The following is a 72,089-nucleotide window of genomic DNA, read 5'->3' as shown; positions in this document are numbered from 1 at the left end:
TGTTTATTCTTCACTCTGTAAATCTCAGCCTGTGATTTATAAACACTGTCATCAGGAGAAACTGGATATAGCTCAATTTTTTTAGGTTTAATTTAGGAAAAATATGTGTATTTATTAACATATGATAAGTGGTTTCCTGTTCAGACGATTTTCTAATCACTCAGCTCTTATAATTTCCAGCCTTCTCAAAAATAATATGTGTTAATTACTTGGTTAGTCTCTTCAGAGGGTAGATTCCTCCTCCAATAGCAGTCATCTTCTGATGCCGCCATTAGGAGCTATCCCCCCCCCACTCCTTGTGTCTTTCCAAGGTAGGAGAGTTCCCAATTCTGATCTCTTTCCTGTTATATTATCATCTATGCTGTGGCTGTTGTGAGAAACAGACCACTCTTTGATGTGGCCTGCACTAACTACTTGTATGAACCATGTATTTCTTCCTGGTGCTGCTAACTTTCATGGTGGAGGCCCTCTTACTTCCACCTAACCTAGGATGCTGTCCATTGTATTGGTTCCAAGTCCATAAAATCAACTACTATGACCGCCTCTCCTATGCCAGATCTGCTTCACCCATACTTTCTCCTCTGTTGGTCAAGGTTGGTCATATGCCATCTGGGTACTAGATGTGACCATCTGCTTTTCACCTCACCATGTCATTTTGTTCCAATAACTGGCAGCCAAGCTGGGAACAGCTGTGATAACACACAAAGTATGCTCTGAGTGAACTCCTCTTGCTTCATGGTCTCCTGATGGCCCTTCTGCCTCAACCAAATCATCCCCTAGACCTACTGTGAGCACATGGCTATGCTGAAACTAATGTCTGTTGACACCAAACCATATCTATGGTCTCTCATGGCCTTCTCTATAGTTGGATTTGATATATTCTCATTACAACACCATATGTTGTGATACTGCAGGCTATGCTGTAGCTACCCTATGGAGAAGCCCTGCCCAAGGTACTTGGTATATGCCTCTCACATTTGTGTCATCATGTCCCTGTACATTTCAGTGCTCTACTTATTCTTCCATTGCTTTAGCTACCATTTGGCCAGAGTGGTTCCAATCACTATTTTACGATTGATTGCTTCTTTAATGTAGATATACATTTTAATATTCAATACTTATGTGTCTAACTGTTTTAGTACCCAGTTAGATTCTTTACATATTTCACATGATAAATTAAGTGTTATGCAATAGACCCAAACTTCTTAAATATTTCTCTACATTGAGTGTAGCTATAAGCCTGTCTGGTACATAATAGATATTCAATAAATAGTACATTGAATCAAGTGAATACATCCAGTGTGAATTTGCCTTTAAAAGGTATATTTTACCTCCAGGAAAAGTTGTTTCCCACTAAAAAAATCAATTTGTATACTGATAAAATCTATAATAACCTAGAATATACAGCTCTATTCTGGACGCAAGGATTTTAACACAGTTAAAAATTAATTATTAGCTTCTTCTGGAGATACATATTTTAAGAATATAGTAGCAGAGACACCAAAAGCATTTCATTTTCCAAATAGAAAAAATTAGAGAATTAGTATTTTTGCAAATTCATCCTAATAAAATATAAAGCAAGAGAAGAGGCTTCAGAAACATACATACATATACACATACATAAATCTTGAAATCCACCTTGAAACTTTTCAGGAAGGTCACACAGACACATAACAATCTTTCACCTAAGTTGTATACGTTCAACATCACCACATTTTCCCTACTTACATTACAAGCTATTGTTCTTCAATCAGACTTCTTACCCACATGTATGATGTCAGTAGCTGTTTCATAGGAATCCAAAGAAGCCCTTTATTTTCAAAGACCTACTAATAGTCAAGTGTCTTAAAAGTCACAGAGAAACAGGCTTTTATTCTCTGCCATGCAGGCTTGATGATAACTCTTGCATTAGGTCAGACCAGAGCAAAAACGGAGACATGATTAAAAGCACATAGCTGTGATCCCCTGTCTATATTCATTCACCCATTCATTCAATAAATGTTTACAATATTGAATACCTTGTCTGTTTGAGGGGGACAGGGGTCAACAGAATATTTAGTTTGTTCATTTTATTGAATGAAGTCGCATTGAGCACACCGAGAAAGTATCTACTCTACTCCTGGTATTAAAGCCCAACTTTAATCTTTCTAACCCTTCAAACTTCTGAAACCCAAACTGGTCCCTTGTCCAAAACTCATGCTAAATTTACACTGCTCTTCCCTTTGACAGTTCCAACTGTGTTGTGAATGCTGCTTCTGTAGCTGACCGCCAAATGTTGAAAGCAGTAATGATGAGAGGAATGAGGAGACTGATGCCCATTTGGACACATATACAGACACCATTCTCTTCTGTACCAGTTATCCACCAGGTCACACATAGAAAACGAGACAGATGGATTGGACAGACAATGCCATTACTGGTAATATGCAGTGTGGCTGATCCTCTGTCTCCTAGAAGCCACTGCCCCTACTTAAGCTTAAATTGTATACATAACAGCATCTCAAAACTACAGCAGCTGGAACCCTGGATTCCTCCAAAGATCAGTGAGAGAATACTGCACAGAGGGAGTTCAAGGTCTGTAGCATGTCTCTTTACAGCCTGTTCTATTCAGAAATAAATATCCCGTTAACACAATTTTTCTGAGAAAGCAGAGGGAATAAAGAAGATTGAGGAAGGATATGATAGGATTATAGTGTCCTTTCTTTAGGAATTGCCTTGTATGCAGCGTGCTTCTAAAGTGTTCTAGGAGTACAACTGAATGTCCAGCTATCCTTAGACTGTGACATTAACTGTGTCTTCTGCACTTAGAGGCAGTATGATATTCAGGAAGAGCACAGGATTAGATTCAGGTCAATAGACCTGAATTCAAATACCAGCTTTTTATCTTAAGCAAGACACTTAAAATTCTAGTCTCTTAATTTCTTCATTTCCAAACTGGAATTATGAGTACCCATTTTGAAAAACTAAATAAAAGCATGTACTTAAAAGAGCCGAATGCAGAGCTTGAATACATGGGTGTTCAGTGAGCATTGCAGTTGCTGGTGGTTTTAGTGTTAGAGAAGAAATATGAGTTGAAGTGGGGGGAAAAAATAGCAGAGATAACAAATGAATCAGGTTGACATCAGCAGAGAAATCAACTTTTAAAAAGAGGAAAGGAAAACTCACCTTGAAAAAGTGAGGCAATGAAATTCAGGAAGAGCAGCCTCCATCAAACGTCTCTCAATTTTGTTTTGAAGAGCTTGAAGATGGCCCTGAGGATTTGTTTAGTTTTCATACTATATACGATGGGATTGAGCACAGGGGGCCAAGGAAATGAAAGTGAGACAATAGTGGGTGGACATATTGCAGAGCCTTCTGGAAAAACACATGGACAACTAAAAGATAACCCAGGGAATGTAGAAGATTGCAATCAGCCCAATGTGTGAGGCGTAAGTGATAAAGACCTTATTCAGTCCCTATGAAGAGATGATGTTGAGTCCAAAGCAGGTGATCAGGATGTAAGAGAGGACAATGTATGGTGGATCAACCTTTGTGACCAGAACGAGAACAGCTAAGCCCCCATAACTGTTCATCCTTGAATCGGAGTATGCTACCTTAAGCACAGCAAGGTGGAAGCAGTAATAATGGGAAAGGACATTGACTTTGCAAAATGACAGCTTCTTAATGAGAAAGAGCGATGGACAGAGGCTGATCCACATTCTAAAGACGATCACTACACCAGTATTTAGAATCCTGGAGTCTGACAGAATGGTGACATAGCAAATGGGTCTGCAGACGGTAACAAAGCAGTTCAAGGCCATGGCCCTTAGTATTGGGGAATCCATAAAGCCAGAGCTGCGGAGGAAGAAGAGCTGGATGATGCATGCAGCTAGGTGATTTTATGGGCATTAAACCAGAGGACACTAAAGGTCATAAGCTTTGTGGAGAGAGGCAGCCCCAGGTCAGTGGTGAAAAGCATGGAAAGGAAAGAGGACATGTGTCCTGGAACCTTGCCTCCAGAATCAACACCAGCAGGATCATGCTGTGCTTAGAAGGAAGAAGGAAATTGAGATCCAGTTGTGGAAGGCCTCTAGCCCAGGAAAATCTGTTAGGAGGAAGATTGGGAACTCCAAAGTGAATACTGCTGAGACGTGACATGATGAGCTGGTGAGGCAGCACCCACTTTCATTGAACACTCATACTGCTCAGAGGAAATCAAGCTCCAAATATATCTGTGTCTGAGAGTTTGCTGAGCAATTTCTCCTTTAGATCTGTAGAGCCAGCCTGAGGGGGAAAAACACAATAGCCTTCATTGATTTAGTCATTTGGCTTCTAAAGTGCTTTTCACACTCATATTATTGTCTCATCTATCTCACAACAGTTTTGAATTAGTAGGTCTTACTACTTCCCTTTGATGGGGAAACTGAGGGGTGAGCAGAGATTGAAATAATGCTACCCAGCCCAAAGAGCCCATCCTACTCTTGTGGCCAGTTCACTGCATTTTCATCAGTTATGAAAGTTAGAGGTAGGAACCAGGTAGAATCCCCAAGATTTTGGAAGGAGGATTGGCACTAAATTCTGAATTGTCCAAACAACCGTCCCTCCTATTGGAATGGATCCAGAACACAGACAGAATACCCACCTGCTTTCATCTTTTCTGAGTCTCAGCTATCATCTGCAGCTCTGACTCTGTGCTTTACCTGCTCTGTAGAATAATAGTTCTGCACTTCCATACAAGCCCAGGCAGGAAGAGGAAATACAAGTGATTCTCGGGCTAGGGCTTTATGTTGAATCCCAGGGAGCTTTGTTCTATTCCTCAGGTCCACAGGGATTGGGAGGAAGCTTTGAAAAAAGTAATTAAAGCATCTTAGATAGGCAAGGAGTTATCATTCTGAGTAAGATTTTCCCAGGGGAATCCCTCACACCTTCCCAATGAGGTAGAGCCCCTAATCCAGAGACACGTCCCTGGACAGATCTATTAGAAGGTAAAGGATGCTAAACCATTGTGAAAACAAATCCCAAGGGAGCAGGGAATGATCTACAATTTTTAGTGAAGTTCAGAGAACTCTATCTGGTGCTAATTATGGTTACTCCTGCTTCATTTGCCACTTCACAAGGCTCTCTGTTTAAGGTCATATTTTATTTGCAGAATTTGAAAGGAAAAATACTTGATAAGGCGGTTGCATGGACTGAAGGCTTTATGCATGGCCATTAGTGATTTATAATGATAGTTATCAAAATGATAATAAAAGAATGTAGTCTGGCTGATAGGACATACAACAGCTGGAAATGTGAAAAGTCATGTAGGTAAACCCTATTATCAGAAAGAAAAAAATCTGTTAGTTAATCAGAAACACACACGTTAAATCAAGAGGATGGCACAAAATATTACTAGTTAACCTGCTGAGTCACCTCTTGGCTCATGAGGCCAAACGAATTTCAAAGAGTATCTTCTTGCTCTAGTTTTTTTCCTCCTCTATAGTGCACCCAATCCTACCAGCGCAAGTTCTCAACTTTATTCTAGCTAATTCAGTCATTGGAGAGCATGGGTAGATTCTTAAAAGGAATAAATTATTAATCTCTCACAATAGTAGACTTGGATGGAGTAGCTACAGTATAAACAAATCTTTTTCTTACTCGTTGTGACAGTTCCTCATACCATAAATCTGTGTATATTATATTTTTAAAAAGTTCCTCTCTACTGGGAAGAAGGAGATAAAAGATTAAAAGGAGTAAGGAACCAGAAAACTCAGTTTTTTCTTCTTTTCAAATTAGCAATAGAAACAAGTAACTTTTTTTTTTAGTTTTACTGTGTGTCAAAACTGTGCTAAGTACTTTACATATATTATTTTGTTTAATCCAAAACTAAAATATTTTAAATATTTCAAGCATAATTACAAAAATATCAGTTTTTACCAAGTTCTACCCAGAAAATCCCCTATTCATCGAGCATCACGCATGTGATGAGCAGTATGTTAAGTGTTATACTGACTTTATGTCAAATAATCCTCATAAAAGTATTATATTATTATCCTTATTTTACAGATGAGACGAGTAACATGCAAAGTGTCACAAAGCTAGTGATGGCAGAGTCAAAACTTAAATATCAATCTGTCAGATTCCAAAATTGTCACACTTTCAATATGAACTCATGTAGAAAGCGATAGCAAAAAGGAAAATTATATTATTTGTATTTGTTGTTATGACTTTAAAGTGTGCACTCCATTGAATGCGATGAGGAGCAATGACTAAGTGAAAAAATATTGCAGGTTAAGTTCATGATCCACAATTTACCAGTTGTATACTTGAGTAAATTGCTATAACAACTCGTGTTCCAGTCTCTTCATCTGTTAAATGAGGATAACAATAATTATAAACAAATTGTATAGTATTATTTTGTGGATTAAATGATATAATTAAATGTGAAATATGTTTTTGTAAACTGTAAAACCTTAACAAATGTTACATTTTTAAATAACTCATATAACCCTCTCTTTTGACATTTTCAGCCTGATCTCCAATTAGTGTCTTCCAAGTGTCAGGAAAAGATGATCAGAAAGAGAGTCATCTGAATTTTAAGTGTTTGAAACTGTACAATTGTTTCCCAAGAACAGAAAAGGAATTTGGGCTCCTTCAAAGTACCAGAGGGATATTACACAACAGTGAGGACAACAGATGTTTCTTAGTTACCTATTGCTGGAAAACAAACCTCTCCAAAATCTAATGGCTTAAAATAAAATTTAAATTATTGCTCATGATTCTTTGAGTCAAGAAATTAGGCAGGGATGACTCTGGTTATCAGCTGAGATAATGCATGTTTCTATACTCCGCTGGCATCTGGACTGAGTTGAAAGGTCCACAGTGGCCTGGAATATATACCTGAGATGTAAAACTGGCCGTGAGTGGGTCCTGTATTAATTTCCTGCTGTCACAAATTACCATAAATTTTGTGTCATGAAAAAACCCACCAATTTTTTATTTTACAGTTTTGTAGGTCAAAGGTCTAAAAGGAATGATATGGGGCTAAAAATCAAAGTTTAGCAGAGCTGCATTCCTTCTGGAGGCTTTAGGGGAAAATCCATTTCCTTGCTTTTCTAGTTTCTAGAGGTCATCTGTACTCCTTGGCTTACGGCTCCTTCCTTACATATCTCCAACCTCTCCTTCCATAATCATCTTCCCTACTCCAACTCTGACTGTCCTGCCTCCCACTTATACGAATCTGTGTGATTACTTGGGTCCACCTGGATAATCCACGATTATCTCTCAATCTCAAAATTCTTAATCACATCTTCAAAATGCCTTTTGCCATGTAAAGTAACAAATTCATAGGTTTGGGGGATTAGGACATGGAGATCTTTGGACAGTCATTACTCAAGTTACTAGTGATGGCTTCATTCTCCTCCACCTGGCCTGTCCCCTCCACATGGCCTCTCACCCTCCAGGCCCCCTATCTCCATGTGGTCTCTCTCTCCAGCAGGATAGCCTTGACTTCTTTACATGGTGGCTCATTCCCAGAGTAAAAGCAGAAGCTATAGGGCCTCTTGGGGCCTTGGCTCTTCCAGAATGTCACTTCTATCACATTCTATCAGCCAAAGCAAGTCACAGGCTATCTCACAGCCAATGTGGGTGGAGACTTCATATTTTATTGATCACTCTATATTGTCCGTATATCTCCCTCTATGTAGAGTCGGGGTCATTCTATGTCTCCAGCCCCTGGAATAGTTTCAGGCACAGGTCAAGGTCTCATTTCTCATCTACTCTACTGTCATGATCTCTAAATGTTCTCTCTTTATCTTCTTACTACATGCATCAAGTCACTTATAAACTAACAATCCTATAGCACATTTTTATTACCCTTGGGATCAAGTCCAAAATATTTAATAGGCCTAAAGGCCCTGAATGCATTAGGCTCTCTTTATCCCTTCAGCATCTTCTCACAGCATTTTCCTCATGGCCTGCTGACATTCCTCCTGCTCACTGTGCTGTTTCCTCTATTTGGAGTTCCAACTTCCCATCTCCTCTGACTGAGGTGCCACATTGTTCTTTCTAAAGATGGCCACACCATTATATCCCTTCTCACATGCTCTATCTAAAATGTGACATTAACATTCCTCCTTTGTAGGGCAGGATCTATTCTCTTCACCTTGCATCTGGGTGAGACTGGGACAAAGTCATAAAAGGCAATACAGTTGCAAGTTAGATAAAGGAGGACCTTTGTAGTATAGTAACGGAAAGTTTAGCAGATATTTTACCTGTGGTTATAGAGATAATAAAATTTGTACATAATAAGCTGGATGATGTATTTAAGGATATACATTTTTCTAGAAAAAGGTTTTAGGCAAGGTATTGAAGATGTGCTCTGGATTTTCCTCACTGTCTATGATAAAATGCAAGAGAATGAGATAAGCTAAAAAAATAACTGTTAAATGGAAAAGCGCCAGAGCTTATTGGGTTAACAGTACAATTGTTTCTCATTCCCAGCCCTTCAAGAGAACAAATGTTACTAAAATAAGAAACTGCTTTGGAGCCAAAAATCAAGTCCATGGGGCTATTGGGAAAGCAGGATCTAAAAAAGAAGCTAGGAGTATGTTGTGGGTTGATTGTGACTCCCCAGAAAAGCTATGTAGGAGTCCTAACACCCAGTACCTCAGACTGTGACTTTATTTGGAGATATGGTCTCTACAGAGGTAATCTAGTTCAAATTAGGTCATTAGGGTGAGCCCTAATCCAATATGACTAGTGTCCTTACAAAAAGGGGAAATTTGGACACAGAGACATGCACACAGGGAGAACACATGAATATGAAGGCAGGGATTGGAGCGATGGATATACAGAAGGGAAAAAAGAATACTCTTAACTTATTTTGTGAGGCCACAAAACCTTGAAAGGATATTGCAAAATAAGAAAAATTAAAATCGATTCTCTCATTAACATACAGGCAAAAATCCCAAATAAAATATTATCAAAAATAACCCAACAAGAATATTTAAGAATCATTTAATGTGTTTTACCACATTAATGGAATAAAGAGTAAAAAACCTATGTAACTCTGCAGTAAAAATGGAAAAAATTAATGAATTCCAATAGACATTCATGTTAATTTAGTAAACCGGACAGAAACTTCCTCATCAACAATCATATTTAATGTTGAAATGCTGAAAATATTCCCTTTGAGTTTGGGCACAGGATACCTACCATCACCACTTCTACTTAACTTTGTATAAGAGATTTTAACACATGCAATGAAGCAAGAAAAGTAAGACTGCAGCATTGTACAAAAAAAATAAAAGAAAACTCAAATTATTCACAGATGACATGACTGTGCACTTACATAATCAAAAAGAACAAACAGGCACAGAATTAAATAAAATAATTAACATAATTAAGTGATTATTAGTAATTAGTACCATTAAGCAAGATAACTGGATACAAGAACAATATTAAAATATCAATTATATTTCTATAAATCAACAATTAATTAGAAAATAAAGTTGTAAAATTACATTGTATAAAATAACGTCAGAAATCACACAACTTGGAATAAATCAAATGCAATATGTGAAAAGTATCAATATAAAAAACTATTAAGCATCAGTTGGAGAAATTAAAGAAGGTATGTAAACAGGGATGTATCACATTCGTGAATTATAAGGTTCCATATTTTAAATAAATAAGTTCTTCCAAAAATCGTTGATAGATATTTTTCAATCCCAATCAACAACCCAGAAGGTTTTCCTTTGTTAGTTCTTCTGAAATTTATATGGTAAGGTGAAGGACCTAGAATTGCCAAGGCACTGTTACAGAAGAATAAAATTGAAGGATTTCTACTACCAGGTATCACATTATAAAGACAGTGTAGTATTATTGCCAGGAGAGACAAATAGACAAACGGTACAACAGAAAATCTAGAAACAAACTCACATATATTCATTTGATATAGTACACCAAAGGTGATTTCATAGCAATGGCAAAAAAAAATTTACTTCAGTAACTGTCGTTCCATCTATGGGATATCCATATGGAAATAAAAGGCATGAATGAGTCATAAGGAGATAAAGAACAGAACTCAATAGAAAATAGGCAAAAGACTTGGAAAGGTCATGCTTTGGTCAACAATGACAGAAACAAGTAAACGTCTGTTGTGGGAATGTTATCATCAGTATCCATCTCTTTGTTTTTGTCACCAGTAAATTGTGTCCTTTGTATCTTTTGAAAGCATTCATTTTACAAAATTAAACTAACTTGTCTTTAAAAAAATAAAAACTTGGAAAGGCATTTCCTAAAAGGAGGCATCCAAATAAGATAAAATACATCAAAAGTTGTTCCACTTGACTAGTCATAAAGAAAATGAAAATTAAAACTTCTATGAGGCACCACTAAACACCCACCAGAAAGGCTAAAAGAAAAGAAAACAAAAAAACATAGAAATACCACCTATAGAGAAAGATGTAGATTAACTTGAACTGCTATGCCCTGTTAGTGGATGTGAAAATGGCTATAAGTGTTTTGGAAAATTTCCTGGCCCTGTCAACTAAAGCTGGACGTACACACATACCCAGTAATCCAACAATTTCACCCTCAGGCATATAACCATTGGCGATATATGCATATATTATCTAAATGCCAAGGAAAATGATGTTCATAGCAGAATTATTTGCAATAGAAAACAAAACTGGGAAAAACAGCAAATATCCATTAACAAAGAAATAGGTAAATTAAAAGAGACGAGGTATAGTCATTGAGTGGAACTTCATACAGCAATGAAAATGAAAGAACCATAATTACACATAACTATGTGGATGAATTTCACAAACATAATGTAAAGCAAAAAGAAAAAGGGAAAAGACATAAAAGAGTGAATTTAAATACAGAACTATTCTGGGGCCGGCCCCGTGGCTTAGAGGTTAAGTGCGCGTGCTCTGCTACTGGCAGCCTGGGTTTGGATCCCCGGAGCCCACCTTTGCACCGCTTCTCCGGCCATGCTGAGGCTGCATCCCACATACAGCAGCTAGAAGGATGTGCAACTATGACATATAACTATCTTCTGGGGCTTTGGGGAATAAAAAAAGGAGGAGGATTGGCAATAGATATTAGCTCAGAGTCGCTCTTCCTCAGCAAAAAGAGGAGGATTAGCATGGATGTTAGCTCAGGGCTGATCTTCCTCGCAAATAAATAAATAAATAGAGAACGATTCCATTCATTTAAAGTTCAAAAAGAGGCAAAATCAATCATTTTGATAGAAGTCAAGATGGTAATTGCCTTTGAGGAGAGAGGAAGAATGACTGAAAGATTGCAAAAGTTGGTTTCTGGGTTGTTAGTAATTTTCTATGTATTTATCTGGGTAGTGGTTACATTGATGTGTTCAAATGTAAAAATCCAAGCCATATACTTGTGAGTTGTGCACTGTTACATGTTATACTTCAATAAAAGGTTTACTTAAAATATTTAAGAACAAGTTCTTTATTTTGCCATCTATGTTAATATGCCATTAGAAATGACCTAGTCATAAAATTTTCTACCTGTGCAAAAACTTTAGGATCTTTAGACAAATCTGTGTTTGAATACTACCTCTAATACTGTCTATGTAAAATTTGACAGGATCCTTAACATTTCTGATTCTAATTTCTTAAAATACGAAGTGAAGATATGACCGTTTACTTGCAGGTAGCTATGGGAATCAAAGAGATAATTAAATCTTGTAACTATGGGAATCAGTGGATAATTAAATCTGATAGTTGCTCAGTAAATGCAATTACTATTCCCTACCTTCATTCTATTTCTGAGGAAACTGAGATCCAGAGAGGTTAATTAAACTTCCTAGGAATTACAAGTAGCCATTTGAAAACTCGGGATAAGTCCCTAGAATCTCATCCTAGTACTCTTACATTTTTAAGAGTAATTCTCAATCCTTATTATACCCCAAAATCAAATGGGATTCAAGTCTGATAGTATGATAATTCAATTGGTCTGGGTGGGGTGAGAATTGTATATTATTAAAAGCTTCCTTGTTTATGTTAATGTGCAGTCAGGATTAACAATGGCTGCATTATAATAAGCGTGATCTATATTACCTGTGTTAATACAGTTATTATAAATTTTAGATAAATTAGCATTTCCTCATTTGCAATCAAATGTGTCCTTATTTCTAATATTCTAATATGCATTTGTTTTTATATTCAAAGTATATGAATTAAGAATGTATTTCACAATCAAGATGTATGACCATTGTATTATTTTTCTTTTCCTAAAACATATTATTAAATCAATGTGTTTTGTATAAATGACTGCATTTAAAATCAAGTGCCTGTGGTATTAAAATAAAGAAACACAAACATTAAGTAGAAAAATGGTTTAATATATTTTTATAATTTATTCCTAAGAATCATGGACTTTTACTTTATCCCCCTCCTGATGTGCCTCTCATGACATAAGGAAGATTCCTCCTGGTGTTGGAAGATTGCTTTTGATACTCAGCTTTAGGTTTGGGGAAAACTTAGAATCAAAAGGAAGAACTTGCAGCACTATGTCCTATGATGAATGGCAGAGGGACAGGGAGAAAAAAAATAAGTAAACATATATTTATTGATCATCCATAACGAATCCAGGACATAACGAAACTAGGACTAAAGCAGAATTCTTGCCTTATAGAAATTTATTGCTCCACAGCCTACTTGAGAATCAATTGAGCATATGTGAAACAGAAGACAGTGAGATTACATGGTATTCTCATTACATAGAAATAAAAGAAAATCAAGGTTATTTGTTATGGAGACCTCCAAAAAGTAACTTTGACAGTAGAAAGAGTTTGACCTTTAGCTTCAAATAAGCCTAATTTGGACCCTTACTCTCCCCTTTGCTAGATGTATCACCTCAAACAAGTTACTTAAACAATCTGAGCTTCAATTCACACTATAACAAAATGATGAAAACGATGCCCTGTACTCCTGTTCCATGCTTAATCTCTTGCCTTCCAATGAGTTATCCAAAGAACAACAACGATCTTTTTACCTTGCAAATATGTTCATGATCCTTCTGCGATTAAATCCATCTGCTGTTTTCTATTGTTTCAGATTAAAGATGAAAGTCTTCAGATGGTACTTACCTCCCTTTCCAGCCTTCTCTGTGTCCCTACTCTTACTTGCTTTCCCAGGTTCCAGCCACAGGCCTTCTTTTAGATTCTTTCATCCTCAGAGTCTGAAACACGCACACTGTCTCCTTGAACCACATCTCCATCCTCCCACTCTCTTATTTATTCCCAATTCATCCTTTAGATCCAATCATAGAAGTAGGTATAAGTAAATTTAATGTATCTGTTTTTCTCATTATTAGACCTCACTGACAGAACTGGGCAGCACATAGTAGATATCTAGCCAAATTATTAAATTAAAATAAATTTGTTAATTAAAATAGCCAAACATGGATGAATTAATTAAGCCATAAAATATAGCACATAGTAGCTGCTCAAAAATGGTAATTATCATTATTTCAGAAAATGCCAAAAAATTCTGTTTATTGAAGACTTGCTTTCATGCTTTCTTTTGGTCTTTCTTCATTTCTTTTTTAGCTCCTTAATTCATTGAAAAAAATATTTACAAAGTGCTTTCTTCCTTCTGTTTAATGATTCTTTCTTTTAAGGCAGAATGAAAGGAATGAGATGCTAAATTAAGAACATTGGATAATATATGTAATGAATCCCTCCCTTTGCGGGGCTGTGTTAGATACTCAGTTATGTTGCTTCCTCTCGTTTTCCCCTCAGTGGCTGTAATCCACAGCAGGAAAGATTTGGTTAACGTCTGCACAAGAATGTTACTTTAATGAGTTTCTCCTCAAGTGTATCAGGTGCCTGAGGAAATCTGTGCATTTTCTCTGTGATGAGTTGACAGGCCCCACTGGGGCCGGGGGTTCTGCTATTGCTAAGTCAATCATCTGGGAAAAGCCACTGAAATGGTGCTTTGTTCCTGAAAGGGCTGAAATTGTAGATTCTCTGCACTTAAGTGTCTCAGGAAGTAGTTCCAGCAACTCAGGAGTTTTCACTTCTCTTCTCTCTGGTAGGGTCCTGTGAGGACAAAGTAACTTCTTCCTCCAGTGAATAGTAGGTAAAGAGATGAAGGAAAGAGAAGATGCGAGGGAGAAGAACCAGGGTCACAGAGAAGTAGAGAAAGATTAGGCAGAAGTTTGAAAGAGGAGGAAATATCTCTTTCCTGCTTTTCCAGGCTTTGTGGAGTAGTGAGGAGGGAGATAGAAATGGGAGTCAGTGTTTGGGGAAATAAATCCTGCAGCAACTCGCTAGAAGTTTAAAATAAAGATGAGTATTAAAAGTTTTCCTTGGAACTCAGAATCATGAAAATCCTTCTTGGCCTCATTCATGCTGGAATGGGGAGACATACCAAGGATAGCAACTGCTAAGGACCAGGACTATGGTGAGGAGAATGCAAAATTGAGGGGGACATCAAAAAGTTCAGTAAAAATGATAAATGGTATTTTAATGCAATATTTTTAATCTAAATTTTTTTAACTTTTAATTATTTTTTAAATTCATGATTAATAAAATATCTAAATTTTAAATAAATGTGCCAGTGCCATGCCAAGCCATATTAGAGCCTAAGGCAAAAGGAAAAGTGTGCACCTCCAGTTTTAATGGAAACAAACTCATCAATAATATTTTTTAAATCTACTTTTTTGCTTATCTCATTTTCAGTTGACTAAATTGCCATGTTGAAATTTTTCTCTTGACTAGGTGAGGATTCTAAATAATTTTTAATTAACTTTAGCCAAAGTAAAATTAAAATAAGTTCTATTTTTGTATAAACAAAATATTTAAATTTAAAATAATGGCGTGAGATTTAATATAATTTTTCAATTTTTCAAGTATGTTAATTTTTATATACTTTTTAAGTATGTTAATGTTCCAGAAAACATTAACTATTAAAAGGCACAGAAAAACATGTACATAGAGGTGTACGTTTTTTCATTTTGCTTTAGACTCCAATGTGGCTTGACCTAGCTCTGGTCTTTATTTGGAATTTTAATGCTCTGTTTGTCATGGATTTTTGCATTGATTCTGACTTTTTAAAACATTGTATAAAAATGTTATTAATCTGATTGTTGAGTCTTTTAGCATGTTCCTTATACTTCATACCCAAGGCAAGTGTCTTACTTGCCTCACCTGAGTTTCAGCCCTGCTGCTCATAGCACGTGCTAAGCATGATATAGTAGGAAGAGCAAAAGCTTTGAGTCAGAAACACTTGCCTGTTACTTTTGTTTAATGAATTAACTTAACCTGGCTGAACCTCTATTTTCTTATCTGTCAAATGAAGGTAATAGGAAAGAGCTACCTCTAAAGTAACTGTAAGGACTACATGAAGTGTAATAAATTAAGCAACTACCAAAATGTCTCACAGAGAGTAGCTTTGACTCAATGAAATGTATCATTGCAGGAACTTTCTGAAGGGGTGTGCCATTTCATTCAGACCGCCATGCTGTCCATTGGTAATTCCACTCCCCAAACTCTCTTCTTGACTGGAGTTCCAGGGCTAGAAGATTTTCACATCTGGTTTTCCATCCCCTTTTGCTGCCTTTGTATGGTTGCTCTTCTGGGAAACAGCACTATCCTGTATGTGGTGATCACAGACTCCAGTCTCCATGAACCCATGTACTGTTTCATCTCCATGCTCTCTGCCACTGACATGGGCATCACTATTTCTTCTGTTCCCACAACACTGGGTGTCCTCTGGTTCAATGCTAGGATTATCAGCCTAGATGCCTGCATCATGCAGATGTTCTTTCTGCATGGATTCACCCTCATGGAATCCTCTGTGCTTTTGGCCATGGCTTTTGACCGCTTTGTTGCCATCTGCAACCCCTTAAGATATACTATGATTCTGACCAACTCTAGAATCATCAAAGCTGCTGTGGTGATTTTTGTACGAATGCTGGTTAACCTGATGCCCTTGCTCCTGCTCCTTAAGCGGTTGTCTTTCTGTGGTCCTAATGTGCTTTCTCACTCCTATTGCTACCACCCTGATGTGATTAAGTGTTCTTGCTCAAGTATCAAGGTTAATAGCATCTGTGGCTTAGTTGCTCTCATTCTGACATCTGGTATAGATATTCCCTGCATTTTCCTCTCCTATGTGCTGATCATCAAGTCCATTCTCAGCATTGCCTCCCCAGAGGAGAGACAGAAGGCTTTTGGCACCTGCATCTCTCACATTGGTGTTGTTGCCATCTTCTACATCCCCTGGGTCATCTTGGCTTTAGTACATCGCTTTGGTCATAACGCTCCTCCATATGTCCATACACTGATGTCAAATCTCCATTTCCTATTTCCCCCAGTTCTGAACCCCATCATATATAGTGTGAAGACCAAACAAATCCGTAAAGCTTTCCTCAAGCTGTTTCCAAACACAGAGTAGCCGATCTAACTATACAAGGACCTGGATAGAGATAACCTTTCTTCTTTACTGTCTTCTTTCTTCCTTCAACATTTTATTGAATAACATTAGTATTGGTAATATTAGGTATTGGTAGTTTAGGTATTGGTAATATTAGATCACACAAGAAACATCCCTGTTTTTATAGTTTATATAGTCTATTGGCAGAGACATAAAATTAAATATATACTAAGAACGATGAATGAGAAGTATTATCACAGAATTATATTTAAGGGGGTAAACGGACACTTAAGAAAATATCTAAATCATATTGGAGACTCAAAAAATTCTTAAAGGAGTTGCCTACTTGGATTAAGAAGAATGTGTAAAAAATAAAGATGGAAGGGCCTTCTAGGATGGAAGGGCACACAAATCCTCTGACTACAAGATATATATAAAGGCAGGGTCAAAATTTCACTGAAGGAAAAATAGATTTTTCTGCCTTATTTTATATCTTGTAGAAAAATTTACATCTTAAAATGATGTGTAGCTCATTGGGTTTAAGAGTATAATACCATTTCTGAACTTACTGTAAACAGTATTAATTTTCCCTTTGTTAAATTTCCCCAGAAGCAGCAGTAAAATTGACCAATGGTAGACAGAGAAACACTAAATTAGTAGAATTGTAATATTATCTTCATACAAGTGTGTGTCTGATTACCCCCTAGTAAGTTCTATGATGCCTTCCTCTACTTTCACTCTCCACAAATAGTCTCATGATTTTATATGTTTCTTTTTTGTCATAAAGCCTTTATATATTTCCTCTCCTCATCATTTCTTCTCCAACAAATCAAACATTTGGAGATACAGCCAAAACTGGGCTTAGAGAGATTTTCTAGTCTAAAACGTATATATTAGGAAATACAAGAAAGGCAGAAAACAAGTTATTTAAGCATCCATCTCAAGAATTTAGAAAAAAGAAGAGAAAATTTTTAAAAAGCAGAATAAATGAAATAATAAATACTAGTGCAAAAATTTATGTTAAAAGCCATCATACAATAAATAAGATAAAAAGGCAAAAGTTAATTCATCAGAAAGACTAATAAACTCGACTGGCAAGAGTGATAAATTATAATTGAGGAAAAGCATAAAAATCAATGTGAGGAATGAAGAGGTGACATCATTACTCATCTTAAAGACATTTTTAAAGATTTAAAAGAAAATAGTTCTTAAAATCTGGCTGCCTATTTTTTTGAAAATTTAAATGAAATGTACAAATGCCTAAAAAGCACAGCTTAGAACAGTCATAAAAGAAAAAGAAAACTCAATAGTGCCGTATATGTTAAATACATTATATTTATATTTACAAACAAATACAAAGACATAAAAGTAGGAAGGAAGGAAGAAAGAAAAAAGGAAAGAGGGAGGGAGAGAGAGAAAGAAGAAAGGAAGGAGGGAAGGAATGGAGAAAGAAAGAAAACTAACAGAATAATTGGCTTCAATCTCTAACCCACAGAAACTTTACGTAAACTCCAACTTGACACAAATGCCACAAGAGAATAGGAAAAGAAGGAACATTTTGTATTGAGGTTTAGGAAACCAATTTTATTCAACATTGCAAAGAATGACCCAGCCAATGAAATAATGCAAAGCAAAATAACACAGTCACACTCCCCCCCACACACACGCATATGCACACGTGCACATATACCAAGAATAAATGGAAAGGAAAGAAGAAATATAATTACTATTATTTATAGAAACTCTGATAGGTTATGTAGAATACCAAGGAGAACCAACAGATAGACTTTTAAATTAAAATTGTACTTAGCAAGATTAATGATACAATGTCACCATACAAAAAATATTTTTCATATTTTTCCACTAACAACCACTTAGAAGAGTAGATTTAAACGATTACCATTTAAAATACATAAAAAAATCAAACACTTAAGAATAAATTTTTCAAAGATGTAAAACAGCTCTACTCTGAAAACTATAAAACAACATTGAAATTTTAAAAATGCTAAATAAATGGAGAGCTGAACCATATTCACTAATTGGATTATTCAGTACTTTGAAGTATTCTGAAATGTTCTCCCCAAGTAAGTTTATAGGTTCAATAGGATCCCACCAAAACCTCAGAATTTCTGTGTAGATGTGTGTGTGTGTGTGAATTAACAAGCTGATTCTAAAATTCATAATGAAATTAAAAGAGTAAAGTTTGAAGTCTTACTCTATTCAATATCAGAACTATTACAAAGCTACAATAATTACAGCAATGTAGTTTTGGCCCAGAATTAGACAAATGAAGTAATGAAGCAGAATAGACAGTCCAAAAAAATACCAAATATACAGCCAATCTATTTATAAAAAATGTGGAACCATATAGTCTTGGGGAAAATTGGTCTCTTCAAGCAAAGTTGCTGAGTTAATTTGACATTCATATACAGAAAAAAAACTTGACCTCCACCTCAAATCATAAACAAAAATCTATTCTAAATGGATTATGGATTTAAATGTGAAAAATTAAAAAAATAAGTTCTTATAGATGATACTGGACAATATATTTAAGTTGTTGGAGTAAGCAACTATTTCTTAAACAGAACATAGAGGACACTAAATATAAAGAGAAAACAACTTGCTCTAAAGTAATACAGTAAATTCTGTTCATCAAAAGATATTTTCAAGAAACCGAATATTAAAAAGAAGATTTGTGTCCTGTATATATAAGGAACTCTATAAAATCAATAAGAAAAATCAAACAGACCAATGGAAAAGTGGAGAAAAGTTTGAAAAAGACCTTCATAACAATATTCACTCATTATATGAAAAGGTGTACAACATCGTTAGTTAGGAAAATGTGAACTAATACCAAAATCACATAGACTACAATCCCACAAGAATGGATAACATTAAAAATACTGATAATACTAAATACTGGTAAAAGTTATGAATCAACAGGAACTCTCCGATGCTACTAGTTTCAGTGTAAATTGGTACAAACTTTTTGAAAGACCATTTGATAGGATCTCAAAGTTGATCCAGCACCTTAACTTCTAGAATATAACCAACAGAAATGCAAATATGTGTGTGCCAAAAGATATAATAATGTTTGTCGCTGCGTAATTATTTATAACCAAAACCTGAACACAACTAAGTGTACAAGAAAATAAAAATTGACAATTTTTAGTATGTTTAGTATATAATTATAAGAATTAAAAACAATAAACAAATACTATACACAACATGGAAGAATCTCATACAGATAATGTTATAAAAGAGCCAGAAGCAAAAGCATACACACTGTATTATTTAATTTATATATTTATATTTTATTACATTATACATGCAAGTTATAGGCAAAACTAATACAGGATGTTGGAATTCAGGAGAGTAGTTACTTTTGGTGTAGAAGTGGGGATAGTTATGGGGTGGGATAGAAGAGGATATCTAGTAAGATTGTCTATCAGGATTGGCAAATTATAGCCTGCAAGCCAAATCTGGCCTGCACCTGTTTTTACAGATGAAGTTTAGTTTGAACACAGCCATGCCAATTCAGGAAAGTCCATGGCTGTTTCCACGCTACAACATCAAAATTGAATAGTTAAGACAGAGAACTTCATGGCCTGAAAAAGCCTAAAATATTTACTATCTTGTCCTTACAGAGAAGGAAAAAATCAACCTACTGGACTCTGTTCTTTATCATTGGTAGAGTTGCAGTTACATATGATAAATCATTGACCAGTACACTAATGAAATGAACAATCTGCTGAATGTATATTATTACCTACCTTTTAAAATTTTATTTACAATTCAACAAATCATCATTTGCTTCCTGTGATGTATTCAGATGTATTAGATAATGTACAAACCATAACAAGCACAGTCTTTGTCCTAGATAACTTCAAAATCTCAATAAACAGTCATGAGTTATCACTTAGGGCAGAGGTAGATGTCACTCTGTATTTTAGTGCTTCTCTGCTCATTAGGAACCAGAGACCGAAGAGCAGTCAAGACCCACCGAAACAAATTTCTTTAGCCTTTAGGTAGAAGTTACCTATTGCTGCATAACAAATTATCACAAATGTGGTGGTTTAGAAGAACTCGAAATCTTTATCTCACAGTTTCTGTAAATCAGGAATCTGGGTACAGCTTAGCTGAGTCTCTGCAAGCCTATAATCAAGGTGCCCTTAGGACAAGGTTCTCATTAGAGAATAGCTCAAATGAAAGTTATAAAAATAGTTTTGTTTGATCTCCAATTGCTTAACCACCAGTCCTGGGATGGGGCGGGGGCAGATAAGGGTACCCTCCACCAACTTATAAGCCAAGTTTTTTCTGGCCTTTGGACACAAGCAAAGACTTCTGAACTCCTGGGCAGGGGTAGGGGATACCAGAGAATGATACTTTCCCCCAAGCCTTCCCATCTATTCCTCCATTTTTCTACCAACACTTGAGCCTGGGTAGCTGTGCCCTGCCCTGTCCCTGCCCCAACGCAGCCTACCCTGCCTGACTGGAGAAGGATATGCTTTCAAGATCACGTGGTTATTGAAAAGATTCAGTTAGTTCCTTATGGTCTATTGGAATTAGGGACTCCATTTCTTCTCTGGCTGTTGGCTAGAAAACACCATATTGAGTTCCTAGCTGGTTGTTGGCTAGAGAAGGACCTCTGTTCCCCGCTGTGTGGGCCTGCCCAATGTGGCAGCTTGCTTCATTAGAGCCAGATCTTATGTTAACACAAGCACAGAAGTGATATCCTATTACCTTTGCCATATTCTATTGGTTACAGGCAAGTCACAGGTCCTACCCACATGCAAGAGCAAAGGATTACGCAAGGGCTTGAGGACAAGGAGGCAAGGATAATCAAGGACTGTTTTATTACTTTATAATTGGTCCATCTTAAAAGGATTTAGGTGGAAATCCTAGTTAGATTATAAGCTCTTTGAAGGGAAAGTTTTAATTCTTTCACACTGGCTCATAAAATTTTGCATAATGATTTGCTCATAGTTTATTATTGTTGTTGAAGTATCGATCCAGACACTTGATAGCAGTTCCAGGCAGAGTTATAGTGCTTGAATTGAACACGTCACACCTTCTTCTGTTAAGAGTTTTCAAACAAGGAAGCATGGGAATAATAGCCAATAAAAGTTAGAGAAAAATAGCTCAATGGGAAACAAATTACTGGCTTTATTGATATCTAGGCAAACACAAGACTCTCTGCCAATGTGGGGCTTCTCTATAAGGAGAAACATAATGTTTGGGTCTGGGTCTTCTTTCCTTTGAAGCTAGACTTGCTAGGCCTATAAATCAACCTGAATGCATTACTCAACTACCCACATTGGCAAGAATGACCAAACTCCCCCAAGAGTCTATGTTCTTGAACTTATTACCACAGGAAAACAGCAAGTACAAGAGCAAGAACACATGCACATAAGAACTTATCATTCACCCACAGTGACCCAGTCACTACCAAAATGGAGCCCAATTCCTATATCAGGAGCTGAACCATTTCTTGGGGAAAAGCAGTGAGTGGCTGGACAGAGATAGATTTGGGAGTGGACCTATCATTCTCCCTACGGATCAATGTGGTATAGTGTAGGTACAGGGGCCTGGAGACCGGGGTGCACATTCTTTCTCTCTTCGTTGTCACCTTAATTATTCCAGTGAACACCAGCTTTCTTTCCTATCTACCCAACATACTGATAATCCATAGTAAATGACATGTGTCTCTCTATTCCCTAGTGCCTGGAACAATGTCTAAAATTTCCATTTATATGCATGATTTGGTTTATTTGCTTTGCATTTAATGTCCCTGTGGACCATTGACAACTTGAGTTAGTAGCTAAAACCGTTCTGAGATTATTCAGCATTGTTCTGTACTTAGAGGTGAAGAGAGAGGGCTTTCAGTTTTTCTGTGTCTATGGTCCCAGGGAGATTCACATTTTAACAATGTCCCCAAAGCTCAATTCCACTTTATTATAAAGTCCGCTGTTCCAGAACTGTAACCTGTTCTCTCTCTGCTGGTGAAGACAGAGAAGGCTCCTCTTCCCACATGAAGCTGGTAACACGGTAGAGGAAGGTGTTCATTGTGTTGACTATGTGCTTTGCTTGTTACCTACCCACAAATATTCATATGGGCTTACCAAAAAGTCAGATAACATTAGGGCCCATGCTGTCCTCAGAGATCCATATAACACACATATATCTGACACCTACTGGTTTATAGTTAAATATTGTAATGTTTTTTCTCAAATTGAATGGAAACCATGAAAACTGGAGTTTAAAAGGAACCATAGAGCACTAGCATAAAGGGAATGGCAAAGTGTATACTTATTACAGAGTATTTACTCCCAAGAAGTAAACTTACCTACATTTTATAAAGCTTGCTTCAAAAATATTAATATTATAATCATTAATATTGCTATTACTTGATGTTTCTTCCTAAAATTGATTTTAATAATTTAAATATATTACTTTAAAATTATTTTTAAAGTTTTAATTTGAACTAGACTTATACAACATTTATAACATTCCTGTGTGTATTGATTCAACTGCCTCTCTTATTCCTTGCAATGTCTACTGAAAACCTCTATTGTATCCTCAAACCAGCATCCATCACTTCATACCCCTTGAACAGCAGTAAATTTCCCCCTAGTACTTCACAGTGAAAAAAGTAGGCATTGGTTCAAAAGGAAGGAAATTCTGACATATGCTCTGACATGGATGACTCTTGAGGATATTATGCTAAGCAAAATAAGCAGGTCACAAAATGACATATATTGCTTTATTCTACTTATGTGAGATATTTAGAGTAGTCCACATCATAGACAAAGTAGAATGGCGGTTGTCAGAGGCTGAGAAAATTGCAGAATGGGGAGTTAGTGTTTAATTGGTATAGAGTTTCAAGTTTACTAGATGAAAAGTTATGGAGATGGATGGGGGTGATGGTTGCACAATATTAGGAATGTATTTAATACCACTGAATTGTACACCTAAAATGGTTAAGATGGCAAATTTTATATTCAGTGTATTTGGCCATGATAAAGAAAAACGGAAAAAAAAAATCAACAATTAGGCACTGTCTGATAATTGCATCACCATAACCCTCCACCAACATATCCCTATGCCACATATCTCTAGTGTCAGTGAAAATGATGATCCTTATCTTTTCGAGAGCTAATTACTACCATTCTCTATGTTCAATCATCTAGTTCCATCTTTACTGGTTTTCTTTCGTAAATCTACTCTCTGAGGTTGTTCACCCACACCTTTGGATTAAAATGGAACTTAAATGATAACTTCCAAATGTATGTTACCAGCAAAAATCTGGAGAATTTTGCCTGAAAATTCACACCCACATGGGTACTGCAGACCCGTGGATGTCTTTAGGTAGATTTTTCATAGTCATTTCATACACATCATATTCAAAATAGAAAGCATTAATTGTTCCTAACTAATTTTCTATTTATAGAATCTTATGATCTAACAGAGCTTCAAATTCTATCAATATAGAAAATAATCATCAAAATGCATAAAATAATGTGGACATATTTCCCTTGAAATTAAGAGTGAAAATGTATATACGTATATGTATATAAAATATAAAATAGAGCTTTAGAGATTTCTGAATGATACATCACTTATCAATGACCTTAGATAACCTCTCCTACCCAAAAGAAATTTATCTAGACATTTTTGTATAACAGTGTAATTTATTATTTCTATAGTATGTGAGCATTCTGAGGACAAATGCTACAAATCCAAAACAACATGGATATCTTAAGTAACTTGACATCTAAGTTGCCAACCTTCTTATTGACTGGCATTCCTGGACTAGAGTCTGTCCGTGCCTGGATCTCCATTCCCTTCTGTTGTCTGTATGCCATTGCCCTCTCTGGGAACAGCATGATCCTGCTGTTCGTCATTACCCAGCAGACTCTCCATGAGCCCATGTACTATTTCCTCTCCATGTTGTCAGCTGCTGACTTGGGCTTGACTGTTTCTACAATGTCAACAACATTAGGCATCCTCTGGTTTGATGCAAGTGAAATCAGTCTGGATACCTGCATTGTTCAGATGTTTTTTCTTCATGGATTTACCTTCATGGAATCTGGGGTGCTAGTGGTTATGGCTTTCGACCGCTATGTGGCTATCTGTGATCCTCTGAGGTATACTACCATTCTCACTAATTCCAGAATCATTCAGATGGGTCTCTTAATGATTATACGCACTGTAATATTAATAGTGCCACTACTCTTGCTCCTTAAGCCCCTCAATTTCTGTAGAGTGAATGTCCTTTCACACTCCTGCTGTTACCATCCAGATGTGATTAAATTAGCATGTTCAGATACTCGGGCCAACAGCATCTGTGGATTAATTGATCTCATCCTGACCACAGGAATAGATATGCCGTGCATCATCCTGTCTTATATCTTGATCATTTGCTCTGTCCTCAGCATTGCAGCCCCTGAAGAACGACACAAGTTCTTTAGCACCTGTGTCTCCCACATTGGAGCAGTTGCTATTTTCTACATTCCCATGATGAGCCTGTCCTTGGTGCATCGCTATGGTCGAACAGCACCCAAAGTGGTCCGTTCTATGATGGCCAATATATACCTGCTTTTGCCCCCTGTGCTCAACCCCATCATCTATAGTGTAAAAACAAAGCAGATTCCCAAGGCTATTTGGAGTCTTCTCCTTACAAAATAAACAGAGATGATTGCTTGAGAACAACCAGCAAACACAGCTTTCCATGTAGAAAAGCAAGCCTGGTAGGTTACTGCCTATCAGATATTTTTTCTCATTTTTTTTCATGTATTCAACAAATATTTAGTGAGAATTTTTGTGATTTCAGTCATAAATATAAGTATGATATACCCCTAACATTTTCTAGTCCAACAACGGAAATGCTAAAATAGTAATAAAGAAATAATAAAAATAATACAGTAATTAATTAAGATTTAGTGACTTTTATTTTATACTAAGCATTCTACTAATAGCTTTTCTTTTTTTTTCTGCTGAGGAAGATTCGCCCTGAGATAACTTCTGTTGCCAATCATCCTCTTTTTTTCCCTTGAGGAAGGTTTGCCCTGAGCTAACATCTGCACCAATCTTCCTCTATTTTGTGTGTAGGTTGCTGCCACAGCATGGCTGCCGATGAGTGGTGTAGGTCCATGCCTGTGAACTGAACCTGGGCTGCCAAAGCTGAGCACGCCAAACTTACCCAATAGACCATGGGGCCAGCCCCTCTGCTAACAGCTTTTAAGACATTTTCCATTTATTCCTCAAAACAGCTCAATGAAATATGTCATATTATTAGTTATATTTCAGAGATGAAGAAACTCAGTCCTAGAGACCATCAAAAGCCAGACATCTAACATGGATCAGGGTTGAGATTTGAATCCAGGCTTTCTGTATCTTAGACGTGATGTTCTTCACTGGTGTATACTCTGCCAAAAGCATGTAGGAAATATGTTATAAGATCAAAAGTTAGAACTGAATCTCTGTGTCCATATATCATGCCTTTAAAGAGATGTGTTGTCCTTCTTAGAGTATACTTTAGCTTATTTTCTTCATTCATAATTAATAGTTCAAAAGGTAGAAATAGATATGTCATGGCATGTAAGCCATAGATCTGTATCCAGTACTGGATAGTCAACAGAAAAGCTTCAAGGATTAAAGACGGTTGCTAATTCATTACAGGAAATGGGAAATTTGGAGAACTGGAAAAGATTATGAAGTACTGTAGAATGTAAGGATGTTTGGGGTAGAGGTTCTTAACCTTTTTCTGCACAACGTCCCCTTAGGAATCTAGTGAAATCCACGAACTCTTCTCCACAAAAAAATCACATATAAGCATACTCATATTATTTTCCATAAAATTTCAGATTTTTCACAAATGCTGTGAAAGACCTCCTATGGTTCTCTTAACCAATTAAAGAACTAATCAAAGAACGAAAATAATTCATGATACTCAGCCTATAAACACATACATAGCTAGACCTAAAATATTTTGTTCCTAAAAGAGATTATGGTAACTATATCAATTTAAGAGGCAGGTTGAAGCTTAAAATACAGTTGTATAAAATGGTAGAAAAATGCAGAGAAAAATGGAGAGGCAAACCTGATGGAAGTCACATCAATTTTATTGCAGTTGGAAAAGTGGTAATAGATAGGAGCGATGCTTCATGTACACCACAATGAGGGCAGCAATGTGATGGAGCTAGCTCTCGCCAGCTTCTATGAGGCTGTAATATGCATTTCTCCTCAACTCTGCGTTCAATTATGTCATATCGGCAGCTTGAAATCAGTACAAACACTTCAAATAAGGACATTTTTTTTTTTCAGAGGTTCAGTTTACTGACGCACAAGTGACTGGGGGCTTATTTTACATTTGGCCTTGTAAGAAGTAATAGAAATTTAAACATTAATAGAACATATTCTCCAGCACTTAAAATCTTAAAATCTAGCATGTAAAGTAGCGACATAAAAAATTACACAATAATGTACTAAATATTGTGATTGTTGATAATACAAAATTATACTCCTTGTTTGTGTTGTCATCTGAGTTGAAAATGCTTTCAAAGGTAAATAGAGGAGAAGGGTATTTTGGAAACAATTCTGTGGAAGAATGTAAGGGTTATTGTGTCACCATTTTACTCTACATGAAGAATACTCTCCTGAGTTTTAAATTCATAGGTCCCATCTGGACATAACATTGAAGAATATGAAAACACAAAACTTTTCTTTCTTTTTTATTCTGTTTTCTCTATCCATCAGATTCTTTCGAAGAAATTTTGGTTATAAGATTTGTATTAGTTTCTTAAAGAACATCTTTTGCTTGAACAATGCTGTTTTAAAATGAATTGATTTGTAGATTTAGTTTAGAAATTTGGTTGTATTTCCTGAATTTTATATGTGGAGACTTTTGTTGTGGTAATTCTACATGCCTGTTGGCTACTTGGATCCTCAGAAAGATAGAATGCATAAGAATATTAAAGTTCAGGGACTTATACTTTGAGAAGCTGAAAGGGCTACAGCATTACAAAGTGTGCTCTTAGTTTTTGGTTCAACTAAAGAAAACTAAAGAAAAGACTAAACAGCATTGGAGAACTCTAGCTGGAACTGAGCAAGAGAACAAGAGCATGGGAAAGAGGAAATGTATTTGGAGAGTTTTATAATGTGCAAGCAAAAACTTGGATAATTTCATTTAGTTTGAGTTGTATTGTCAGTCTGCAAAACGTCTAGGATACTACATATATATGTTAGTATAATTTATTAAAGGAAATACTAGTACTTGGCTTAGTATGTAGAAAGTGTTTGAGGTAAATTTATTAAATTAACATTCTAATAAATTTCAGTAGCTCAAGAGGGCACCATTAAAAAGATATTCATAGCAGAGTCTTGAGGATCTGAGTAGCTCATCCCATACATCACATGTAGAAATAAAATAGGGTGACAAGAAAGAAAAAAAACAGCAGTGTGCATGTGAAGACATATCCTTGTTTTTACTGTTTTTCCATACACTACGTATGCCACAAATCTTTCATTTATGTACATCTGTTGTGTTCTCTTCCTTTTCTCTCCCTTCAATTGATCCATCTAGCATACTGCCATCTGATCAATTTATGGGTAAAAAAAGAATCAAAATATTTCCTTCAGAAGGATAGATCTTGTTGAAGTCTCTCAGCCTTGTGGTAAAAGGCTTTCTCATTAACTTCATTACCCAGATTTCCAACTAGACTTGTATCCTCACCATTCCTCTCATACAACATGTTAATTTCATGTTGAATCATGCTACTTCCCACTCTAAAATACCACATTCATTCTACTTTTGCTTTTAATCTACATTGTAATCAGATGATTACAATGGAATGATTTAATCATTCCACTACTTTTATGAGCCATTCTTTTACCGATAGAATAAAATGAGTGAGGAACGTGAGCATGCTGGGATGGATATATTACATAAACCCAGAAGACCCACCCAAGGGTCAGCTCCATGAGAGGCCCAGAGGACACACATTCCTCAAGGCCATTAGGAATAAGCTGTGAAAATGATACCAGCATCACTGAGAAGTTGAGAAGTGGCTCTCCTCTGTTGACCAGGGATGACAGTAGGAGATGCAGTCACAGACCCAGGTTCATTAATATCCATGCATATCATGAGGCCTTGACCTAATAGAGGCCAGATTGCAGTGGTTAATCACCAAAAAAACCCAAGGGGCTGCAATTATCATAAGAACCACCGAAGTCCAAATAGCAGACAGGACAGCTTAACATGCAAGTAGTTGTGAGGATGATAAATAAAGCATGAGATCCTGGGGCAAATTCAATATGAAGTCAGTGAGGGGCTAGGTAAGATTTATTACAAAAAGAAGACAAGAATGGACAAGAAGGAGGTTGAAAGGAGGCTGTCATACGTTGATATAAGGTTAACTTTGAGTTAAGGAGAGAAAGAAAGAAAAAATTTTGGTAGAAAAAATCATCTTAGACTATAGTGCAGTTCTAAACAGAGTTAGTCAAGGCCATTGGTATCCTCAAGTCAAAATCACCTGTCAGAGGTGCCTTTGTGCCTTCCTGGAAAGGCTCTGCCACATTTACTCATTGGCTGGAAGCAGCTCATAGGAAATGTGGCCTCCTTGAAACGTGATGATGGATTTAAGAACTCAGCAGCTAGGACTGCTGTTCTCCATAATCTAAAATGTGAAGGGTACAATTAATAACCTACACGTTTATCAAATTAAGAGGAAACTATGTTGGGCAATACAAGGAGGAGCCAAAAATCAAACCTTAAGAGAGAGAAGCCAGAGCAGCTATGAGCTGCTCAGAAGTTGAACTGTCTGTCAGTTCCCAGTCTTCATGCGCCTCCCTTGAAGTTTCAAATACTCAGGAAATGGAGTATCAGGATGAAGGATAAATGAAAATTTTAGTATTCTTTTCTGCAGCTTTTCTCTACCTCAGAAATCATTTTGAAATATAAGGTTAAAAATTCTCATGAGAGAGCATCTGATTGGCCCTGCTTGGGTCAGCTATCTAAGTCTCTAGTATTGATCGACCAGGTTCATGTGTACAGGCCCAGTATATTGGGTTCACCTCTATGTTTGAGGCTGTTATCATAAAAAGCGAAATGTTTTTACTAAAGAACTTCCCAACACCACTCTAATACCCAATCTTTATTTGAAAAAGCACATTAAGATCATTTGATTAATGACAAATGTTTTTTATGTGAGGGTTATGATTCTGGGGATTAAATGACTGACTAAACAGAAGAATATTTTCAACTTTAAAATTTCCCGTTAGTAAAACTGTTCCAGGCAAAAGTACCAAGGATGACAAAATCACTGATTAGATGAATAACAAATATTTACATAAAATTACAAAGAGCAAACACATGTGTTAGCACGGCATGTCTTTCCTGGGGGCCAACGAAGATAGATTCAGATATTTTGAAGAAAGATTAAAAAGTAATCAAGATAAAAAACTTACTTTGTTAGGCATAGAAACAATAAAATGTCTCTCTTTTATGATTTATATCCTTCATAAAACTTTCATGTTTATTATATCAAAGAATTACTTATTCTGACAATGACTGTTGTACAAATTTGCTACTAATAACTGATAGTGCTATACACCATTAAACTTTTAAGAAAACTAATAATTCTTAGCCTGGGACAATTTATGAGAATTAAATAAAATATGCCAAAACAATTACTAAATGTCTATGGTAACCTCAATCTATGTTTCTGTACTCATTGTTCTATGTTGTTTTAAACAGAACAGAAATCCATTATTCAAAACTAATTTCCACAAAATTATACATTTATTTGTTCATTATTTATTTATTCAGTGACTATGTATCAATAACTACTATGTGTAAAAATAAATAAAACATGCACTCCTAGGACACGTACTCTCATGAATCATTTGTAACTGTGTCTTCCTATCAAAATGATCCAAATGCCCCATCAGTACAACAAATTCAGCAAGTCCCAAATCAGATTTGTTTTGTTTCTTTTAAAAACCATCTGATCCTTCTGTTGATGAGTGAAATTATTTCTGATAATGAAGGATGTAAGGTGATTAAAAGTTTTCCTTCTTTGAAAAAACTTGACCAAGTGATCCTCTGAACCTTGGAAACATGTCTTTCTGTTTAAATTTCTATTTGATCAAAACTAAAAACTTTTGATCTCCCTTTGCAATGTCACCCTTCTTTCAGCCAACCAAGACTGATTTACTTATGTCACTTTTGTCCTTCCTCTCTATCTTCATCATTGAAATTGTTACCTTATAGCATAAATGTAACATCTTTGATGCTGCACTCAATATGTTTTCTCACCTCTGACACCACTATTCTGTGCCTTCAGAATCTCTCTTTAGGATAGACAGATTCTATCCGGTGGCCCTACCTTTGTGTCTCCTCATTGTAATTTATCCTCTGCAATTGTCAGACTAATCTTATGATAGAATCACATAGCTTAAAAGAACTTTCAATAGCTTCTCTTGCTGTCCAAATTGTAAACAAACTCCACCAGCCAAGAAAACACTAAATCCTAATCCTGTGTACTTTTCTTTAAAATTTTCAGAGATTATCAAGTTCATCATTTTATTCTGCAGATAAAAAAACTGATCCTTTTAGCTATGACTTCTTTTCTTTGAGCCACATAGTTAATAGCAGAGAAAAGTTTTTGGATTTCTGGTCGTATAACACAGTATTCTTGGAATTCTGTGATGCTTCTCTCAACGATGGAAATGCTTCAAGTATTTACCTACCATCATTGTTGAGTCTCTTTTTTTCCCTGTCTTTTCATTTTTCTAGAAATGTATAACAAAATTATAAATACAAAGATTTCCATGCAGTAAACATTGGAGTGCAAATATCTCTTTGATCCTGATTTTTATTCCTTTGGATAAATACCCAGAAGTGGGATTGCTGGATCATCTGGTAATTCTGTTTACTTTTTTGGGGAACCTGCATACTGTTTTCTATAATGTCTGTACCAATTTAAATTCCCACCAATAGTGTACCAGGGTTCCCTTTTCTCCTCTTTCTTGCCATATTTGTTATCTTTTGTTTTTTTGATAATAGGCATCCTAACAAGTGTGAGGTGATATCTCGTTGTCCTTTTGAATTGCATTTCCCTGATGATTAATAATATTGAGCACCTTTTCATGTACCTGTTGTTCTATAGCTAACAATATTGTATTGTACACTTAAATTTTCTCAGAGGGTAGATATTATGTTGTGTTCTTACTATAAAAAATAATAATAATAAAAGAGGTGGGAAGAAATTTTGGGAGGTGATGGATGTGTTTACAGTATTGATGGTGATGATGTTTTCATGGTGCTATTGTTACCCCCAAATTCATCGAATTGTATACACTGAATAAATACAGCTTTTTATATGTCAATCATACCTCAATAAAGTAGTTTAAAAAAGAGATTTCCATGCAAGTTCTACTGAATCAACTTGCTAAATTAACCAGCAATCTTTATTTTCTCTGTAAAATATACTGACTGACGCTTGCAGCCAGTTGAACATTCATAGCTTATTCTCCAATTAGCAAGTCCACATTGCCCCCAATAAGTGAACTGTAGGCTACTTGTTTTTTCTTAATAGTCATTATTATTATAATGGAAGTTATATACCGTGTATTAAAGATATGGTTTAAGAAAAGAAGATAATATGGAATTCCAATTTGCAGAACTACATTAGAAGGCTCAAAATCTACATCTAATGATGATGAATAAATCACGTATATAAGTTTTAGGTTGAAAGAAAATGTTCAATATAGGTTAAAATTATTTTTATGACCCGTGTATTTAACCAATTTTATTAGATAATTAACCTAGCCATCAACCAAACAAGGTTGAATAAAATTACTTTTATTTTGCTTCTTTATATGATTCTCTTTTCTATACTGTGAAAGAGAAATTCAAGAGTGAGGGATAAATTAATTTGATAAACACTATCAACTACTGATTTTGTGTCAAGCACTGTGTTCATCAGTACATGTCAGGTAAATAAAAAATGTTTGTTTTTCCCTGAATAACTAAGACTAAAAAAAATAATGTACCTGAAATTACTTGCAAAACATTAATCACTATACAGATGCTAATTAATATAATCCTAATTAACATAATTTTTTTTCTGGAAGTTACTTTCACTGGAGTTGCCATACTGCCAAATCTACCTTCTTCTATTGAATGGACCACCTCTGTCAAGCCACTTGAATTTGTAATTCTATTTTACTGCTTAGTTCTGAATTTTAGGAATGTATTTGCTCATTTAACAAATATTTAATGCATACGTACTACATAACAGAGACTAGGCTATTACCTGGAGATACTTTCAAAACATGTGTTATTCCACTTACTTGTACACAAAAATCCATGTAATAGATTATCGACAAGAAACACATAGCAGAATAAAAATCAAGAGGAAATACTGAATCCTCATCTTAAATGCTGTATCCATGTTTAAGGTAATGATTCAATTCCATTTTTAATTAAAACATGTAAACAGAGTTACTGCGTCAACATGTTTATTGTTCTTTGCTTGGTTCTTTTCCACTTGTCTTAGCATCCACATTACCTGATGCCATCCAACTAACCTGGGGGCAGAGAGGTAAAGCACAACACATTGGCACAGAAATCCCCCAGAATGTGTTTATCCCAGTTGGGTAAATGACTACTCCATTAGTTTCCTTATAAAATTCTTCATTCACGTAGAGGTAAATGGCCTGCATACACCCACTCTAAATGAGGGTGAGAGAAGTCTTTCCTCCTTGTCTAAAGGCCAAGTCAAGTAGCTGTTCTCAGATCAGACAGTATTTGATTGTATCTATAATAAAATGAGTCAGATGACTTTAAGCTGCATCATGAGTAATTGAGTTTAAACACAAGGAAGAATTTCTTGAAAGTGAACTTAGAGACAATAACTCACCTAGTCTTCTGGCATTGCTTCTTCAAGATCTCTGTTTGTATCCCTTCTAATTCTCCACATCTTGAAAGGTAAGACCCTCCCCACTTACCCCTGGTCCCTGATCTCTACACCCACCCAGATCCTGATATAGTTAGGACTTCTCACTGTTTTGTTCACTTCCATTGGCCTAATGCCTATTTAGAAATTCCAAATACCATATAGATGTTTTGTTTTCATCGTTTAGCTAATCACAGCAAAATCTGTGACCAATGGACCTTTTACCCAATCACTCTTCACCATATGAAAGTGCAGTTCTCCTGTAGCCCAACAATCCTTACTAATTTTTGTAAATTAGTTGATTGAAAGCAAGCATTTTAATGAGTTTTCCTTTGGCTGATGGTGAAATCGCATATTCTTCCTGTATTTCTAGAATTCTTCTTTGGGGAATTCCATTTTAATGCCTTTTGCTCATTTTTTATATTGTCGTTTTTTACTGCCCTACAATGGGCACAATTTCCAACTGAATATTGTATATGCGTCAAATATTTCCCCCAATTTGTAATAACCCTTTTAATTATGTGGAAGGTTTTTTTTTTGCCATAAAACAATTCTTTGTATTTTAACAAATCAAATATATCAATCGGTACCTCTATGGTTTACATCTTTGATGTCATCATTAGATAATTCTCACTCAAGGATTATATAAATATTTACCTGCATTTTACTCTAAAATGTATTTTATTTATTCATAATTAAACATTTAACCATCTGGAATTAATTTAAACACGTTGTGGTGTATGTTTTATTATATTTTTTTCAAATGGATAGTCAGTTTATCCTACTCCTTTTATTCAATAACTCACTCTATTACTACTGGTTTAAGAAGCTTCCTTTAAACTTACCTAAATGTTTACCTAGGTCTCTTCCTGTACTTTTAATTTTCCCAGGGTTGTATTTGTTTCCATAAAGGTACTAAATTATCTTAATTATATCCGCATCTAATATAATAAATTAGATACAATTCTCTGTATTACTGATTCTTTTAGTAATCATGGCAAATTCTTCTATGCTGGTATATGTCTCTGTCGATCCTTTCAGACGGTGAATTTCTATTCTTGGCCTTGTTTGTTTGTTTCAGCTTGCAGTCAATTCTCAACAAGGAAACATTTCAATACTTCACATTTTATTTTAAAGAAGATTATGTGGTGGGTTTATTTTCTGAGCTTTTACATATCTTTTACTTTTTCCAATAGAACTAACTGGGCTGGATATCAGATTTTGCCAGAAATTCTACTGAAGTGAATCTATTGCTTTCTGACACTCAATATGTCATGAAAGAAATTTAAATCCAGCCTTATTTTTAAGTTTTTTTGAACTATTACTTACATGTCATAAAAAGTATACTACAAAGTCTCTCCTCTGAGCATTAACTTACACAGTATAAAAATAATACAAGTCAAAGATTTTTACTAAACTTCTAAATATGTACAATCATGAGTACAATTCAGTTTTAGAACACTTTTTTATCACCCCTCATGCCATTTTGCAGATAATCCCACTCCTGCCCTCAGGCAGAGGCAAATACTTTCTGTGTTTAAAAATTTTCTTTTCTGGATTATTCATAATGGTGCATAACACAGTATGTAGTCTTTTGCTTCTTGTTTCTTTCATTTAGCATAAGATTTTTGAGATATACTCATTTGTAGCCTGTAATAATATTTTTTTCCTTTTTATTGCTGAGTGGTTCTCCATTGTATTGGTGTTTCACATTTTGTTCACCATTCAACTGGTTGATGGACATTTGAGTTGTTTCCAATTCAGGGCTATTATGAATAATACTGCTATGAATATTCGTGTGTAAGTTTTGCGTATACAAAGGCTTTTATTTCTCTTTGGTAGACTCTTAGGAGTAGAATTTCTGACTCATACCTTAAGTTTATGTTTAGCTTTTTAAGGATCTGCCTATCTGTTTTTCATAGTGGCTGAACCTTTTTACATTTCCACCAGCAAAATATGATGTTTGCAGTTTCTCCACATGCTTGCCAAGACTTGATACTATTTTTCTTTTTGCTTATAGCAATATCTCAATGCATTTTAAATTTTCACTTTCCTAATGACCAGTGACGTAGATCATCTTTTCCTGTGCTTATTAGCCATTTGTATATCTTTGGTGAAATATCTGTTCAAATCTTTTGCCCATTTTTAATTGGATTGTTTGTCTTATTATTGAGCTGTAAGAGTTTTTTACATATTCTGGATACAAGTTTTTCATGTAAATGCTTTCTCCCAGTCTGCGGTTTGTCTTTATTTTCTTAAAGGGGACTTTTGAATTGCATTTTTTTTTTTTTGGCAGAAGTCTGACAGTGATCAGTTTTTTTTAATGGATCATACATTCACTGTGGTATCTAAGAATGTTTTTCTTAACCCACAGTCACAAAATATTCTCCTATATTATTTTCTAGAAATTTCAGATGTTTAGCTCTTACCTTTAGGTCTATGACCCCTTTGGAGTTAATTTTGAGGACAATGTGAGGTAAGGTCTAAGTTCTTATTTTTATTTTTGCATAGGAATATCCAATTGTTCTAGCACCATTTGTTGAAAGTCTATCCTTTCCCTCATTTAATTGTCTTGGCACCTTTGTTGAAAATCAATTTACCATATGTAAGGGTTTAAATCTAGAATCTCAATTTTATTCTATTGATCTATATGATGATCCTTGTGTCCTGTGTCTTGATTATGTTGATTTAATATAAAGTTTTGAAATCTGGTAGTATAAATACTCTAATTTGGTTCTTCTTTTTTAAAATTGTTTTGTTCATTATAAGTCTTCTAAATGTCCCTATAAATTTTAGAATCAGAGTTAATTTCTACAAAAAAAAATGAATTCTGCTGATACTACATTGAATTTATGAATCCTTTACGGATCCATAGCCGTCTTAAAAATATTTAGGCTTCTAATCCATGAGCATATGTCTCTCCGATTATTTACATATTTTTTTATTTTCTCTCAGCAGTATTTTGTCATCTTCATTGTACAAATCTTGCTCATTTTTTTGTAATTTTTTTCTTACATATTTCATTCTTTCTGCATGGTGAATAAAATATTTTTTAAAGTGTTTTCTTTTGTTTTATTTGTAAAACCAGCCTGATTTTAATTTCTTTATAGGAGTCTTACTTTTTTCAGCCTGAAAACTTGTAGGTTTTTTAAAAAGATTGTAAATCAAATATTTTGTGTATATTTCCATCTTCACTGATTTTACCTGGGATATAATGAGCTCTTTCAATCTCCAAACACTGCAGCCTGTTATTTGGAACAGTCATTTTTCTTCCACTTGTTTTGGTTTATTTTTCCTGGGACATTAATTATCTGTATGTTGGCTTTTCATTTTTTGTCCTTCTCAATCATTATTTTCTCATTATTTTCTTTTCACTATTTCTTCCTATGCATTACGGGAGGATTTTTCAAATGCATTCTTCAAATTGAACTGATTTAAATTATTTTACCTCAATTCTGTTTTTGATTATATCTAACATTTGCTTTAATTCTATTATATTTCCCTTATCTCATTACTTTGGTCTTTCTTTCCTTTGTTTTCTCTTTCTTTCGTAATGCTGTATGATGCCATTGCCTGAATTACCTTAGGATATTTTCTTAGTTCACAGAGGTTTTGACATCTGTGATGACGATGACTGAGTCGTTACGATGTGAAAGGAAATGTGCTATGTGATTTACAGACATTATTACATATTCATATATGCTTCTATGCTGAATTTTCCAGATGTTGTTCCCTTTTTCTATTTACGCAACGTTTTAAAGATTTCATGCTAGCAGGGTTTTTTTTTCATTTATACACTTACTAGTGCAAAGCAAGATCTTTTCACACTTTTTTTTCCCAATTGACCATGTGTGTGTCTTCCTCATGGCTACCGTCTCAACAAGCACGATTATGTGGAGTGCAGTTTGTGATCCATTTCCCAGTTCCTAGCAGCCTACAATTTCACTACGGGAACACCCATGCCACCAACACTGTCTGGTTCTTGGCCAATTTGAAATGTTAGAGGAAATTAAAACCTAAATTCCCAAAATGTGCTGTTGCCAGATTTTTTTCTGTTTTCTTTTTTGTTGACAAAAATGTACTTCAGTGAATATTCATTTCAAAATTCAATGCGTCTCTACCAATGCCACCCCTTACGCCGTTATCTTTGGCTGATTCTCTTGTGATGAGATACCTGGTACAAGGAAAATGTCCTTGGTCAACTTGTAGTAAGGCATCTTACAAAAAGAGATGCCTGGTCTTCATTTTTTATTTTGATGCAGACTCTGGATTCCTGAGTGTAGACTGTGGTAATGGTGTTAAGTGCTGTCTTATACTTCCACTCAATCCAACTCCATATTCCTTACTTAGGAGTGGTTAATCACTCTCAAAACATTCTGGATGTAGGACATCTATCAGTTTTAACATTAGTATTTCTTTGGTCTATTCCTTTTTCCCTTTAATTTTTTTTGAAAATTTAATAGAAAATTGGGAGAGACTGTTTCCAGTAATACTAGCTAAAGTTACTTTAAAATGGAAGTTTATTTTAAATTTTAGAAAGAAAACTCAGAGAGCAACATGCAGCACAAATTAGAAAGAGTTGCAATAGAGACAAAAATTGATCAACAGATGGGAGATGAGAGGACATTCAGCTTTCTGCATTAGGCAACCTGATACATAAGCTACCATAGATCTATAGAGCTATTAATTAAAATGGGGAAAATAGAATTCACAATTGTGGGGGCTGTGGACACTAATTCAGATGCAGTCATGTTGTGCTTGAGTTGATGTTGAGATATTTAAGTGGAGAAATCAAAGAGTTAAATATATGGACCTCATATTTAAGAGATTAACGTGGGATAAAGAGAAATGCTTTAAAGTAGGAAAATAAATGAATAAAACTATTGTTTATGGAATGCCTCTGGAATTGAAACTATGTAGAAATGGGTAACATGTTTGGAGAAATAGTCTAACTTATTTTTATCTACATCCACAAGTTATGTAGTCAGATGATAAAATTTATAAAAATGGGCATATTAATGAAAATAATTTTGGATGGCTTCTAAAGGAACAATGGAAATCTTAAAGAAGTTAAAAATATATTTTGAGCAATAGTTTCATTATTATAATAAACATGCTATATCAACCATGGATTAATTTGAATTATAGCATCCAATATTATGCTTAAGAATTTACCATTTGCTAATATTGTCTCATCAATTTATTTACATATCATACAGAACATAGGCAATCTTGAAATAAAATTGTTTCAACACTGAACCATAGAAATGATAAATAAGAGACTTGCAAACATACATAGTTCTAACACATTTGTCTTATTTATTAATAGAGAATTATAATAGTGTTAAAGTAGAATTATATCATTATTATTGGTATTGTCATTATTATCATTAGAAAATGTAGTGTAGTTGTTAATAGCACAGGCTCTAAAGTCTTATTTTTTGATTCCTAATGTCATCTCTTTCAGATTTTATAACTTTTGGCAATTTATCCAAACTTTTCAAATTTATGCTTCTGTAATAAAAATACCTCTCTTAGGTTTTTCATAGGCTCAAATGAAATAATCTACATAAAATACCTAGAGTATTATATGGAACATGGTCTTATCCTTCACAATATTATATATCTGAATAACTTTGTAAGAGATCAAGGTCAAATTAAGGACCAGCGTATACATGTTACAAAAGAAGTTTATTATTATCATCATTAATTTTTACCATAACAGAGGCAGGTTCCACAATGGTAAATAAACAAGGAAGTATTTTACTGTTACAAATTAAAAACAATATCAAGCTACAGATTCACAGGAACTGAAGCATCTCTCCTCTAGTTCCCTATAGTAAATGTATGTAATGAGACAGGATGAACTGGCATTATTTGGGGTGAATTCTTAGGTATATGTAGTATTGGGAAGAGAGGTTTCCCTGCTAAGTTAAAATAAATTTTCTCTCAGAACCTGAGTTTAATAAATCTAAAATCACAAGGCAAACTTAGTCAATTATTTTCTTAGGCCAAGTCCTACTCATGGTTAAGTAGAATATTTCAGGAAGGGCAAATAAAATAAAAATCAATTAGCAAAAGTATTGTGAATATCTACTACGAGCGAAGAATTCTACTAAGCAAAGTTTCGCTAAAAATAACCCTTTATTCTCCTTAGACCATAGTAATAAGTATAAGCTTACAATCCAGTTGAAGCATAAAAAATGTAATCAAAATATGGATAAGAGTACAAGATAGTAAGTGATGAACACCAAATAAATTTACCCAAGTAAATTGAAATTTAATTAAACTTAATCTTATTTCAGTGACGAATCACACAGGCATAATATCGAGTGAAAGAAGCAAGATGCAAATAGTATACACTGCACTACTCTATTTACATCAAGATCGAAAACAGAGAAAAGTAATTATGGAAATAGAAGTCAAAGTAATGCTTACTATAGGAGAGGATACTGACGAGGATGAGGCAGTGGGAAGCCTTAAGGGCTGGTGATAATGTTTATCAATTGATCTTAGAAGTGGTTACCTGAGTGCATATAGATGCCACCAAACTTCCTTTTGTGCACTTCACAAAATGTTTATTAAACTTTAACTAAATATAATGTTTAATTCTAAATTTAGAAACTCAAGATCTTACAACAGAATTCCGCTGTTACAGACCACAGTGCCTTCCGTGACTCCACTTTATTTTTCTCTTGACTGGTGTCCCTGGACTTGAATGGGCCCATGCCTGGATCTCCATTCCCTTCTGCTGCCTCTATTTCACTGCCCTTTCTGGGAACACCTTGATCCTGTTCACAGTCCTCACTGAGCCAAGCCTCCACGAGCCCATGTACTATTTCCTCTCCATGTTGTCCACCACTGACATTGGCTTATGCATCTCTACACTGGTGACGGTAACGGGAATATTCTGGGTCAACACCCGGGAAATCAGCTTCAGTGCTTGCTTATCACAGATGTTCTTCATTGTTCTTCGCTATTGTGGAAACTTCAGTGCTCCTGGCTAAGGCCTTTGATTGTTTTGTGGCCATATCTAAACCCTTGAGGTATGCTACCATTCTAACTCATGCAAGGATCACAAGAATTGATTTGGCAGTCATTACCAGAGGGACTGTCATTCTGACACCACCAGTCCTGCTTCTTAAGCATCTATCATTCTGCGCAGCCTTGTGCTCTGTCACTCCTACTGCTTCCACCCAGATGTGATGAAGCTCTTGTGTTCAGATACAAAGATCAATAGTGCATTTGGACTAACCGCAATTAGCTCTACTGTTGGAGTGGACTCTATCTTTATCCTGCTTTCCTACATCTTGATCATTCGCTCCATTCTCAACATTGCTTCCCCAGAGAGGAGGAAAAAGGCCTTCAGCACCTGCATTTCTCATATCACTGCTGTGGCCATATTCTAAATCCCTTTGATCAGCCTGTCTTTTGTTCACAGGTTTGGAAAATGTGCTCCACCCTATGTGCCCACACTCATTGCTAATGTATACTTGCTCATTCCCCCTGTGATGAATCCAAGAATCTATAGTGTGAAAACAAAACAGATTCAAAAAGCTATGCTCAAACTTTTATGTTCCAAAGGAACTCATATTTAACAGTTACTGCTCCTATTAAGACCTGCTTCAATGTCAGTGAAATTTTTTCACAAATTCAAGTTATAGACCTATGTAATTTTAGAGTTAAATAGAAATAGATATTATCCAATTCAAACATCTCCACAATGTAGTTAATCCTACCTAAGGCAATCTTATCTTTTCTACATCAAAATACTAATTCAGATTCTCACTACCTCTCAGTTAGTGCCTTTCATTCCTATAGATGACTAACTGAGCCCCCATCTCTATGCTGTTTCTGCCCCAAACCATCTGTCATTCACTTTGAATTAATTTTCCAAATATCCAACTCAAATGAAATTTAAAAACAAATTTTTTTTTGTTTTTAATAATAAGGGGGCTGGCCCAATGGCATAGTGGTTAAGTTTTCATGCTCTGATTCAACGACCCAGGGTTGGCGGGGTCTGATTCTGGGTAGAGACCTACACACCGCTCATCAAACCATGTTGTGGTGGCATCCCACATATAAAATAGAGGAAGACTGGCACAGATGACAGCTCAGGACCAATCTTCCTCACGAAAGAAAAACACCAATAAGCATCCCTTGCATGTTTATTTCTCAAACACCAAATAAATGAAACAACAAGTCCTATATATATGATAGTTAAATTCCTCCACAATTTAGGTTTAAATTCCTTTAAAGTTTAATCTACCTCTTTCCATTTTCATACCTCTGCAGTCTAAGAAAATCAGTCAGCTAACTGCTCCATCGCGTATATGCAACTTTCCGATGGTGGCCTTTACTGTTGACTCCACTTCAACCTTAACACCCATTCCTCCACCTTGAAATTTTACTTATGTGTCAAGGCTAATCTTCAAATATCCTCTTCATTACATTTTTCATGATTTCTCCAATGATTGCTGACCTCTCCCTCCCATAATTTGCCTTTTATGTTGCTTTGTCTGTATCTTTTTTGCCTTTGTGTATTATTGACTATGTATTTTATGTATCAATATACATTATTATCATTATTATTATAGCTTCCACAAGAATGTAAATTCCCTAAATTAACAAAAAAAAAGGAAGCCTTGATTTTCTTTGAAGCTGCTATAATATGTAGAAGAAGACCTTTCACATAGCAGACACTCAGTGATAGTTGTTGAATTGAACTGAAGATGATAGACTATCAAATAGTCCTTCTGAACAATTTCGGTGATAAGTAATTCAATTCAATGTTTGGCCAGTATAACATAAGAAATCTCCCTTATAAATGATCCTATTTGTTCTGCCTATATTATCTAGCATTTGATGATATTTCTGACTTTCCAAACCATATAGGCCAAGGGCAATTTTGGCACCTGAGATCACAGCCTCAGAACTTATCCCAGTTTGCATAAAGCCCAGTTTTGCTAAGAATAATTTAAGCCATTTTTTTCCACGAATAGGTTTCCCAGAACTAACTGTCATTACATAATTTTTAAAAAATTTCCCACATGCCAAAGACAAAAACTAATGAACCATCCTCAAATGCTTACTCATCCTTTGCTCCTGCATCCAAAGAATCTGTATTTCTTGTCTATTCTAACACTATAATATATCTTCATTTCCACTTTTGCACTTAGTCTAGGACACTAAAATATTTAAACTAAATCACAGTTTCCTTATAGGTCTCTAGGTCTCCAATCTTGTCCCTTTTTCTCCTTCTGCTTTCCATAATAATAAGAAAAAAACTTTTTAAAAGGTTTTTAAATTAATTTTAGTTATATGAGAAATGATACATATGCTGTCATTAATAAAAGGCTTATAGAAAAGCCCAAAGTCCTCCTTGATATATTCCCTCAAGTCCAGTCTTTCCACCTCCTATATAGGTAACCACTGTATAAGTTTCATTTCTATCCTTCTTTTTTCTAGGCATTTATGTCCATCACTATTGATAAATAAAACTTAAGTAAATTTTATCATTCATATTTCAGGCAGTAACAAAATTTCCTAGGGACACTTTGCCTATTATTTTAAGAACTACATAAAACCAACAAGAGAAACGTGCTCATTACTCAGAATTCTTACGTATCTCTTTCTTCCTTCATATCTCCTATTCAACACCTTCCTAGGTACTAGCCACATGTGGTTCCAAACCCCATTGGCTAATTCTCTCTACATGTGTGATATCTTTTTGGTAAGTTGTTAGTTCAAGAATGCTACCAGGCATAGACATAGAAATGTTGTGGAATGCTATCTCTAAGAATTATGTCCCCTGGCTCACCTCACATTAACCACAGTCACTAACTACCCAACAGCAACTACAGTAGTTCATTTCCCAGCCCTATGCCCCGGCTTTTGGCAGTCTTATTTATCCCACCCCACTTCACACGTTCACTTCTTTACAGAGGATGATAAGACAGTGGCACACGTTACTATAAAAGGCATCACCAGCTCAGGGTTTTGTGGCCATAAAAATAGAAGGAATAAAACCAAGGGTATGACAATCCCAAATTATATTCTTATTCATCATCCAACAGCAACATGGATCTAGTATTTACATTAAACTAGTTATTGGGACAGATATTCAGACTATAAACATGAAGAAGATTAGCTTCTTGCTTTAAGTGAGATCGTTCCTAAGTGAGGAATATAATTTTAAAAGATATAATTTCATTAAAATGTTTATTATAGATATACCCTCTTTCAGGAAAACTTAATATAGCACACAAATATTGGATAATTCAAATTATAAAAAACTTTAGATGATAATTCTACTTTACTGCAACCATAGTGTAAAATCACACACCACCTGACATAGAAGGAAATAGGAAGAAGCAAAACTAAAATGATAGAAGCCACTTAAAAATGACAATTAGTGTGATATATTATTTGAATTAATAATGCAAGTCAGTGGGGAGGTAGTATTCACTATATAAAATTTTAATTGACATTCCAATTTTGGTGAAGGTATCTCTTGTCTGTGAAGTATTTTCTAAAGGCCAATCAGTAAGAATTCTGGTACACAGCCAGATATATAAAAATTGATGGAGCTCTTGTAAAAATATGGATTCCTGGTGCAGCCATACAACGGAATATTATTTAGAGCTAAAATTAGCTATCAAGCCACAAAAAGACATTGAGGAACTTAGATGGATATTATTTGGCGAAAGTAGCCAATCTGAAAAGGCTACATACACTAGAATTTCAACTATACGACATTTTGGGAAAAGGGAAAACTATAGAGACAGTAAAAAGATCAGTGGTTGCCAGGAGTTTGGGAAGAGGAAAGGATGAATAGGTGGAACACAGGATTTTTAGGGCAGTGAAACTATTTTGTATGAGATTATGATGGTGGATATTGTCGTTACACATTTGTCAAAATCCACAGAATGCACAAAACCAAGAGAGAACTTAAAGTAAACAATGGACTTTGGGTGATAATGATGTGTCAATGTTATTTCATTGATTGTAATAAATGTACCACTTCAGTGGAGGATGTTGATGGTGGAGGAGGCTGGGAGTGTGTTGGGCTGAGGAGTGTATAGGAATTGTGTAATTTCCACTTAATTTTGCTATGAACCTAAAACTGCTCTAAAAAACAAAATGTATAAAAATTCAGAACCTGAATCCCACTCCCCAAATACTTTATTTTATTTGTTCTGGGATAAGGCCTAAGAATCTGTATTTATAACATGGTCCCCAGGTATATCTAATACTCAGTCAATTTGAGGAGCCACTGAGCTATAACAAAGTACAACTGCATATCTCTCTGTTATTTGCTTATTATCTCCAATCCAAAATTTGACTTCATAGGAGGTCAAAAATAAAACAACCTCAACAATTGTAGTACATTAAACCACATGGGAGAGCAAGTCGATGAGGCATGCAGAGTGCCTCTGAAGCACAATGGCAAAAGCAGCAAATGCATTTGGCCAGAAAGATCCCTTAGGAATAGGCTTGCTGATGGATAAATCACTCTTCTGACATGGGTTCCTCATAGATACGCTCCACTCTGGGACCTGAATGGGACCTCAGAGCCTGGTCTCTTCCTCATTTTCTTCACCTGGTGTAAGTACAGGAGCATCAGAGAAGCAATGTATATGCATTAACATTAGAAGGTCAGTGTGGGCTCGTTGTGCAGCAAGAGATTTGCCTTCATCAGAGGAAGTGTTTCTAAAAGGAAATTATAAGATAATATCCATGCAAACACAAGATGCTGTGGAATTGCCTTTGATTAAAGAATTTACAACAGGAAAGGTCCTGGTACTTTATTGTTTTAGTACTACTTAGAAATAAAAAATAGAGATTCTTTGCAATGTACTGGATTTCCATTATGAAATATTCATATACAGTGAAATTCTGAAAATAAAAAAATATCTAGTTTATGCAGTCAATTTAAAATCTGGCTGGGATTCTTTAGATAAGACAGAATATCTAAAATATATTACCCATGATGCTAGACATAGAGAGTCTGAATAACCCAAAAACTGAATTTGAGTCATCAACATAGAATTCGGCCATAAAAAGCAAGAACAATATAGTTTCATTAAGTGAAAACATAAGATATGGGATACATATGCCCAAATCCCAAGTGTTGAGCTTCAAAGAGACAAATAATTTGTCCAAAAATAATAGTGATTCTTTATTAGTATGGCATGAGATTTTAATTCTTTTTCTTGTAGTGGGCATGATGCTGCTCCATTAAGATTAACAGACTGCGATATTCTTAAAGAGATCAAGACATTCAACCCAGAGTAATAACAAATAGACTCACTTGAAGACAATTAACTCAAGTTAAATATGTCAAGAGTGGATATGAAAAGGATCAGAGCTAACCAAAGTATCCATAACTCAAATCCATGATTTCAAGAGGTCATATTATACAACACATACTATTCATTTTATCAACAGTCTTAATAATTTAGCGTGTAAGGAAATAATGGTTTTTCCAACTCCCCTGAATATTGACAAGGAAATAAGTTTTAAATGGAGTCACAAAAGTCAGGAAGTGAAAAACAGACCTATCAAAAATCAAGTGTTTGAAACCCCAATACACATGCATTTAAATGACTATTTAGAGCCAAGGAACAATGATAGGATATGGTTATTGAAGAGGAAAGAGATCACATTAATACTTTACATTTTATTAATTCACATTCATATGTGACACAAAAGTTTATTTTTTAAATGTTATTCTACCAATTTCATCTCAAGGAGAAGCACAGTTATGTAAAACAGTGGAAATTTTAATAAATTTTGAATTTATATAAATAGAATTCAAATCTTAGCTTTTCCACTGTATGAAATATTACAATATCTCTAAGTTTTACCTTTTTTGGTGAAAATTTGGAATCTATAAGCAATATGATTTTTAAATTAAGTGAGATAATTGATGCAAAGCACTTAAATCATGTAAAGCCTGACACATTGTGGGATTCCATAAATGGTAGGTCTTTACCTTGCAATAAATATCACTATTATCATCTCCAATTTACCAGTGAGAAAATATCATCAAATATATTCTAAGTTAAGTCCTATGATCCCAAAATTTGTGTTACTATTATACCTTCCCTGCATTTTCGCACTATTAGTTAGGGTTCTCTAGAGAAACACAACCAACAGGAGATGATAGATAATTAAATAGATGATAGATAGATAGATAGAAAGATAGAGATAGAGATAAAGAGACTTATTATAAGGAATTTGTTCACATGATCATGGAGGCTGAGAAGTCCCACAACCTGCCATCTGCAAGCTTGGAGATCCAGGAAAGCCAGTGGTGCAGTTCCAGTCCAAGTCTGAAGGTCTAAGAACCAGGAGAATTGATGATGTAAGTCCCAGTTCAAGGACAGGAGAAGACCAATGTCCCAGCTCAGTGCTCAGGCATAGAGAGAGACTCTTCCTTCCTCTGCCTTTTTGTTCTATTCGGAGCCTCAAATAATTGAATGAGACCCACCACATTGGGGAGGGCAATCTGCTTTACTCAGTCTACTGATTCAAATGCTAATCTCTTCCAGAAACACTCTCATGGACCCAGAAATAATGTTTGATCAGATATGTGGGCATTCTGTGACCCAGACAAGTTGACAAATAAAATTAACTATCACACACCACACACACATCCAAGTCCATTTCTTGCCAACAACACATAGAATTCAGGTCTCAATCTAGACATGATTATTTATTGGAAACCATTCCTTCTCCCTGACAATCAGCTTGTTGTCCACTTTATGTGCTCTCATAGTATTTTAGATGTCCTCTTTACACTCTATAATTCCATGTTACTTGTCTGTGTCCCCTAGTCAACCAAGTATTTTTTAGGGTCAGGGACATTGCTGTGCTTAGCATTTAATTTTCTATGCCTGGTCCACAGTATATGTGCAACATACATTTGCTGAATGACCAAATGAATGCATCCATTTCATTTTCAGTATTTGTGCTTAGACAAAGTGACTGTTTTGTTGTGTAGTATTGGAAGCTCACTGCTGCCTGTTTCTGGCTCATTCCATGCACTAGAACACTGCTTCTTAAAGGAGCATCTTACAAGCTCCCTCCTGCTGTTTCTAGGTTTGTCCTCTGTATGGCACACAGATCAAATGCAATTCTTCTCGAATACAATAATATTTCAGCCATTTGAAAACAACCATGTGTTTGGTCTTAGTTTTCTCTTCTCTTGGCTGATTATAAACCTTATAATTCCAAGGTGTTCTTTTTTTCTTTATACACCCATCATCATCCCTTCAATTCACTTTAACAGGCATAAGACTAAAAATTAATTAGTTTCTTTTAGGCAACTGGAAGATCATGTGATAAAATTAATATCACTTTTTGGAAGGAACTAAAATATCTCTATGTTACTCTCCTATTCTAAAATTCTAGGATTCAACATCACTCTAAAGTGTTATGAATGAAGACATTAAAAGCCAATATTCTAAGTGGCCTTAGAGGATTCCTCCAAAACCAAAATAGCATTTCTTCTTTCGTCCTCCTGCTGCTACTTTCCTGCTCATGAACACCGGTTTTTAATATTAACTTTCTTGTTTTTTTTTTTTAATTAAATCTGCTTAAATTTGTATTGATGGTTCCAGCCATAGAGCATTATTCTTCTAGTATAACAGTTACCTATGTAAATGTATAACCTTTAAAATGTTCTAAAATTATCTGATGAATAAGAAATTTTTATTTTTATTTTTGCATGTTAATTTTTGAATGATGCCAGAAAACTGAGGGAGAAACTGATTTTATTTCACTTAATATACTTTTCAGTTAAATAATTATGAAGTCAATGGAACACAAATCACCTCATCATCAGCACAATAACAATTCCATAATCACTATAGCACACACATGAAATTTTCTGCATAAGGTGCTTTCCATAATATCTCGTATATTTAGTGTATTAAGTAATACTCACAAGCTTGTTTCTGTGGTGTCTTTTTAAACTGCAACTGCATAGAATAATAAAACAATAATAGAGATTATCTAATTCAATCATCCTTAATATTAATACTAAATGTCATAGCCAAAAATGTGACTAGTTTGTGGTTGAACCCAAAATGAGCAGTCTCAGATGCAAGATATGCTGGGATCTCAGCAGCCCCTGAGAGCAGGAATAAAAGTTGAGACTAGACAGCAGTAGTAGCTGGGGATTAATAAAAAGTAGTCAATAATACAACAAGTAGACACATGAGGTGTCACAAACTATGATCGGGAGACAGAATGTTAGGAGGTAACATTTTGTCAATAAAACACAGCTGAGGAGTAACTTCTCTAAATCAAGCAGTTGGAGGCATCGTGGTTCTGAATGTTCATGGAGGACCAATGGGATTCCAGCCAATGACTGGACTGCGAGGAAAGCATTCAGTCTTCGAAAAGCCAAAAAGAAGAAAATTTAGAGTATTCAGAGCACCACTACATTGGGTTAGTGCAGATCTTAGCAAGACTTTTCAGTACATAAGGAAACTAGGTCATGAGTGAAGTCAATATGGGAAAGGAGAAAGGAGGGAGAAGAAAATTTACCAGGACCTCACCTACATAGCAGTAAGTCTCAATTCAGATGCTACTTACCAGAGGAGCTGAAAACTTAAATGTGTTATTTGTCTCCATGAAGACATTCTCTGTAAGTGTACTATTCTGAGGCTATATGTAAGGAAAAGGTGGCAATGACTGCAACAACACTAGACTGGAGAGGGAAGTACTAATATCAGGTCTCTGTACACTCAGTTCACTCTTAGCCCTTAAGTTTAATACAGGTGCATCTGAAAGGACTAGTTGCTGAAGGTGATACAGAGAATTTTTTTAACAGTTGTGTATCAATACAACTAAAGTGACAACAGATAAGAAAATAAAAAATCGATACATGCACCCTTGTGTTCATTGCAGCATTATTCACAATAGCCAAGACTTGGAAGCAACCTAAGTGCCCATCAAGGGACAAAGGGATAAAGAAGATGTGGTATATATACACAATGGAATACTACTCAGCCATAAGAAACGATGAAATCCAGCCATTTGTGACAACATGGATGGACATTGAGGGTATTATGCAAAGTGAAATTAGTTAGATGGAGAAGGTCAAATACCGTATGAATTCTGTCATTAAGTAGTAGATAATAACAACAACAAACAAACACATAGAGACAGAGATTGGATTGGTAGTTACCAGAGGGGAAGTGGGGAGGGAGGAGGGCAAAAGGGATAATTCGGCACATGTGTGTGGTGATGGGTTGTAATTAGTATTTGGGTGGTGAACATGATGTAATCTATGCAGAAATAGAAGTACAATGAGGTACACCTGCAATTTACACAGTGCTATAAACCAATGTTACCGCAATAAACAAAAAATTAAAAAAAAAAATCAAGATCAGAAAAGTAAACTTAGACTAGAAACAACTCTGCAAGACAGGGGTAAGATCCATTGACCAAGAAATAATGAATAGAATATTTTGACTTGTATAAAATAGATTCCTTAAATAAAGTTATTTCCTGAAAAGGCTATATATCTTTAAAATGTATGATAAATTTCCATTAAATGCACTAGTGTGAACACAAATATTCAACCACATGTTTATTTCTAATCAAATAATAAGTGTTACTTTTGAAAACTAATATTACTTTGAAGTGTCCATTAAATTCTTGGTATTTTCAGATTATCTTGATCCCATTCTCCCTTGTGTGTGGAGTGCAAGAGTCCCCACACAATGCCTAGAGTCAAAGAAGATGACAAAAAATACCCTTGAGATTTAAAAAAAAAAAAAAAGGTGATCCATTCTCTAATATTAATCCGGATACAGGTATCATGGAGGCGAAGCAAAATATAGCAAAAACGAGAAGAAATAAAACCTGGGGAGCACAAGGGAGAGATATAGGCCTAAGAATAATCTCCAATTTGATTTATCTAACTATAGTTAATAGAAATCACAATGAAATTGCAGAATGGTGTATTCATTTCTCATTCCAGGACATTTTTCCAACAGAACTATTCTTCCATAGTAATCATGTCATCTTTTCCTAACATCACTTCCTCATCTCTGATGTTTTTCCTGATGGGAATTCCAGGACTAGAAGCTTCCCATGCCTGGATCTCTATCCCCTTCTGCTGTCTCTACATAACGGCTCCCTCTGGGGGTGGTATAATCCTATTTGTCATCATCATCGAGTCAAATCTCCACAAATCTCCACTATTTCCTCTCTATGCTCTCCACACCGACCTGGGCTTGTGTATTTCGACACTAGTCACTATGCTGGGCATATTCTGGTTCACTGCAAGACAGATCATTTTCCATGCTTGTGTTGCTCAAACATTCTTCATTCAACTCTTTACTGTCATGGAGTCTTCAGTGCTCCTGGTGGATGGCCTTTGACCACTTCATTGCCATTTGTAACCCACTGAGATACGCTACCATCTTGACTGATTCTAGAATCCTCAACATGTGGTTTGCCATCCTTGTCAGGGGCACAGTAATCCTAATGCCTCTGGTCCTGCTTCTTAGACATCTATGCTCCTGCCAAAGCCATGTGCTCCATCATTCTTACTGTTTCCATCCTGATATAATCCAGCTCTCACGTTCAGATAATAAGATCAACAGTGTTTTAGGACTTACTGCCCTCATTGTCACTGCAGAAGTGGCCTCCATCTTTATTCCTCTCTCCAACACCCTGATTATTAAGACAATCTTAAGCATTGCTTCCCCACAGGAGCAACATAAGGCCTTTAGCATTTGTGTCTCCCACATAGGTGCCGTTGTCATCTTCTACATCCCTCTCATTAGCTTGTGCTTTGTCTACAGGTTTGGGCAAAAGGTACCTCCTTATGTACACAGTCTTATGGCCAATGTGTATTTGCTTATTCTGCCAGTGATGAATCCCATTATTTACCATGGGAAAACAAAGCAGATCCATAGGTCCATTAAAAAAGTCCTCTTTCCCAAGGGATGAGGTCTGACTCTGACACCTTTGCAATAAAATCTACTATTGAGTTATCACTTCCAAGACATTGGCTTTAATCAATATGATCTCTTCTATCAGTGACTCAAAATCAAAAAACCTAGGAGGTTCGGTTGGTGGGTGGGGGATGCAGTTTGGGGGAAATTTATTTTTTATTTTCAATAGAAAATATTATTAATCTATGCTTCAGCATTGTGTGATGAAATGTCCTAATATTATGGATATGTCAGTAAAGTTTTGAAAGTGTGAATAACAACGGCTCAAATGAACACTTTTCCCATTAGATTAAGACTCCAAATTATACTTAAGATAATATCTCATATCTTTCTGTCCCATTTAGTTTTTTTAAAGTATACATAATAAAGAGTTATTAAGTTCTGTTTAAGCTTAGATTAAATTAGACCCTGTTATCTATTTTCTCTTTCATATAATTAATCCCCATTGATTCATTCTTTCATTTCTTGAGTGGCTCCTTTTGCCAGACACTGCAAAACATGATAGAGTGGCAGAAATAAATAAAATATTGTCATGATTAGTGAAATATGTATATACAAAAACAACTAATGAAAATCTAATGGACTATGTGATATCTTACAATATATAGATAGAAGCAAAAGGAATAATAAGAATATATAAGAAGAATGTTTAATACAACCTGAGAATATCGTGAAACCATCACAATGTGTTGTTTGAACTGTAAAGTCAAGAATTGGAGAGATCAACTTTCAGAATGGTAGCATGAGATCTGTGGACACTCTCTCCAGGAAAACAATCAAAAATAGTGAAAATTACATATAGATCTAGGTATACACATTAACATCCTTTGGATATTGCCCTAAGGGCATACAGCAAATGAAAAACCATTAATTCAAGAAAATCTATTACATTATTATAAGACCTAAAGAGTTATCAATATAAGAACAATGGGAGTCAGTGGCACTTGAATCACAGCCAGATTTTGCCACTCCCTTCCCCTTCAGCTCAGCCTATCAATAGCTCCTCCAGATTGGTATAGCCAAGAACAAAGTGTGCTGGACCCGTGGCTTAGCAGTTAAGTGCGCGCACTCTGCAACTGGTGGCCCGCGTTTGGATCCCAGGAGCGCACCAACGCACCGCTTCTCCAGCCATGCTGAGGCCACGTCCCACATACAGCAACTAGAAGGATGTGCAACTATGCCATACAACTATCTACTGGGGCTTTGGGGGGAAAAAAAAAGGCGGAGGATTGGCAATAGATGTTAGCTCAGAGCCGGTCTTCCTCAGCAAAAAGAGGAGGATTAGCATGGATGTTAGCTCAGGGCTGATATTCCTCACAAAAATAAATGCATGCATACATACATACATACATACATACATACATAAATAAATACATAAAATTGTTTAAGAAAAAAAGAACACAGAGATTCCTTCCTCACCCTCCCACTCTAGCCCGATCCCCACCAGCTCTCAGTCTAAGGCTATGATATCTCCCCAGAAGGGCAGATCACAGTCTTGCTTACTCTCCCCAATCCCAGCTCCAATTATGGAAGCTAAATTCCAGGTGAACGCATTCAAGAGGTCAGTGGCTGTCTTCATCCACCCAGCCCCATTCATATGGCAGAGGCTCTATCCTAAGCGTGGCATTCAGAGAATACATGGGCTCCAATCACTCTGTCCCCAGCTCTATCATAAAGCAGAGGATTCATGATGAGAGATGTAAGAAGAAAAGACTATGTGCTATCTACAGTAGTGTCATGCATGTAAAACAGGTGTTTAACTCCAAGAGAAATGGGCCACAATAGAATTAAATTATAAATCAATAACAAAAATCTGGAAATCCACAAATATATGAATATTGAACAATATACTATTAAATAATCAGTAGACCAACAAAGAAATCACAACGGGAATTAGAAAATACTTTGAGATTTGCTCATAGTTAATTCTTGTTGAAGTAACAGTCCAGAAACTTGATAGGGGTTCCAGCTAGAGTTACGGTGCCTGAACTGAACCTCTCACACTTTCTGCCATTAAGAGTTTTCAAACAGGAAAGCAGAGGAATAACAGCCAATAAAAATTAGAGAAAAATAGCAAAATGGGAAACAAATTACTGGCTCTATTGATATCTAGGCAAACACAAGACTCTCTGCCAAGGTGGGGCTTTCCTATAACGGAGAAACATAACATTTGGGTCTGGGTCTTCTCCTTTCCTAAGAAGCTATATTTTTCTCACGTCACCCAGAATCCTGAGGTAATCTGCATGACTGAGGGACAAGGAAGGCTAGGAGCACAGCAGCCAGGTAGTGGAAATCACAGAATGAATGCCTATCCTATGAACCACTTTGTGGAATTCATTAGGAAGTCTGCCGACAAGCTAGACTTGCTAGGCCTGTAAATCAATCTGCATTCATTACTCAACTGCCGACATTGTCAGGAATGACCAAACTCCCCCAAGAGTCTAGGCCCTTGAACTTATTACCATAGGAAAACAGCAAGTACAAGAGGAAGAACACATGCACATAAGAACTCAACATTCACCCACAGTGACCTGGCCACTACCAAAATGGAGCCCACTTATATATATCAGGAGATAAGCCATTTCTTGGTGAAAAGCTAGTGAGTGGCTAGACAGAGACAGATTTGGGAGTGGGTGTATCATTCTCCATATGGATCAATGTGCTGGTATAGGTCAAGGGGGCCTGGAGACTGGAGTGCATATTTCTTCTCTCTTTGTTGTCACCTTAATTTTTCCAGTGAACACTGGCTTGCTTTCCTATCTACCCAACATACTGATAATCTATAGTCAATAACACGTGTCTCTCTAATCCCTAGTGCCTGAAACAACGTCTAAACTTTCCATTGATATGGATGATTTGGTTTATTTGCTTTGCACTTAATGTCCCTGTGGACCACTGACAACTTGAGTTACTGGCTAAAATCCTTCTGAATTTATACAGCATTGTCCTGTACTTAGAGATGGAGAGAGAGGGATTTCAGTTTTTCTCTGTCTATGGTCCCAGGGAGATTCACATTTTACCAATGTCCCCAAAGCTCAATCCCACTTTATTATAAAGTACACAGCTCCAGAACTTAACCTGTTCTGTCTCTGCTGGTGAAGACAGAGAAGGCTCCTCTTCCCTCATGGAGCTGGTAAGACAGTAGAGGAAGGTGTTCATTGTGTTGACTTTGTGCTTTGCTTGTTACCTACTCATAAATATTCATATGGGCTTACCGAAAAGCCAGATAACATTAGGGTCCACTCTGACCTCAGGGATCTGTATAACACACAGATATATGAACCCTACTAGTTTATAGTTAAATGTTATAATGGTTTTTCTCTAATTGAATGGAAATCATAAAAACTGGAGTTTAAAAGGAACCATAGAACACTAGCATAAAGGGAATGGCAATGTGTATACTTATTACAAGGTATTTATTCTCAAGAGGTAAACTTTACCTAGTATTTTAAAAAGCTGGCTTGAGAAATATTAATATTATAATAACTAATATTGCTTTTATTTGATTGAAGTCTTAAAATTTATTTTAACAATACAAATATATTACTTTAAAATTATTTTTTAAAGTTTAATTGAATAAGAGTTTATAAAATTTATAACATTCCTGTGTGTACTGATTCAACTGCCTCTCCTGTTCTCTGCAATGTCTCCTGAAAAACTCTACTATATGCTCAAACCATCATCCATCAGTTCATACTCTTGGAACAGCAGTAAATATCCCCCTAATAATTCACAGGGAGAAAAGTAGGCATTAGTTAAAAAGAAAGGATATTCTGACATATGCTGTGATGTGGAGGACATTATGATAAATGAAATAAGCTCATCACAAAAAAACAAATATTTCATGATTCCCCTTATACGAGATGTTTAGAGCAGTCAAAATCATATAAAGTAGAATGGTGGTTGACAGAGCCAGGGGAAATTGGGGAATGGGGAGTTAGTGTTTAATAGGTACACAGTTTCAGTCTTACAAGATGAAAAGAGTTATAAAGATGGATGGTAGTGATGGTGGGATAACATTATGAATATATTGAATACCACTGAACTGTACACTTAAACGAGTAAGATGTAAATTTTATATTCAGTGTGTTTGGCCACAATGAAAACAATGAAAAACAAAGCAAATAAGCACTCTTGATAATTCCCTTACGTAACCCTCTACCAACATACCCATTTGTCACTTATCTCTAGTGTCAGTGGAAATGATGATCCTTATCTTTTTGAGGGCTAATTACTATCAAACTCTATATTCAATCACCTAGTTGTGTCTTCATTGGTTTCCTCTTGTAAATCTACTCTCTGAGGTTGTTCACCCACACTGATGGGTTAAAATGGCACTAATACAATGATAACTTCTAAATGTATATCACTAGCAAAAATCTGGAGATTTTTGACTGAAAATTCAAAATTCAGACCCACATGGGCACTGCAAACCCATGGATATCTTTACATGCAGTTTTCCATAGTCATTTCATACACAACAAATTCGAAATTGAATGCATTGATTGTTCTTAAGTAATTTTCTTCACATAGCTATTATGATCTAATGATGTTTAAATTCTTTCAATATGGAAAACAATGATTATTAAAATTATAAAATTATATTGATACATTTTTATTGAGTTTAAGAGTAAAAATGTTTAAATATACATACATATATGTGTGTATATCTATATATATATAATAGAGTTTGATTTAGAATTTTCTCAAAGATACAGTACTTATCTATGACCTGAGATAACTTTCCTTACCAAAAGAAAATTTACCTAGATATTTTTGTGTAACAATTTAATCTATTATTTCTATAGAATGTGAGCATTGTGAGGACAAATGCTACAAATCCAGAACACTATGGATATCTTAAGAAACATGACATCTAAATTTCCAACCTTCTTGTTGACTGGGATTCCTGGACTAGAGTCTGCCCATGACTGGATCTCCATTCCTTTCTGTTGTCTGTACGCCATTGCCCTCTCTGGGAACAGCATGATCCTGTTTGTCATCATTACCCAGCAGACTCTCCGTGAGCCCATGTACTATTTCCTCTCCATGCTGTCAGCTGCTGACTTGGGCTTGACTGTTTCTACAATGTCAACAACATTAGGCATCATCTGGTTTGATGCAAGTGAAATCAGTCTAGATACCTGCATTGTTCAGATGTTTTTTCTTCATGGATTTACCTTCATAGAATCCGGAGTGCTGGTGGCTATGGCTTTCGACCGCTATGTAGCTATCTGTGATCCTCTGAGATACACTACCATTCTCACTAATTCCAGAATCACTCAGATGGGCCTCTTAATGATTATACGTGCTGTAGTATTGATAGTGCCACTACTCTTGCTCCTTAAGCCCCTTGATTTTTGTAGAGTAAATATCCTTTCACACTCTTACTGCTACCATCCAGATGTGATTAAATTAGCATGTTCAGATACTCAGGTCAACAACATCTGGGGATTAATTAATCTCATCTTGACCACAGGAGTAGATACACCATGCATTTTCCTGTCTTATATCTTGATCATTTTCTCTGTCCTTAATATTGTGTCCCCTGAAGAATGACACAAGGTCTTTAGCACCTGTGTCTCCCACATTGGAGCAGTCACTATTTTCTACATCCCCATGATGAGCCTGTCCTTGGTGCATCGCTATGGTAGAACTGCACCCAAAGTGGTCCGTTCTATGATGGCCAATATGTACCTGCATTTGCCCCCTGTCCTCAACCCCATCATCTATAGTATAAAAACAAAACAGATCCGCAAGGCTATATTCAGTCTCCTCCTTACAAAATAAACAGAAATGATTGCTTGAGAGAAACAAGTAAAAATGACTTTCACTATAGAGAAGCAACCCTGGTTGGTTACTGCCTATCACCTGTTTTTTCTCATTTATTCAACAAATATTTAGCAAGCATTTTTTCATTTTCAGTCATAAATATAAGTGTGATATGCCCCTAAGATTTTATAATCCAATAAGGGAAATGTGAAAATAGTAATAATGAAATAATAAAAGTAATAGTCATAGTAATTAACTAACATTTAGTGACTGTTTATTTTATACTATGTATTCTACTAACAGCTTTTAAAACATATTCCATTTATTCTTCAAAACACTAGAACGAAATACATAATATTTTTCTTCTTCTTCTTCTTCTTTTTTTTTTTTGCTGGAGAAGATTCACCCAGAGCTAACATCTGTGCCAATCTTCCTCTATTTTGTATGTGGGTTGCTGCCACAGCACGGTTGACAAGTGGTGTAGGTCCACGCTCAGGATCTGAACCCGTGAGCCCAGGCCACTGAAGCAAAGCATGCTGAACTTAACCACTACACCACAGGGCTTGCCCGCATAACATTTGTAATTATATTTTAGTATTTTAGAGATGAAGAAACTGAGGCCTACAGACATGTAGGCCATAAAAGCCAGACCTCTAACATGGATCAGGGTTGAGATTACAAATCCAAGTTTTCTGTATCTTAGATGCCATGCTCTTCACTAGCATATTCCATAATCTGCCAAAAGCATCTAGGAAAATTGTTATAAGATCAAAAGTTAGAACTGAATCTTCATGCCCATATATCATGCCTTTAAAGAGTTGTTTTGTGCTTCTTAGAGGATTCTTTAGCTGATTTTCTTATTCATAATTAATAGTACAACAGGTAGAAATAGATACCTTGTGGCATGTAATCCATAGATCAGTGTCCAGCACTGGACAGTCGATAGAAAAGCCTCAAGGATTAAAGACACTTGCTAATTCATTACAGAAAATGAGAACTTTCGAGAACTAGAAAGATCACGAAGAACGGTCGAATGTAAGGAAGCTTGGAACAGAGGTTCTTAACCTTTTTCTGCTCAACGGCCCGTTTGGAATCTAGTGAAATCCATGAATCTTTCTCCACAAAAAATCACATATAAACACAGTCATATTATTTTCCATAATATTACAGATGTTTCACAAATGGCATGAAGGACCTATTGTGCTTCTATTAACCAATCAAAGAACCAAAGAAAATAATTCATAATGCTCAGCCTATAAACTGTTATATATAGCTAGACCCAAAATATTTTGCTCCTGAAAAGTGATTATAGTAACTATATCAATTTAAGAGGCAGGTAGAAGCTTAAAACTCAGTTGTATGAAATGGTAGAACAATTCAGAAGAAAAGGGAAATGGGAACCTGATGGTAGTCATATTAATTTTATTGCAGTTGAAAAAGAGGGAACAATGGGAGTGAAGTTCCGTGTATACCACAAACACTGGGGGCAGCAATGTGAAGGAGCCGGCTCAGGCCAACTTTTAAGAGGTCATGTTGTGCATTTCTTCTCAACTCTGAGTTCACTTACGTCATATTGAACATATGGCATGCAGCTTGAAATCAGCACTTATGCCATAGGAATTGGCAAACACTTCAAAAGAGGATTTTTTTTTTTGGAGATTCAGTTTACCACCACACAAGTGACTGGGGGCTTACCTTATATTTGGCCTTGTGAGAAGCAAAAGAAATTAGAAGATCAATAAAACATATTCCCTGTACTCAAAAGATTAAAGTCTAGTGTGTGAAGTAGCAACAGACAAAAAATTACAAAATAATGTACTGAGTGTTGTGATTGTTGATAATACAAAATTATATTCCTTGTTTTTATTGCCATCTGAGTTGAAAATATTTCCAAAGGTAAATAGAGAAGAAGTGTATTTTGGAAGCAACTCTGTGGAAGATGTAAGGGGTATTGTTTCACCATTTTACTCCACATGAGAGAATGCTCTCCTGAGTTTTAAATCCATAGGTCCTATCTGGATGTAGCGTTGAAGAATATGAAAACACAAAACTTTTCTTTCTTTTTTTTTCTGTTTTCTCTATCCATCAGCTTTTTTTTTTTTTTTTTTTGAGGAAGATCAGCCCTGAGCTAACATCCATGCTAATCCTCCTCTTTTTGCTGAGGAAGACCAGCTCTGAGCTAACATCTATTGCCAATCCTCCTCCTTTTTTTCTTCCCCAAAGCCCCAGCAGATAGTTGTATGTCATAGCTGCACATCCTTCTAGTTGCTGTATGTGGGACGCGGCCTCAGCATGACCGGAGAAACGGTACGTCAGTGCGCGCCTGGGATCCGAACCCGGGCCGCCAGTAGCAGAGCGCGCGCACCTAACCGCTAAGCCATGGCCCAGCCCACCATCAGCTTTTTTAAAGTAAATTCAGATTATAAGATTTGTATTTGTTGCTTAAAGAACATCTTTTGCTTGAACAATACTATTTTAAAAGGAATTGATTTGTAAATTTGGTTTAGAAATTTGGCTGTATTTCCTGAATTTTATATGTGGGCTACTTTTTTCTGGTAATTCTACATACCTGTTGGCTTCTTGGATTCTCAGAAAGATAGAACACATAAGAATATTAAAGTTCAGGGATTTTTCCTTTGTGATGCTCAAAGAGCGATAGCATTACAAAATGTGTTACTACATGAACTGAAAGCTAGGAGCTAAAGAAACCTAAAGAAAAGATTAAATATCTTTGGAGAACTCTAGCTGGAATTGAGCAAGAGAATAAGATGGTGGGAAAGAAGAAATGTAATTGGGGACTTCTATAACGTGGAAACAAAACTTGGACAATTTTATTTAGCTTGAGTGCATTGTTGGTCTAAAAAACGTCTAGGATACTACATATATGTGTTACTAAGTATAATTTATTAAAGGAAATAGACTAGTGCTTGGCTTAGTATGTACAATATGCTTGATGTAAATTTATTAAATTAACATTCTACTAAAATTCATTAGCTCAAAAGGGCACCATTAAAAAGATATTCACAGGAGAGTCTTGAGGATCTGAGTAGCTCATCCCATAGGTCATATGTAGAAATAAAAAGGAATGCCAAGAAAGAAAAAAAACCAGCTGTGTACATGTGAAGACATATCATTGTTTTTACTATATTTTTCCACACGCAGTGTATGTCCCAATTCTTTCATTGATGTACATCTGTTGTATTGTCTTCCTTTTCTCTCCCTTCAGTTGACCCATCTAGTACACTGCCATCTGATCAACTTACGGAAAAAAAATGAATCAAGATATTTCCTTCAGGATACATCTTGTTGAAGTCTTTCAGCGTTGAAGGAAAAGGCTTTCTTATTTACTTCATTACCCAGATTTCCAACTAGACTCGTATCCTCACCATTCCTGTCATGCAACAGGTTGACTTCAAGTTGAATCATGCTACTTTCCTTTCGAAAATACCAGATTCCTTCCCCTTTTGCTTTTAATCTACGTTGTGTTCAGAGTTCACTTCCTTTATGAACCATTCTTTTAGCAGTAGAATAAAGTGACTGAGGAACTTGAGCACGTGGTATGGATAGATTGTATAAACCCAGAAGACCCACCCAAGAGTGTGTCCCATGAGAGGCCCAGAGGACATGCCATTCACCAAGGCCATTAGGAATGAGCTATGAAAGTGATACCAGCATCACTGAGAAGTTGAGAAGTGGCTCTCCTCTGTTGACCAGGGATGACAGTAGGGGATGCAGTCACAGAGCTAGGCTCAATCAGGTTCATGTATACAGGCCCAGTGTATTGGGTCCACCTCTTTGTTTGAGGCTGTTATCAGAAAACAGACATTTTTTTGCCAAAGAACTTCCCGACACCACTCTAATACCCACTCTTTATCCAACAGAGTGCACTAAGAACATTAGATTAAATGACAAGTATTTTTAAGGCAAGGATTTTATGATCTTGGGGATTAAAGGATTGAATAAACAGAAGAATATTTTCAGCTTTAAAATTTCCCTTTTAGGAAAACCGCTCAAAGCTAAAAGTACCAAGGATTGCAAAATCCCTGGTTATATGAACAATGAACAGTTACATAAAATTGCAAAGTGCAAACATATGTATTAGCACATCACACCTTTCCTGTGGGCCAGCAAAGACAGATTCAGATATTTTGAAGCAAAGATTAAAAACTAATCAAGATGAAAAACTTACTTTGTTAGGCATAGAAACAATAAAATGCCTCTCCTTTATAATTTAGATCCTTTGTAAAATTTTCATGTTTATTATATCAAAGAATTACTTATTCTGACAATGACTGTTTTATGAATTCAATTTAATATTAAACACTTTGATATTAATAACAAAGAGTGCTATACACCATTAAACTTTTAAGAAAACTAATTATTCTTAGTGTGGGACAATTTATGAGAATTAAACAAAATATACCAAAACAACTACAAAATGTCTATAGTAACTTCAATCAACGTTTCTGTACTCTTTGCCTTATGTTGTGTTAGACAAAAAAGAAATCCATTACTCAAAACTAATCTCCACAAAATTATATATTTGTTTGTTCATTATTTATTTATCCAGTGAATATTTATCAACACCTACTATGTGTAAAAATAAATAAAACGTGCACTCAAGGGACATGTACTCTCATGGATCATTTCTATTTCTTCCTACCAAAATAATACAAATGTCCCATCAGTACATCAACTTCAGCAATTCCCAAACCAAATTTATTTTGTTTCTTTTACAAACAATCTGATACTTCTGATAATGAAGGATTTAAGGTAATTATAACTTTTCTTTCTCAGAAAAAAATTGACCAACCGACCTCTGACCCTGGCAACATGTCGTTCTGTTTAAATTTCTATTTGATCAAAACTGAAATTTTGGTTCTCCCTTTATGATGCCATCGTTTTTTCAGCCAGTCAGGCCTGATTGATTGATGTCACCTTTGGCCTTTCTCTGTATCTTCAAAATTGAAACTGTTACCATATAATGTAAATGAAACTTCTTAGATGCTGCACTTGATATAATGCTTTCTCACTTCCAACACCACTATTCTTTACCTTCAGAATCTCTCCTTACTATAGTTGCATTCTATCAGGTGGTCCTATTTTCAGTCTCCTCTCATTGAAATATACCTTCTACACAAGTGTCAGATTAATCTTACAATAGAATCACATTGCTCAAAAAAAGTTTCAATAGCTTATCTTGCTGTTCAAATTGTAAACAAACTTTACCAGCCAAGAAAACACTAAATCATAATCCTGATACTTTTCTTTAAATTTTTCATAGATTATCTAGTTCATCATACTATTCTGCAGATAAAAAAACTGATACTTTTAGCTATGATGTCTTTTCTTTGAGCCAGATACTTACTAGCAGAGCAAAGTTTTCTGGTTTTCTGGTTGTATAACAGTATTCTTGGAACTCTACCATACTGCTTCTCTCAACAATGGAAATGCTTCAATTACTTGCGTGCTATTCTTCCCTGTTTTTCTCCTTTTCAAAAATGTATAAGAAAATTATAAATATAATGATTTCTATGCAATGAACATTTGAGTTCAAATATCTCTTTGAGATCCTGATTTCAATTCCTTTGATAAATACCCAGGAGTGAGATTGCTGGATCATCTGGTAATTCTATGTTTACTTTTTTGAGGAACATCCATACTGTTTTTTATAATGGCTGTACCAATTTAAATTGCCACCAACTGTGTACCAAGGTTCCCCTTTCTGCTTGTCCATGCCAATATTTGTTATATATATTTTTTAATAACAGGCATCCTAACAAGTGTGAGGTGGTATCTCCTTGTGGTGTTGAATTGCACTTCCCTGGTGATTAATGATATTGAGCACCTTTTCATGTACCCGTTGGTCTCCAGCTAACAATACTGTATTATATACTTAAAATTTGCTAAGAGGGTATATATTATGTTAAGTGTTCTTACCACAAAAAATAATAAGAATAAATGTGGTGGGGAGAAATTTTGGGAGGTGATGAACATGTTTACAGTATTGAGGGTGATGGTGGTATCATGGTTGTATGTTTACCCCCAAATTCATCTAGTTGTATGCACCAAATAAATACAACTTTTATATGTCAACCGTATCTCAATAAAGTAGTTTAAAAAAGAGATTTCCATGCAAGCTTACTTAATCAACTTGCTAAATTAACCAGCAATCTTTATCCCCTCTGTAAAATATACTGACATGTTAGCAGCCTGTTGGACTCTCATAGCTCATTCTCCAATAAGCAAGCCCACATTGCCCCCAATGAGTGAACTGTAGGCTACTTGCTTTTTTCAATTATCACAATTACTATAATGGAAATAATATACAGTGTATTAAAGATATGGTTTATTATAAGAAGATAAAATAGAATTCCAATTTGCACAACTACATTAGAAGGCTCAAACTCTACATCTTATGGTGATGAATAAATCACAAATATAAGTTTCAGGTTGAAAGTGAATGTTTATTGTAGGTTAAAATTATTTTTATGACTCCTAGATTTAACCAATATTAGTAGGTAATTAATCTATCAACCAAATAGAGTTGAACAGAAGGACTTCTATTTTGCTTGTTTATATGATTCTCTTTTCTAGACTGTGAAATAGATCTTCAAGAGTGAGGGCTAAATTAATTTTATAAACACTATTGACCACTGATTTTGTGTCAAGCACTGTATTCATTAGTACATGTCGGGTAAATAAAAAATATTTGTTTTTCACTAAACAATTAAGACTAAATAAGACAATGTACCTGAAATTACTTGGAAAACATTAATCACTATAGAGATGGTAATTAATAAAATCTTAACTAATATAATTTTTTTTCTAGAAGTTGCTTCCACTTGCTTCTACCTTATTCTGTTGAAACGACCAGCCTCACGGAGTCACTTGACATTGTAATTCTATTTTACTGCTTACTTCTGAATTTTAGGAATGAATTTGCTCATTTTAACCAATGTTTAATGCATACATACTATGTACCTGGTGCTATGATATTACCTGGAGTTACTTTCAAAGTATCTAGTATTCCACTTGGTTGTATGCAAAATCGATGTAATAGCCTATCTACAAGAAACACATAGCAGAATAAAAATCAAGAAGAAATACTGCATCCTCATCTTAAATGCTATATCCATGTTCAGAGTAAAGATTCAAATTCATTTTTAATTAAAACATGTAAACACAGAGTTACTGTGCCAATATGTTTAGTATTCTTTGTCTGGTTCTTTCCATTTGCCTTAGAATCCGTATTTCCTGATGCCACCCAACTAACCCGAAGGTAGAGAGGTGAGACATAACAGAGTGGCGCAGAAATCCCCCAAGGGAGTGTTTATCCCAGTTAGGTAAATGACTGCACCATCAAGGTTCCTTATAAAATTCTCCATTTATATAGAGGTAAATGGGTGGCCTGCACACACTCACTCTAAATAAGGGTGAGAGAAGTCTCTCTTCCCCGTCTAAAGTCCAAGTCAAGCAGCCGCTCTCAGATCAGACAGTACTTGGTTGTATCTATAATAAAACGAGTCAGATGATTTTAAGCTGCATCATGAATAATTGAGTTTAAACACAAGGAAGAATTTCTTGGAAAACTTAAAAACAATAACTCACCTAGTCTTCTGGCATTGCTCCTTCAACATCTCTGTTTGTAGCTCCTCTAATTCTCCACATCTTGAAAGGTAAGACCCTCCCCACATACCCCTGGTCCCTGATCTCTACACCCTTCCAGCTCCTGATATAGTTATGAGTCCCCACTTTTTTGTTCTCTTCTATGGGCCTGATTTAGAAATTCCAAATCCCATGTAGATGTTCTATTTTCATTTGTTTGCTAAAACTGTGCTTCTTCAGTGTATATACTTTCTGACACACGGAATAACCAAACCCCAAAATACAATCACTGGCTCATCCTCACCATTGTTTAACTTACATTTCTCATTGGTTTACACTTACTGCAGCACATTTATTCCATTCAGTCTCTTAAGTCTGCAGCAATTGATTTATTTATTTTTTAATTATTTCTGAATACCAGAAGCAGTGTGGCACAGTAAAATGACTACACCTTTGAAGTCAGCCAGACCTGAATTCACACACTGGCTCCATCATATCAATTGATGGGAACCTTCAATAAGTTCTTCACTCTGAACGTAGGTCATCTCACCTGAAAATTGGGGATGTTAGTCACAGCCTATTAATGGTGCTGTTAGATTAAAGTAACATATGCAGAGATGTGTAGCACAGATCCTGGATCAATATTAATTTCTCTTCTCTCTATGAACATTAAAACTATCCTCTCATCTATCTTCCAGCCTTTCATTTAGTTCATATTTCAGTGCAGGCCCCAGACACTGAGACTGCACTGCCTCAGGCACCATATTCATAGGAGACAGGCACTGTTTGCGTCCATGTAGGTGGTTAACTTCGTTAACACTCCACAGACACTGTTCCTAAATTTAGAATAAATATAACGAAAGGCTCTCTCAAATACTTCTCTATGAATGTATAAATCAATTAAATTAATTGAATCCATGACATTTTAAATCATAGGAACAGCATTTTGCCATTCTAGGAGATTGATTAGTTATTCATTGTTTTAATAAATCATCATGTGATGGCAACCAATTTTCCTCTGCAGCAGGATAGAACTCCAGACATTTATATGAGATGACTGATAATCTAGAAAATTGGACCTGGGATTCATCTTTCCAAAAGAATAGAGGTGTTTTACCCTTTTCTTCATTACTCATACTTCTTAGAAACTAGAAAAGAATAAAACTCCTTGTCCTCTTTTCCTAAAACCTTCAGGTGCATATTCCAGCTCATGTCCAATTACACATGCATGTATTATATTGACAGAAATTAAGAGTTGACTAGAGTGAGGATGACTTGGAGGTAGAGATCACAACACCAGACTGGCTGTTCCTGCCTGATACGGAGCTCATGCTAGCCCACCAGTTCGTGACCCCTCTTCCTTTTTCCACTCTAGAAAGCACAGTGATGCTGAGAAACTTTTTTGGACAATTATGGGCAAACAGGTGATGTTGTATATGTGATTTTGTCAGAATATAAATTTTATTATTTTTTAGAGATACTAGAGGGTTCCTTGGATTAGATGAAGAAACAATACAATGGAAAATGTCAAAGAAACTAATAAGTGGAAAACATAGATGTTGTTTCTCTCTCAGTAACCACAGAGTACAGCAATCTGCTCTACGCTTTTTTAGTTCAATAAAGAATGATGCCAATTTCTAAATTGAAGGAATTTAGCACAATGGCTTATATATACATTAATCTGTCTATAAACATTATTTATTATCTTGAAAATAAAAGGTTATTTTGAGGGTTAAATACACATAGTAGACACTTGGTACTTCATTATTTAAAGAATTAATAAACAAATGATCAAAGGAATGATTGATTTATATATGCACATGATATGCACACTAGCAGCGGTAGTTGTTGTTATCACTACTAGTAATTTGTGAGAAATTACATTGTCAATTCAAAGGAAATTAAGTCTTAAGTGTTTGACAAACAATGACAAATGGACCTTTTACCCAGTCACTCTTCACCATATGAGAGTGTTGTTCACCTAGAGCCCAGCAGTCCTTACTAACCTTTGTAAATTAGTTGATTAAAAGGAATCATTTTAATTACTATTTCTTTGGCTGATGGTGAAATCGAATATTCTTCTCGTATTTCTAGAGCTCTTCTTTGGGGAATTCCATTTCAATGCCTTTTGCTCATTTTTTATATTGTCATTTTTTTTACAGTCCTACAGTAAGCACATTTTCCAACTGGATATTTTATGTGCTTCAAATATTTTCCCCATTTGTGATAACCCTTTAATTCTGCTTAAGATGTTTTTGCATTAAAACAGTTCTTTCTATTTTAACAAATCAAATATATCAATCTTTACCTCTATGGTTTATATCTTTAATGTCATCATTAGAAAAGTCTTACTCAAGGATTATATAAATATTTACCCGCATTTTATTCTAAAATGTATGTGGTTTATTCATAATTAAATATTTAATAATCAGGAATTAATTTAAATATATATTGTGGTGTATGCTTTATTAGATTTTTTTCAAATAGATAGTTTATCCTACTCCTTTTATTCAATAACTCACTCTATTACTACTGGTTTAAGAAGCTTCCTTTAAACTTACCTAAGTGTTTACCTAGGCCTATTCCTGTAATTTTAATTTGTCGCAGGGCTGTATTTGTTTCCAAAAAGGTACTAAATTATCTTAATTATATCAGCATCTAATATAATAATTTAGATGAAATTTCCTGTATTATTGATTCTTTTAGTAATCATGGCAAATTCTTCTATGCTGGTAAATGACTCTGTCGAGACATTTATTCTCGGCTCCTATTCTCGGCTTTATTTCTTTCAGCTTGCAGTCAATTCTCAACCAGGAAACATCGCAATACTTCAAATTTTATTTTAAAGAAAATTATTTGGTGGATATATTTTCTGAACTTTTACATATCTCTTACTTTTTCCAATAAAACTAACCGGGCTGAATATCAGATTTTGCCAAAAATTCTACTGAAGTAAATCTGTTGCTTTCTTTCTTTTTTTTTTTTTTTTTTGTAAGGAAGATCAGCCCTGAGCTAACATCCATGCCAATCCTCCTCTTTTTGCTGAGGAAGACCAGCTCTGAGCTAACATCTATTGCCAATCCTCCTCCTTTTTTTCCTCAAAGCCCCAGTAGATAGTTGTATGTCATAGTTGCACATCCTTTTAGTTGCCGTATGTGGGATGTGGCTTCAGCATGGTCAGAGAAGCCGTTATGTCGGTGCACATCCGGGATCAGAACCCGGGCTGACAGTAGTGGAGCCCGCTCACGTAACCACTAAGCCACAAGGGCCGGCCCCCTATTGCTTTCTCGACACACAATGTTTCCTGAAAGAAATTTAAATCATCTTATTTTTAAGTTTTTTTTTAACTATTACCTACATGTCATAAAATGTATACTACAAAGTGTCTACTTTGAGCATTTATTTACACATTATAAATATTATACCATTCAAAGATTTTTAGTAAAAATCTAAAGACACGCAATCATCACCAAATTCAGTTTTAGAACAATTCTTCATCACCCCAAAAAGTTCCTTCCTGCCATTTTGCTTTTAATCCCACTCCTACCTCTAGACAGAGGCAAACACTGCCTTTAAAAACTGTCTTTTTTGGATAAAGTGCATCACACAATATGTAGTCTTTTGCTTCTGGTTTCTTTCATTTAGCATAATGTTTCTAACCTACACCCATGTTGTAGCATGTAACAGTATTTTTTTTCTTCTATGCTGTGTATTACTCCATTGTATTGATGTTTCTCACATTTTGTTCACCAATTAACCAGTTGGTAGACATTTGAATTGTTTCCAGTTCGGGGCTATTTTGAATAATCCTGTTATGAACATTTGCATACAACTTTAGCATATACATAGGCTTTCATTTCTCTTTGGTAGACTCCTAGGTGTAGATTTTCTAGGTCATATGGTAAATTTATGTTTAACATTTTAAGGAACTGCCAACCTGTTTTTTAAAGTGGCTGTACCATTTTACATTTCCACCTGCAATGTATGATGTTACTAGTTTCTCCATATACTTGCCAAGACTTGATACTATCTTTCTTTTTAATTATAACCATTCTAGTGTGTGCATAATGGTATCTCAATGTATTTTGAATTGTTATTTTCCTAATGAACAGTGATGTTGATCATCTTTTCCTGTGCTTATTAGTCATGTGTATATCTTCTTTGGTGAAATATCTCTTCATATTTTTTGCCCATCTTGCTTTCTCGACACACAATGTTTCCTGAATTCCACAATCCATCTTTAATGGATTGTTCCACATATTATCCAGTTGTTAGAGGTTTTTTTTTTAAATGTATATTCTGGATACAAGTTTCTCATGCAAATATTTTTCCCAGTCTGTGATTTGTCTTCATTTTCTTAAGTGGAATTTTGAATTGTAACTTTTTTTTTGGCAGAGGTCCAATAGCGATTACTTTTTTTTAATGGATCATAGTTTTATTGTGGTATCTAAGAATGTTTTGCTTAACCCACGGTCACAAAATTTTCTCCTATATTTTCTTCTAGAAGTTTCAGATGTTTAGTTCTTACATTTAGGTCTATGATCCATTTAAATTAATTTTGAGGTCAGTGTGAGGTAAGGTCTAAGGTCTTTTTTTCTTTTTCCTACACAAATATCCAGTTGTTCTAGCACTATTTGTTGAAAAGTCTCTCGTTTCCCTCATTCAATTGTCTTGGCACCTTTGTTGAAAACTGATTGGCCATAATGTAAGAGTTTAAATCTAGACTTTCAATTTTATCCTGTTGATCTATATGATGAACCTTGTCCCGTATGTCTTCATTACATTTACTTAAGATTTGAAATCTGGTAGTATAAGTATTCCAACTTGGTTCTTCTTTTCCAAAATTCTTTTGTTCACTATAAGTCTTCTGAATTTCCAATAAATTTTAGAATCAGAGTCAATTTCCCCAAAAAAAATAGCCTGCTTATACTACATTGAATTTATGGATCCATAAGGGATCCATAGTGTCTTAAGAAGATTGAATCTTCTAATCCATGAGCATATAAAGTCATTCCATTAATTTATATACTTTTTAATTTCTCTCAGCAATGTTTTGTAACCTTCAGTATACAACTCTGGCTCATTTTTTTGCAATTTTTTCTTACATATTTTATCATTTTTTTTCTGCATACTGAATGCAATATTTTTTAAAAGTGTGTTTTATTTTGTTTTGTTTGTAATACCCATCCGATCTTAATTTCTTTATAGGAATTCTACTTTTTTCTCCCTGAAAACTTGTAGGTTTTTGTTTTTTATTGTGTAAGTCAAATATTTTATACATATTTCCATCTTCATTGATTTTGCCAGGAATATAATGAGTGCTTTCAATCTCCAAACACTGCATTGGAACAATCAGTTTTCTTCCAGGTTTTTTTTGGTTTACTTTTCCTGTGACATTAATTTTCAGTATTTTCAATTTTCCCTTTCTGTCCTTCTCAAATATCATTTTCTCATTATTTTATTTTCATTATTTTTTCCTATGCCTTATAGGAGAATTTTTCAAAGGTATTCTCGAAATTGAACTGATTTAAATTATTTTACCTCATTTCTGCTTTTGATTATCCAATATTTGTTTTATTCTATTATGTTTCTAGTATCTCAATATTTTGGCCCCTCTTTCGAATGTTTTGTCTTTTTCATAGTATTATATCATGCTAATATCTGAAATTACCTTAGGATATTTTGTTCTTAGTTCTATAGTGGTTTAACATCTATGATGATAACAATTGAGTCTTCATGATGTGAGAGGCAATGTGCTGTTTGGTTTACAGACATTACATATTCATATATGCTAATACTCTGAATTGTCAAGAGGTTGCTCCATTTTTCATTTTATGCCATATTTTAAAGATTTCATGCTAGTATTTTTTTCCTTTATACACTCTCTACTGTAAAGCAAGATCTTTTCACAATTTTGTTTTCAATAAACTATGTGTGTGGCTTCCTCATGGCTGCTGTCTCAATAAGCATGATTATGTGGAATGCAGTTTCTGACCCAATTCTCAGTTTCTAGCAGTCTACAGTTTTGCTAAGGTAACAACCATAGCACCAACATTGTTTAGGTCTTTGCCACTTTGAAATATTACAGGAAATTAAAACCTAAAGTCCCAAAATGTGCTGTTGCCAGATTTTCTTCTGTTCCTCTTCTGCTGACAAAGATGTACTTGAGTGAATATTCATTTCAAAATTCAATGTGTCTCTACAAATGCCACCCCTTACACCATTATCTTCTGCTGATTGTCTTGAGATGAGATAACTGTTCCAAAGAAAAATATCCTGGGTCACCTTAAAGTTAAGCATCTTGTAATAAGAGATGTCTGGTCTCCATTTCTTATTTTGGTACAGATGCTGGATTCTTGACTATAGACTGTGGTAATTGTATTAAGTGCTGTCCAATAATTTGACTCAATCCATCTCCATACTTCTTAGGAGCAGTTAATCACCCTCAAAAATTTCTGGATGTAGAACATCTATCAGTTTTAACATTAGTACTTCTTTGGTCTGTTCCTTTTTTCTTTATCCTTTTTGAAAATTTAATAGAAAATTGGGAGAGTTTGTTTCATGTAATACTAGCTAAAGTTATTTTCAAATGGAAGTCTGTTTTAAATCTTGGAAAGAAAACTCTGAGAGCAATATGCTGCACAAATTATAAAGAGTTGCAAAAGAGCCAGAAATTGATGATCAACTGACCTGAACCATTCAGGTCTCTGGATTAGGTAACCTAATACATCAAGCTACCACAGATCCATAGAGCTATTAATCAAAATGGAGAAAATATAGTTTACAGTTTGTGGGGACTAATTCAGACGCAGTCACAGTGTGCTTGAGTTGACTTTGAGTTATTTATGTGTGGAAATCAAAGAGATAGATATATGGATCTAGTATTTATGACATTAGCTTGGGATAAAGATAAATACTTTAAAATAGGAAAATAAATGAATAAAAACCATTGTCCATGGAATGCCTATGGATTTGAAAGTATGTAGAAATAGATAATATGTTTGGAGAAATTATCAAACTAATTTTTACCTACATTCATAAGTAAGTTATGTAGTCAATTACATGATAAAATTCATAAACATGGGCATACTTAATGGAAATGAACTTGGATGACTTCCAAAGGAACAATGGAGATCTTAGAGAAGTTAAAAGTATGTTTTGAGCAATAACTTCATTTTAATAATAAAAATATTATATCCACCATGGATTAATTTGAATTCTTGCATCTAATATTATGCTTTAGAATCTATTATTTGCTAAAATTGTCTCATTAATTTATTTACATATCATACAAAACATATGCAATGCTGAAATAAAATTGTTTTGACTCTGAACCATAGAAATCTTAAATAAGAGATTTGCAAACAGATATCTCTAACATATTTGCCTTATTTATT

The 72,089-nt window shown here is 35.2% G+C and overlaps 4 protein-coding genes, 1 long non-coding RNA gene and 1 pseudogene across 5 annotated transcripts; 5 read left to right on the top strand and 1 right to left on the bottom strand.

Moving 5' to 3' along the window:
• Window positions 1–15,455: 15,455 nt before the first annotated feature.
• LOC131409027 (olfactory receptor 51F1-like) lies at window positions 15,456–16,391 on the top strand. The gene has a single exon (XM_058546235.1). It carries the CDS (start codon window positions 15,456–15,458, stop codon window positions 16,389–16,391), a length of 936 nt encoding a protein of 311 aa, XP_058402218.1.
• A 7,707-nt stretch (window positions 16,392–24,098) lies between these two features.
• Window positions 24,099–25,058, top strand: LOC131407975 (olfactory receptor 51F1-like). Its single transcript, XM_058544558.1, has one exon. It carries the CDS (start codon window positions 24,099–24,101, stop codon window positions 25,056–25,058), a length of 960 nt encoding a protein of 319 aa, XP_058400541.1.
• A 14,965-nt stretch (window positions 25,059–40,023) lies between these two features.
• On the top strand, window positions 40,024–40,929 carry LOC131409025 (olfactory receptor 51F2-like; annotated as a pseudogene).
• Window positions 40,930–44,709: 3,780 nt separating this feature from the next.
• On the bottom strand, window positions 44,710–48,319 carry LOC131408723 (uncharacterized). Its single transcript, XR_009220808.1, has 3 exons — window positions 48,285–48,319; window positions 46,612–46,676; window positions 44,710–45,043 (listed from the first exon to the last, which is right to left on the bottom strand). It is a non-coding gene; the product is annotated as an uncharacterized LOC131408723 (long non-coding RNA).
• Window positions 48,320–50,367: 2,048 nt separating this feature from the next.
• LOC131407974 (olfactory receptor 51F2-like) lies at window positions 50,368–51,307 on the top strand. Its single transcript, XM_058544557.1, is given in 2 exon segments — window positions 50,368–50,721; window positions 50,723–51,307. Coding segments are annotated over 2 exon segments (939 nt in total).
• A 4,835-nt stretch (window positions 51,308–56,142) lies between these two features.
• Window positions 56,143–57,102, top strand: LOC131407973 (olfactory receptor 51F1-like). Its single transcript, XM_058544556.1, is given in 1 exon segment — window positions 56,143–57,102. A coding segment is annotated over 1 exon segment (960 nt).
• Window positions 57,103–72,089: the final 14,987 nt, after the last annotated feature.

This window comes from Diceros bicornis, chromosome 7 (genome assembly GCF_020826845.1).
Source record: "Diceros bicornis minor isolate mBicDic1 chromosome 7, mDicBic1.mat.cur, whole genome shotgun sequence".
In the NCBI taxonomy this organism is placed as follows: Eukaryota; Metazoa; Chordata; class Mammalia; order Perissodactyla; family Rhinocerotidae; genus Diceros; species Diceros bicornis.
The sequence above is the reverse complement of the archived record's forward strand: the minus strand, read 5'-3'. Positions and strand labels throughout refer to the sequence as shown.

What these genes read in the sequence shown, in the direction of transcription:
- LOC131409027 (XM_058546235.1), top strand. Translation starts at nt 15,456, where the DNA reads ATGCTGTCCATTGGTAATTCCACTCCCCAAACTCTCTTCTTGACTGGA.
- LOC131407975 (XM_058544558.1), top strand. Translation starts at nt 24,099, where the DNA reads ATGCTACAAATCCAAAACAACATGGATATCTTAAGTAACTTGACATCT.